Below are 72,089 nucleotides of genomic sequence, written 5' to 3' on the forward strand. Positions count from 1 at the left end.
TGCAACTAGTTTACTTTTGGAGAACATTCAAAACATTCATTATTCAATAGAGCCCAATAGCAAAAATCAGGTTTTGAATGAAGAATCACATTTCTTGGTAGAATCATGCAGGATTGAAATTTTTGATGGTTTTTTACTCCTCTCAACAGCCCAAACAAGTTTCTAAAAGGATGAGTTTGCAACTACTTTACTTTTGGAGAAAATTCAAAACATTCATTATTCAATAGGGCCCAAACTATCAAAAACCAGCGGTTTCAATGAACACACATTTCTTGGTAGAATCATGCAGGACTGAAATTTTTGATGTTTTTCTACTCCTCTCATGAGCCCAAACAAGTCTCTAAAAGCATGAGTTTGCAACTACTTTACTTTTGGAGAAAATTCAAAACATTCACTTTTCAATAGAGCCCAATAGCAAAAATCAGGTTTTGAATGAAGAATCACATTTCTTGGTAGAATCATGCAGGATTGAAATTTTTGATGGTTTTTTACTCCTCTCAACAGCCCAAACAAGTTTCTAAAAGGATGAGTTTGCAACTACTTTACTTTTGGAGAAAATTCAAAACATTCATTATTCAATAGGGCCCAAACTATCAAAAACCAGCGGTTTCAATGAACACACATTTCTTGGTAGAATCATGCAGGACTGAAATTTTTGATGTTTTTCTACTCCTCTCATGAGCCCAAACAAGTTTCTAAAAGCATGAGTTTGCAACTAGTTTACTTTTGGAGAACATTCAAAACATTCACTATTCAATAGAGCCCAATAGCAAAAATCAGGTTTTGAATGAAGAATCACATTTCTTGGTAAAATCATGCAGGATTGAAATTTTTGATGGTTTTTTACTCCTCTCAACAGCCCAAACAAGTTTCTAAAAGGATGGGTTTGCAACTACTTTACTTTTGGAAAAAATTCAAAACATTCATTATTCAATAGGGCCCAAACTCAAAAACCAGCGGTTTCAATGAACACACATTTCTTGGTAGAATCATGCAGGACTGAAATTTTTGATGTTTTTCTACTCCTCTCATGAGCCCAAACAAGTTTCTAAAAGCATGAGTTTGCAACTAGTTTACTTTTGGAGAACATTCAAAACATTCATTATTCAATAGAGCCCAATAGCAAAAATCAGGTTTTGAATGAAGAATCACATTTCTTGGTAGAATCATGCAGGATTGAAATTTTTGATGGTTTTTTACTCCTCTCAACAGCCCAAACAAGTTTCTAAAAGGATGCGTTTGCAACTACTTTACTTTTGGAGAAAATTCAAAACATTCATTATTCAATAGGGCCCAAACTATCAAAAACCAGCGGTTTCAATGAACACACATTTCTTGGTAGAATCATGCAGGACTGAAATTTTTGATGTTTTTCTACTCATCTCATGAGCCCAAACAAGTCTCTAAAAGCATGAGTTTGCAACTACTTTACTTTTGGAGAAAATTCAAAACATTCACTTTTCAATAGAGCCCAATAGCAAAAATCAGGTTTTGAATGAAGAATCACATTTCTTGGTAGAATCATGCAGGATTGAAATTTTTGATGGTTTTTTACTCCTCTCAACAGCCCAAACAAGTTTCTAAAAGGATGAGTTTGCAACTACTTTACTTTTGGAGAAAATTCAAAACATTCATTATTCAATAGGGCCCAAACTATCAAAAACCAGCGGTTTCAATGAACACACATTTCTTGGTAGAATCATGCAGGACTGAAATTTTTGATGTTTTTCTACTCCTCTCATGAGCCCAAACAAGTTTCTAAAAGCATGAGTTTGCAACTAGTTTACTTTTGGAGAACATTCAAAACATTCACTATTCAATAGAGCCCAATAGCAAAAATCAGGTTTTGAATGAAGAATCACATTTCTTGGTAAAATCATGCAGGATTGAAATTTTTGAAGGTTTTTTACTCCTCTCAACAGCCCAAACAAGTTTCTAAAAGGATGAGTTTGCAACTACTTTACTTTTGGAGAAAATTCAAAACATTCATTATTCAATAGGGCCCAAACTATCAAAAACCAGCGGTTTCAATGAACACACATTTCTAGGTAGAATCATGCAGGACTGAAATTTTTGATGTTTTTCTACTCCTCTCATGAGCCCAAACAAGTCTCTAAAAGCATGAGTTTGCAACTACTTTACTTTTGGAGAAAATTCAAAACATTCTTTATTCAATAGAGCCCAATAGCAAAAATCAGGTTTTGAATGAAGAATCACATTTCTTGGTAAAATCATGCAGGATTGAAATTTTTGATGTTTTTTTACTCCTCTCAACAGCCCAAACAAGTTTCTAAAAGGATGAGTTTGCAACTACTTTACTTTTGGAGAAAATTCAAAACATTCATTATTCAATAGGGCCCAAACTATCAAAAACCAGCGGTTTCGATGAACACACATTTCTTGGTAGAATCATGCAGGACTGAAATTTTTGATGTTTTTCTACTCCTCTCATGAGCCCAAACAAGTCTCTAAAAGCATGAGTTTGCAACTATACTTTTGGAGAAAATTCAAAACATTCACTTTTCAATAGAGCCCAATAGCAAAAATCAGGTTTTGAATGAAGAATCACATTTCTTGGTAGAATCATGCAGGATTGAAATTTTTGATGGTTTTTTACTCCTCTCAACAGCCCAAACAAGTTTCTAAAAGGATGAGTTTGCAACTACTTTACTTTTGGAGAAAATTCAAAACATTCATTATTCAATAGGGCCCAAACTATCAAAAACCAGCGGTTTCAATGAACACACATTTCTTGGTAGAATCATGCAGGACTGAAATTTTTGATGTTTTTCTACTCCTCTCATGAGCCCAAACAAGTCTCTAAAAGCATGAGTTTGCAACTACTTTACTTTTGGAGAAAATTCAAAACATTCACTTTTCAATAGAGCCCAATAGCAAAAATCAGGTTTTGAATGAAGAATCACATTTCTTGGTAGAATCATGCAGGATTGAAATTTTTGATGGTTTTTTACTCCTCTCAACAGCCCAAACAAGTTTCTAAAAGGATGAGTTTGCAACTACTTTACTTTTGGAGAAAATTCAAAACATTCATTATTCAATAGGGCCCAAACTATCAAAAACCAGCGGTTTCAATGAACACATTTCTTGGTAGAATCATGCAGGACTGAAATTTTTGATGTTTTTCTACTCCTCTCATGAGCCCAAACAAGTTTCTAAAAGCATGAGTTTGCAACTAGTTTATTTTTGGATAACATTCAAAACATTCACTATTCAATAGAGCCCAATAGCAAAAATCAGGTTTTGAATGAAGAATCACATTTCTTGGTAAAATCATGCAGGATTGAAATTTTTGAAGGTTTTTTACTCCTCTCAACAGCCCAAACAAGTTTCTAAAAGGATGAGTTTGCAACTACTTTACTTTTGGAGAAAATTCAAAACATTCATTATTCAATAGGGCCCAAACTATCAAAAACCAGCGGTTTCAATGAACACACATTTCTAGGTAGAATCATGCAGGACTGAAATTTTTGATGTTTTTCTACTCCTCTCATGAGCCCAAACAAGTCTCTAAAAGCATGAGTTTGCAACTACTTTACTTTTGGAGAAAATTCAAAACATTCTTTATTCAATAGAGCCCAATAGCAAAAATCAGGTTTTGAATGAAGAATCACATTTCTTGGTAGAATCATGCAGGATTGAAATTTTTGATGTTTTTTTACTCCTCTCAACAGCCCAAACAAGTTTCTAAAAGGATGAGTTTGCAACTACTTTACTTTTGGAGAAAATTCAAAACATTCATTATTCAATAGGGCCCAAACTATCAAAAACCAGCGGTTTCAATGAACACACATTTCTTGGTAGAATCATGCAGGACTGAAATTTTTGATGTTTTTCTACTCCTCTCATGAGCCCAAACAAGTCTCTAAAAGCATGAGTTTGCAACTACTTTACTTTTGGAGAAAATTCAAAACATTCACTTTTCAATAGAGCCCAATAGCAAAAATCAGGTTTTGAATGAAGAATCACATTTCTTGGTAGAATCATGCAGGATTGAAATTTTTGATGGTTTTTTACTCCTCTCAACAGCCCAAACAAGTTTCTAAAAGGATGAGTTTGCAACTACTTTACTTTTGGAGAAAATTCAAAACATTCATTATTCAATAGGGCCCAAACTATCAAAAACCAGCGGTTTCAATGAACACACATTTCTTGGTAGAATCATGCAGGACTGAAATTTTTGATGTTTTTCTACTCCTCTCATGAGCCCAAACAAGTTTCTAAAAGCATGAGTTTGCAACTAGTTTACTTTTGGAGAACATTCAAAACATTCACTATTCAATAGAGCCCAATAGCAAAAATCAGGTTTTGAATGAAGAATCACATTTCTTGGTAAAATCATGCAGGATTGAAATTTTTGATGGTTTTTTACTCCTCTCAACAGCCCAAACAAGTTTCTAAAAGGATGAGTTTGCAACTACTTTACTTTTGGAGAAAATTCAAAACATTCATTATTCAATAGGGCCCAAACTATCAAAAACAAGCGGTTTCAATGAACACACATTTCTAGGTAGAATCATGCAGGACTGAAATTTTTGATGTTTTTCTACTCCTCTCATGAGCCCAAACAAGTCTCTAAAAGCATGAGTTTGCAACTACTTTACTTTTGGAGAAAATTCAAAACATTCTTTATTCAATAGAGCCCAATAGCAAAAATCAGGTTTTGAATGAAGAATCACATTTCTTGGTAGAATCATGCAGGATTGAAATTTTTGATGTTTTTTTACTCCTCTCAACAGCCCAAACAAGTTTCTAAAAGGATGAGTTTGCAACTACTTTACTTTTGGAGAAAATTCAAAACATTCATTATTCAATAGGGCCCAAACTATCAAAAACCAGCGGTTTCAATGAACACACATTTCTTGGTAGAATCATGCAGGACTGAAATTTTTGATGTTATTCTACTCCTCTCATGAGCCCAAACAAGTCTCTAAAAGCATGAGTTTGCAACTACTTTACTTTTGGAGAAAATTCAAAACATTCACTTTTCAATAGAGCCCAATAGCAAAAATCAGGTTTTGAATGAAGAATCACATTTCTTGGTAGAATCATGCAGGATTGAAATTTTTGATGGTTTGTTACTCCTCTCAACAGCCCAAACAAGTTTCTAAAAGGATGAGTTTGCAACTACTTTACTTTTGGAGAAAATTCAAAACATTCATTATTCAATAGGGCCCAAACTATCAAAAACCAGCGGTTTCAATGAACACACATTTCTTGGTAGAATCATGCAGGACTGAAATTTTTGATGTTTTTCTACTCCTCTCATGAGCCCAAACAAGTCTCTAAAAGCATGAGTTTGCAACTACTTTACTTTTGGAGAAAATTCAAAACATTCATTATTCAATAGAGCCCAATAGCAAAAATCAGGTTTTGAATGAAGAATCACATTTCTTGATAGAAGCATGCAGGATTGAAATTTTTGATGGTTTTTTACTCCTCTCAACAGCCCAAACAAGTTTCTAAAAGGATGAGTTTGCAACTACTTTACTTTTGGAGAAAATTCAAAACATTCATTATTCAATAGGGCCCAAACTATCAAAAACCAGCGGTTTCAATGAACACACATTTCTTGGTAGAATCATGCAGGACTGAAATTTTTGATGTTTTTCTACTCCTCTCATGAGCCCAAACAAGTTTCTAAAAGCATGAGTTTGCAACTAGTTTACTTTTGGAGAACATTCAAAACATTCACTATTCAATAGAGCCCAATAGCAAAAATCAGGTTTTGAATGAAGAATCACATTTCTTGGTAAAATCATGCAGGATTGAAATTTTTGATGGTTTTTTACTCCTCTCAACAGCCCAAACAAGTTTCTAAAAGGATGAGTTTCCAACTACTTTACTTTTGGAGAAAATTCAAAACATTCATTATTCAATAGGGCCCAAACTATCAAAAACCAGCGGTTTCAATGAACACACATTTCTTGGTAGAATCATGCAGGACTGAAATTTTTGATGTTTTTCTACTCATCTCATGAGCCCAAACAAGTCTCTAAAAGCATGAGTTTGCAACTACTTTACTTTTGGAGAAAATTCAAAACATTCACTTTTCAATAGAGCCCAATAGCAAAAATCAGGTTTTGAATGAAGAATCACATTTCTTGGTAGAATCATGCAGGATTGAAATTTTTGATGGTTTTTTACTCCTCTCAACAGCCCAAACAAGTTTCTAAAAGGATGAGTTTGCAACTACTTTACTTTTGGAGAAAATTCAAAACATTCATTATTCAATAGGGCCCAAACTATCAAAAACCAGCGGTTTCAATGAACACACATTTCTTGGTAGAATCATGCAGGACTGAAATTTTTGATGTTTTTCTACTCCTCTCATGAGCCCAAACAAGTTTCTAAAAGCATGAGTTTGCAACTAGTTTACTTTTGGAGAACATTCAAAACATTCACTATTCAATAGAGCCCAATAGCAAAAATCAGGTTTTGAATGAAGAATCACATTTCTTGGTAAAATCATGCAGGATTGAAATTTTTGAAGGTTTTTTACTCCTCTCAACAGCCCAAACAAGTTTCTAAAAGGATGAGTTTGCAACTACTTTACTTTTGGAGAAAATTCAAAACATTCATTATTCAATAGGGCCCAAACTATCAAAAACCAGCGGTTTCAATGAACACACATTTCTAGGTAGAATCATGCAGGACTGAAATTTTTGATGTTTTTCTACTCCTCTCATGAGCCCAAACAAGTCTCTAAAAGCATGAGTTTGCAACTACTTTACTTTTGGAGAAAATTCAAAACATTCTTTATTCAATAGAGCCCAATAGCAAAAATCAGGTTTTGAATGAAGAATCACATTTCTTGGTAAAATCATGCAGGATTGAAATTTTTGATGTTTTTTTACTCCTCTCAACAGCCCAAACAAGTTTCTAAAAGGATGAGTTTGCAACTACTTTACTTTTGGAGAAAATTCAAAACATTCATTATTCAATAGGGCCCAAACTATCAAAAACCAGCGGTTTCGATGAACACACATTTCTTGGTAGAATCATGCAGGACTGAAATTTTTGATGTTTTTCTACTCCTCTCATGAGCCCAAACAAGTCTCTAAAAGCATGAGTTTGCAACTATACTTTTGGAGAAAATTCAAAACATTCACTTTTCAATAGAGCCCAATAGCAAAAATCAGGTTTTGAATGAAGAATCACATTTCTTGGTAGAATCATGCAGGATTGAAATTTTTGATGGTTTTTTACTCCTCTCAACAGCCCAAACAAGTTTCTAAAAGGATGAGTTTGCAACTACTTTACTTTTGGAGAAAATTCAAAACATTCATTATTCAATAGGGCCCAAACTATCAAAAACCAGCGGTTTCAATGAACACACATTTCTTGGTAGAATCATGCAGGACTGAAATTTTTGATGTTTTTCTACTCCTCTCATGAGCCCAAACAAGTCTCTAAAAGCATGAGTTTGCAACTACTTTACTTTTGGAGAAAATTCAAAACATTCACTTTTCAATAGAGCCCAATAGCAAAAATCAGGTTTTGAATGAAGAATCACATTTCTTGGTAGAATCATGCAGGATTGAAATTTTTGATGGTTTTTTACTCCTCTCAACAGCCCAAACAAGTTTCTAAAAGGATGAGTTTGCAACTACTTTACTTTTGGAGAAAATTCAAAACATTCATTATTCAATAGGGCCCAAACTATCAAAAACCAGCGGTTTCAATGAACACATTTCTTGGTAGAATCATGCAGGACTGAAATTTTTGATGTTTTTCTACTCCTCTCATGAGCCCAAACAAGTTTCTAAAAGCATGAGTTTGCAACTAGTTTATTTTTGGATAACATTCAAAACATTCACTATTCAATAGAGCCCAATAGCAAAAATCAGGTTTTGAATGAAGAATCACATTTCTTGGTAAAATCATGCAGGATTGAAATTTTTGAAGGTTTTTTACTCCTCTCAACAGCCCAAACAAGTTTCTAAAAGGATGAGTTTGCAACTACTTTACTTTTGGAGAAAATTCAAAACATTCATTATTCAATAGGGCCCAAACTATCAAAAACCAGCGGTTTCAATGAACACACATTTCTAGGTAGAATCATGCAGGACTGAAATTTTTGATGTTTTTCTACTCCTCTCATGAGCCCAAACAAGTCTCTAAAAGCATGAGTTTGCAACTACTTTACTTTTGGAGAAAATTCAAAACATTCTTTATTCAATAGAGCCCAATAGCAAAAATCAGGTTTTGAATGAAGAATCACATTTCTTGGTAGAATCATGCAGGATTGAAATTTTTGATGTTTTTTTACTCCTCTCAACAGCCCAAACAAGTTTCTAAAAGGATGAGTTTGCAACTACTTTACTTTTGGAGAAAATTCAAAACATTCATTATTCAATAGGGCCCAAACTATCAAAAACCAGCGGTTTCAATGAACACACATTTCTTGGTAGAATCATGCAGGACTGAAATTTTTGATGTTTTTCTACTCCTCTCATGAGCCCAAACAAGTCTCTAAAAGCATGAGTTTGCAACTACTTTACTTTTGGAGAAAATTCAAAACATTCACTTTTCAATAGAGCCCAATAGCAAAAATCAGGTTTTGAATGAAGAATCACATTTCTTGGTAGAATCATGCAGGATTGAAATTTTTGATGGTTTTTTACTCCTCTCAACAGCCCAAACAAGTTTCTAAAAGGATGAGTTTGCAACTACTTTACTTTTGGAGAAAATTCAAAACATTCATTATTCAATAGGGCCCAAACTATCAAAAACCAGCGGTTTCAATGAACACACATTTCTTGGTAGAATCATGCAGGACTGAAATTTTTGATGTTTTTCTACTCCTCTCATGAGCCCAAACAAGTTTCTAAAAGCATGAGTTTGCAACTAGTTTACTTTTGGAGAACATTCAAAACATTCACTATTCAATAGAGCCCAATAGCAAAAATCAGGTTTTGAATGAAGAATCACATTTCTTGGTAAAATCATGCAGGATTGAAATTTTTGATGGTTTTTTACTCCTCTCAACAGCCCAAACAAGTTTCTAAAAGGATGAGTTTGCAACTACTTTACTTTTGGAGAAAATTCAAAACATTCATTATTCAATAGGGCCCAAACTATCAAAAACAAGCGGTTTCAATGAACACACATTTCTAGGTAGAATCATGCAGGACTGAAATTTTTGATGTTTTTCTACTCCTCTCATGAGCCCAAACAAGTCTCTAAAAGCATGAGTTTGCAACTACTTTACTTTTGGAGAAAATTCAAAACATTCTTTATTCAATAGAGCCCAATAGCAAAAATCAGGTTTTGAATGAAGAATCACATTTCTTGGTAGAATCATGCAGGATTGAAATTTTTGATGTTTTTTTACTCCTCTCAACAGCCCAAACAAGTTTCTAAAAGGATGAGTTTGCAACTACTTTACTTTTGGAGAAAATTCAAAACATTCATTATTCAATAGGGCCCAAACTATCAAAAACCAGCGGTTTCAATGAACACACATTTCTTGGTAGAATCATGCAGGACTGAAATTTTTGATGTTATTCTACTCCTCTCATGAGCCCAAACAAGTCTCTAAAAGCATGAGTTTGCAACTACTTTACTTTTGGAGAAAATTCAAAACATTCACTTTTCAATAGAGCCCAATAGCAAAAATCAGGTTTTGAATGAAGAATCACATTTCTTGGTAGAATCATGCAGGATTGAAATTTTTGATGGTTTGTTACTCCTCTCAACAGCCCAAACAAGTTTCTAAAAGGATGAGTTTGCAACTACTTTACTTTTGGAGAAAATTCAAAACATTCATTATTCAATAGGGCCCAAACTATCAAAAACCAGCGGTTTCAATGAACACACATTTCTTGGTAGAATCATGCAGGACTGAAATTTTTGATGTTTTTCTACTCCTCTCATGAGCCCAAACAAGTCTCTAAAAGCATGAGTTTGCAACTACTTTACTTTTGGAGAAAATTCAAAACATTCATTATTCAATAGAGCCCAATAGCAAAAATCAGGTTTTGAATGAAGAATCACATTTCTTGATAGAAGCATGCAGGATTGAAATTTTTGATGGTTTTTTACTCCTCTCAACAGCCCAAACAAGTTTCTAAAAGGATGAGTTTGCAACTACTTTACTTTTGGAGAAAATTCAAAACATTCATTATTCAATAGGGCCCAAACTATCAAAAACCAGCGGTTTCAATGAACACACATTTCTTGGTAGAATCATGCAGGACTGAAATTTTTGATGTTTTTCTACTCCTCTCATGAGCCCAAACAAGTTTCTAAAAGCATGAGTTTGCAACTAGTTTACTTTTGGAGAACATTCAAAACATTCACTATTCAATAGAGCCCAATAGCAAAAATCAGGTTTTGAATGAAGAATCACATTTCTTGGTAAAATCATGCAGGATTGAAATTTTTGATGGTTTTTTACTCCTCTCAACAGCCCAAACAAGTTTCTAAAAGGATGAGTTTCCAACTACTTTACTTTTGGAGAAAATTCAAAACATTCATTATTCAATAGGGCCCAAACTATCAAAAACCAGCGGTTTCAATGAACACACATTTCTTGGTAGAATCATGCAGGACTGAAATTTTTGATGTTTTTCTACTCTCATGAGCCCAAACAAGTTTCTAAAAGCATGAGTTTGCAACTAGTTTACTTTTGGAGAACATTCAAAACATTCACTATTCAATAGAGCCCAATAGCAAAAATCAGGTTTTGAATGAAGTATCACATTTCTTGGTAAAATCATGCAGGATTGAAATTTTTGATGGTTTTTTACTCCTCTCAACAGCCCAAACAAGTTTCTAAAAGGATGAGTTTGCAACTACTTTACTTTTGGAGAAAATTCAAAACATTCATTATTCAATAGAGCCCAATAGCAAAAATCAGGTTTTGAATGAAGAATCACAGTTCTTGGTAGAATCATGCAGGATTGAAATTTTTGATGGTTTTTTACTCCTCTCAACAGCCCAAACAAGTTTCTAAAAGGATGAGTTTGCAACTACTTTACTTTTGGAGAAAATTCAAAACATTCATTATTCAATAGAGCCCAATAGCAAAAATCAGGTTTTGAATGAAGAATCACATTTCTTGGTAGAATCATGCAGGATTGAAATTTTTGATGTTTTTTTACTCCTCTCAACAGCCCAAACAAGTTTCTAAAAGGATGAGTTTGCAACTACTTTACTTTTGGAGAAAATTCAAAACATTCATTATTCAATAGGGCCCAAACTATCAAAAACCAGCGGTTTCAATGAACACACATTTCTTGGTAGAATCATGCAGGACTGAAATTTTTGATGTTTTTCTACTCCTCTCATGAGCCCAAACAAGTCTCTAAAAGCATGAGTTTGCAACTACTTTACTTTTGGAGAAAATTCAAAACATTCATTATTCAATAGAGCCCAATAGCAAAAATCAGGTTTTGAATGAAGAATCACATTTCTTGGTAAAATCATGCAGGATTGAAATTTTTGATGGTTTTTTACTCCTCTCAACAGCCCAAACAAGTTTCTAAAAGGATGAGTTTGCAACTACTTTACTTTTGGAGAAAATTCAAAACATTCATTATTCAATAGGGCCAAACTATCAAAAACCAGCGGTTTGAATGAACACACATTTCTTGGTAGAATCATGCAGGACTCAAATTTTTGATGTTTTTCTACTCCTCTCATGAGCCCAAACAAGTTTCTAAAAGCATGAGTTTGCAACTACTTTACTTTTGGAGAAAATTCAAAACATTCATTATTCAATAGAGCCCAATAGCAAAAATCAGGTTTTGAATGAAGAATCACATTTCTTGGTAGAATCATGCAGGATTGAAATTTTTGATGGTTTTTTACTCCTCTCAACAGCCCAAACAAGTTTCTAAAAGGATGAGTTTGCAACTACTTTACTTTTGGAGAAAATTCAAAACATTCATTATTCAATAGGGCCCAAACTATCAAAAACCAGCGGTTTCAATGAACACACATTTCTTGGTAGAATCATGCAGGACTGAAATTTTTGATGTTTTTCTACTCCTCTCATGAGCCCAAACAAGTCTCTAAAAGCATGAGTTTGCAACTACTTTACTTTTGGAGAAAATTCAAAACATTCATTATTCAATAGAGCCCAATAGCAAAAATCAGGTTTTGAATGAAGAATCACATTTCTTGGTAGAATCATGCAGGATTGAAATTTTTGATGGTTTTTTACTCCTCTCAACAGCCCAAACAAGTTTCTAAAAGGATGAGTTTGCAACTACTTTACTTTTGGAGAAAATTCAAAACATTCATTATTCAATAGGGCCCAAACTATCAAAAACCAGCGGTTTCAATGAACACACATTTCTTGGAAGAATCATGCAGGACTGAAATTTTTGATGTTTTTCTACTCCTCTCATGAGCCCAAACAAGTTTCTAAAAGCATGAGTTTGCAACTACTTTACTTTTGGAGAAAATTCAAAACATTCATTATTCAATAGAGCCCAATAGCAAAAATCAGGTTTTGAATGAAGAATCACAGTTCTTGGTAGAATCATGCAGGATTGAAATTTTTGATGGTTTTTTACTCCTCTCAACAGCCCAAACAAGTTTCTAAAAGGATGAGTTTGCAACTACTTTACTTTTGGAGAAAATTCAAAACATTCATTATTCAATAGAGCCCAATAGCAAAAATCAGGTTTTGAATGAAGAATCACATTTCTTGGTAGAATCATGCAGGATTGAAATTTTTGATGGTTTTTTACTCCTCTCAACAGCCCAAACAAGTTTCTAAAAGGATGAGTTTGCAACTACTTTACTTTTGGAGAAAATTCAAAACATTCATTATTCAATAGGGCCCAAACTATCAAAAACCAGCGGTTTCAATGAACACACATTTCTTGGTAGAATCATGCAGGACTGAAATTTTTGATGTTTTTCTACTCCTCTCATGAGCCCAAACAAGTTTCTAAAAGCATGAGTTTGCAACTACTTTACTTTTGGAGAACATTCAAAACATTCACTATTCAATAGAGCCCAATAGCAAAAATCAGGTTTTGAATGAAGAATCACATTTCTTGGTAAAATCATGCAGGATTGAAATTTTTGAAGGTTTTTTACTCCTCTCAACAGCCCAAACAAGTTTCTAAAAGGATGAGTTTGCAACTACTTTACTTTTGGAGAAAATTCAAAACATTCATTATTCAATAGGGCCCAAACTATCAAAAACCAGCGGTTTCAATGAACACACATTTCTAGGTAGAATCATGCAGGACTGAAATTTTTGATGTTTTTCTACTCCTCTCATGAGCCCAAACAAGTCTCTAAAAGCATGAGTTTGCAACTACTTTACTTTTGGAGAAAATTCAAAAGCCATGCTACTGCAAACAACTACTATATAACTTATAGTAAAAGATGGAAATGCTGGACAGATTTTAGCGCTTCCTAGATTTCTGCATTGGCCTCTCTCCTACTCCTAATCCAAATTGATTATCTGTATGGTTGTTCATATTGTACAATTCCTTAACCGCACTATTGTTTTATTAAACAACGGTTAATTTTTTATTTGTATTGAAATTCTATGTTTGTACCTGCAATTTATTTGTGACTGTACTGTTAGTTAGATCTATATCTCAACTTACTTCATATTTGTAACATTACTGTTATATTTCTTTCCCCCCCCTTCTCCTTTTGTTTTGGCCTTTGTTTGTCTCAATAAAACAATTAAACTCATTCTGAACTCCTTACCCTCATCATAACCTACCCCCCCCCTTTTTTTTTTTTTTTTTTTTTTTTTTTTTTCTTTTATCAGTATAAATGTAACATCTACATTTCAATGCTACTAAAAAACATTACTGTTACCTTTGAAAATTTAATAAAGTTGATTGAAAATGGAGAAAATTCAAAACATTCTTTATTCAATAGAGCCCAATAGCAAAAATCAGGTTTTGAATGAAGAATCACATTTCTTGGTAGAATCATGCAGGATTGAAATTTTTGATGTTTTTTTACTCCTCTCAACAGCCCAAACAAGTTTCTAAAAGGATGAGTTTGCAACTACTTTACTTTTGGAGAAAATTCAAAACATTCATTATTCAATAGGGCCCAAACTATCAAAAACCAGCGGTTTCAATGAACACACATTTCTTGGTAGAATCATGCAGGACTGAAATTTTTGATGTTTTTCTACTCCTCTCATGAGCCCAAACAAGTCTCTAAAAGCATGAGTTTGCAACTACTTTACTTTTGGAGAAAATTCAAAACATTCACTTTTCAATAGAGCCCAATAGCAAAAATCAGGTTTTGAATGAAGAATCACATTTCTTGGTAGAATCATGCAGGATTGAAATTTTTGATGGTTTTTTACTCCTCTCAACAGCCCAAACAAGTTTCTAAAAGGATGAGTTTGCAACTACTTTACTTTTGGAGAAAATTCAAAACATTCATTATTCAATAGGGCCCAAACTATCAAAAACCAGCGGTTTCAATGAACACACATTTCTTGGTAGAATCATGCAGGACTGAAATTTTTGATGTTTTTCTACTCCTCTCATGAGCCCAAACAAGTTTCTAAAAGCATGAGTTTGCAACTAGTTTACTTTTGGAGAACATTCAAAACATTCACTATTCAATAGAGCCCAATAGCAAAAATCAGGTTTTGAATGAAGAATCACATTTCTTGGTAAAATCATGCAGGATTGAAATTTTTGATGGTTTTTTACTCCTCTCAACAGCCCAAACAAGTTTCTAAAAGGATGAGTTTGCAACTACTTTACTTTTGGAGAAAATTCAAAACATTCATTATTCAATAGGGCCCAAACTATCAAAAACAAGCGGTTTCAATGAACACACATTTCTAGGTAGAATCATGCAGGACTGAAATTTTTGATGTTTTTCTACTCCTCTCATGAGCCCAAACAAGTCTCTAAAAGCATGAGTTTGCAACTACTTTACTTTTGGAGAAAATTCAAAACATTCTTTATTCAATAGAGCCCAATAGCAAAAATCAGGTTTTGAATGAAGAATCACATTTCTTGGTAGAATCATGCAGGATTGAAATTTTTGATGTTTTTTTACTCCTCTCAACAGCCCAAACAAGTTTCTAAAAGGATGAGTTTGCAACTACTTTACTTTTGGAGAAAATTCAAAACATTCATTATTCAATAGGGCCCAAACTATCAAAAACCAGCGGTTTCAATGAACACACATTTCTTGGTAGAATCATGCAGGACTGAAATTTTTGATGTTATTCTACTCCTCTCATGAGCCCAAACAAGTCTCTAAAAGCATGAGTTTGCAACTACTTTACTTTTGGAGAAAATTCAAAACATTCACTTTTCAATAGAGCCCAATAGCAAAAATCAGGTTTTGAATGAAGAATCACATTTCTTGGTAGAATCATGCAGGATTGAAATTTTTGATGGTTTGTTACTCCTCTCAACAGCCCAAACAAGTTTCTAAAAGGATGAGTTTGCAACTACTTTACTTTTGGAGAAAATTCAAAACATTCATTATTCAATAGGGCCCAAACTATCAAAAACCAGCGGTTTCAATGAACACACATTTCTTGGTAGAATCATGCAGGACTGAAATTTTTGATGTTTTTCTACTCCTCTCATGAGCCCAAACAAGTCTCTAAAAGCATGAGTTTGCAACTACTTTACTTTTGGAGAAAATTCAAAACATTCATTATTCAATAGAGCCCAATAGCAAAAATCAGGTTTTGAATGAAGAATCACATTTCTTGATAGAAGCATGCAGGATTGAAATTTTTGATGGTTTTTTACTCCTCTCAACAGCCCAAACAAGTTTCTAAAAGGATGAGTTTGCAACTACTTTACTTTTGGAGAAAATTCAAAACATTCATTATTCAATAGGGCCCAAACTATCAAAAACCAGCGGTTTCAATGAACACACATTTCTTGGTAGAATCATGCAGGACTGAAATTTTTGATGTTTTTCTACTCCTCTCATGAGCCCAAACAAGTTTCTAAAAGCATGAGTTTGCAACTAGTTTACTTTTGGAGAACATTCAAAACATTCACTATTCAATAGAGCCCAATAGCAAAAATCAGGTTTTGAATGAAGAATCACATTTCTTGGTAAAATCATGCAGGATTGAAATTTTTGATGGTTTTTTACTCCTCTCAACAGCCCAAACAAGTTTCTAAAAGGATGAGTTTCCAACTACTTTACTTTTGGAGAAAATTCAAAACATTCATTATTCAATAGGGCCCAAACTATCAAAAACCAGCGGTTTCAATGAACACACATTTCTTGGTAGAATCATGCAGGACTGAAATTTTTGATGTTTTTCTACTCTCATGAGCCCAAACAAGTTTCTAAAAGCATGAGTTTGCAACTAGTTTACTTTTGGAGAACATTCAAAACATTCACTATTCAATAGAGCCCAATAGCAAAAATCAGGTTTTGAATGAAGTATCACATTTCTTGGTAAAATCATGCAGGATTGAAATTTTTGATGGTTTTTTACTCCTCTCAACAGCCCAAACAAGTTTCTAAAAGGATGAGTTTGCAACTACTTTACTTTTGGAGAAAATTCAAAACATTCATTATTCAATAGAGCCCAATAGCAAAAATCAGGTTTTGAATGAAGAATCACAGTTCTTGGTAGAATCATGCAGGATTGAAATTTTTGATGGTTTTTTACTCCTCTCAACAGCCCAAACAAGTTTCTAAAAGGATGAGTTTGCAACTACTTTACTTTTGGAGAAAATTCAAAACATTCATTATTCAATAGAGCCCAATAGCAAAAATCAGGTTTTGAATGAAGAATCACATTTCTTGGTAGAATCATGCAGGATTGAAATTTTTGATGGTTTTTTACTCCTCTCAACAGCCCAAACAAGTTTCTAAAAGGATGAGTTTGCAACTACTTTACTTTTGGAGAAAATTCAAAACATTCATTATTCAATAGGGCCCAAACTATCAAAAACCAGCGGTTTCAATGAACACACATTTCTTGGTAGAATCATGCAGGACTGAAATTTTTGATGTTTTTCTACTCCTCTCATGAGCCCAAACAAGTCTCTAAAAGCATGAGTTTGCAACTACTTTACTTTTGGAGAAAATTCAAAACATTCATTATTCAATAGAGCCCAATAGCAAAAATCAGGTTTTGAATGAAGAATCACATTTCTTGGTAAAATCATGCAGGATTGAAATTTTTGATGGTTTTTTACTCCTCTCAACAGCCCAAACAAGTTTCTAAAAGGATGAGTTTGCAACTACTTTACTTTTGGAGAAAATTCAAAACATTCATTATTCAATAGGGCCCAAACTATCAAAAACCAGCGGTTTCAATGAACACACATTTCTTGGTAGAATCATGCAGGACTGAAATTTTTGATGTTTTTCTACTCCTCTCATGAGCCCAAACAAGTTTCTAAAAGCATGAGTTTGCAACTAGTTTACTTTTGGAGAACATTCAAAACATTCACTATTCAATAGAGCCCAATAGCAAAAATCAGGTTTTGAATGAAGAATCACATTTCTTGGTAAAATCATGCAGGATTGAAATCTTTGATGGTTTTTTACTCCTCTCAACAGCCCAAACAAGTTTCTAAAAGGATGAGTTTGCAACTTCTTTACTTTTGGAGAAAATTCAAAACATTCATTATTCAATAGGGCCAAACTATCAAAAACCAGCGGTTTGAATGAACACACATTTCTTGGTAGAATCATGCAGGACTCAAATTTTTGATGTTTTTCTACTCCTCTCATGAGCCCAAACAAGTTTCTAAAAGCATGAGTTTGCAACTACTTTACTTTTGGAGAAAATTCAAAACATTCATTATTCAATAGAGCCCAATAGCAAAAATCAGGTTTTGAATGAAGAATCACATTTCTTGGTAGAATCATGCAGGATTGAAATTTTTGATGGTTTTTTACTCCTCTCAACAGCCCAAACAAGTTTCTAAAAGGATGAGTTTGCAACTACTTTACTTTTGGAGAAAATTCAAAACATTCATTATTCAATAGGGCCCAAACTATCAAAAACCAGCGGTTTCAATGAACACACATTTCTTGGTAGAATCATGCAGGACTGAAATTTTTGATGTTTTTCTACTCCTCTCATGAGCCCAAACAAGTCTCTAAAAGCATGAGTTTGCAACTACTTTACTTTTGGAGAAAATTCAAAACATTCATTATTCAATAGAGCCCAATAGCAAAAATCAGGTTTTGAATGAAGAATCACATTTCTTGGTAGAATCATGCAGGATTGAAATTTTTGATGGTTTTTTACTCCTCTCAACAGCCCAAACAAGTTTCTAAAAGGATGAGTTTGCAACTACTTTACTTTTGGAGAAAATTCAAAACATTCATTATTCAATAGGGCCCAAACTATCAAAAACCAGCGGTTTCAATGAACACACATTTCTTGGAAGAATCATGCAGGACTGAAATTTTTGATGTTTTTCTACTCCTCTCATGAGCCCAAACAAGTTTCTAAAAGCATGAGTTTGCAACTACTTTACTTTTGGAGAAAATTCAAAACATTCATTATTCAATAGAGCCCAATAGCAAAAATCAGGTTTTGAATGAAGAATCACAGTTCTTGGTAGAATCATGCAGGATTGAAATTTTTGATGGTTTTTTACTCCTCTCAACAGCCCAAACAAGTTTCTAAAAGGATGAGTTTGCAACTACTTTACTTTTGGAGAAAATTCAAAACATTCATTATTCAATAGAGCCCAATAGCAAAAATCAGGTTTTGAATGAAGAATCACATTTCTTGGTAGAATCATGCAGGATTGAAATTTTTGATGGTTTTTTACTCCTCTCAACAGCCCAAACAAGTTTCTAAAAGGATGAGTTTGCAACTACTTTACTTTTGGAGAAAATTCAAAACATTCATTATTCAATAGGGCCCAAACTATCAAAAACCAGCGGTTTCAATGAACACACATTTCTTGGTAGAATCATGCAGGACTGAAATTTTTGATGTTTTTCTACTCCTCTCATGAGCCCAAACAAGTCTCTAAAAGCATGAGTTTGCAACTACTTTACTTTTGGAGAAAATTCAAAACATTCATTATTCAATAGAGCCCAATAGCAAAAATCAGGTTTTGAATGAAGAATCACATTTCTTGGTAGAATCATGCAGGATTGAAATTTTTGATGGTTTTTTACTCCTCTCAACAGCCCAAACAAGTTTCTAAAAGGATGAGTTTGCAACTACTTTACTTTTGGAGAAAATTCAAAACATTCATTATTCAATAGGGCCCAAACTATCAAAAACCAGCGGTTTCAATGAACACACATTTCTTGGAAGAATCATGCAGGACTGAAATTTTTGATGTTTTTCTACTCCTCTCATGAGCCCAAACAAGTCTCTAAAAGCATGAGTTTGCAACTACTTTACTTTTGGAGAAAATTCAAAACATTCACTATTCAATAGAGCCCAATAGCAAAAATCAGGTTTTGAATGAAGAATCACATTTCTTGGTAAAATCATGCAGGATTGAAATTTTTGATGGTTTTTTACTCCTCTCAACAGCCCAAACAAGTTTCTAAAAGGATGAGTTTCCAACTACTTTACTTTTGGAGAAAATTCAAAACATTCATTATTCAATAGGGCCCAAACTATCAAAAACCAGCGGTTTCAATGAACACACATTTCTTGGTAGAATCATGCAGGACTGAAATTTTTGATGTTTTTCTACTCTCATGAGCCCAAACAAGTTTCTAAAAGCATGAGTTTGCAACTAGTTTACTTTTGGAGAACATTCAAAACATTCACTATTCAATAGAGCCCAATAGCAAAAATCAGGTTTTGAATGAAGTATCACATTTCTTGGTAAAATCATGCAGGATTGAAATTTTTGATGGTTTTTTACTCCTCTCAACAGCCCAAACAAGTTTCTAAAAGGATGAGTTTGCAACTACTTTACTTTTGGAGAAAATTCAAAACATTCATTATTCAATAGAGCCCAATAGCAAAAATCAGGTTTTGAATGAAGAATCACAGTTCTTGGTAGAATCATGCAGGATTGAAATTTTTGATGGTTTTTTACTCCTCTCAACAGCCCAAACAAGTTTCTAAAAGGATGAGTTTGCAACTACTTTACTTTTGGAGAAAATTCAAAACATTCATTATTCAATAGAGCCCAATAGCAAAAATCAGGTTTTGAATGAAGAATCACATTTCTTGGTAGAATCATGCAGGATTGAAATTTTTGATGGTTTTTTACTCCTATCAACAGCCCAAACAAGTTTCTAAAAGGATGAGTTTGCAACTACTTTACTTTTGGAGAAAATTCAAAACATTCATTATTCAATAGGGCCCAAACTATCAAAAACCAGCGGTTTGAATGAACACACATTTCTTGGTAGAATCATGCAGGACTGAAATTTTTGATGTTTTTCTACTCCTCTCATGAGCCCAAACAAGTCTCTAAAAGCATGAGTTTGCATCTACTTTACTTTTGGAGAAAATTCAAAACATTCATTATTCAATAGAGCCCAATAGCAAAAATCAGGTTTTGAATGAAGAATCACATTTCTTGGTAGAATCATGCAGGATTGAAATTTTTGATGGTTTTTTACTCCTCTCAACAGCCCAAACAAGTTTCTAAAAGGATGGGTTTGCAACTACTTTACTTTTGGAGAAAATTCAAAACATTCATTATTCAATAGGGCCCAAACTATCAAAAACCAGCGGTTTCAATGAACACACATTTCTTGGTAGAATCATGCAGGACTGAAATTTTTGATGTTCTTCTACTCCTCTCATGAGCCCAAACAAGTTTCTAAAAGCATGAGTTTGCAACTAGTTTACTTTTGGAGAACATTCAAAACATTCACTATTCAATAGAGCCCAATAGCAAAAATCAGGTTTTGAATGAAGAATCACATTTCTTGGTAAAATCATGCAGGATTGAAATTTTTGATGGTTTTTTTACTCCTCTCAACAGCCCAAACAAGTTTCTAAAAGGATGAGTTTGCAACTACTTTACTTTTGGAGAAAATTCAAAACATTCATTATTCAATAGGGCCCAAACTATCAAAAACCAGCGGTTTCAATGAACACACATTTCTTGGTAGAATCATGCAGGACTGAAATTTTGGATGTTTTTCTACTCCTCTCATGAGCCCAAACAAGTCTCTAAAAGCATGAGTTTGCAACTACTTTACTTTTGGAGAAAATTCAAAACATTCACTTTTCAATAGAGCCCAATAGCAAAAATCAGGTTTTGAATGAAGAATCACATTTCTTGGTAGAATCATGCAGGATTGAAATTTTTGATGGTTTTTTACTCCTCTCAACAGCCCAAACAAGTTTCTAAAAGGATGAGTTTGCAACTACTTTACTTTTGGAGAAAATTCAAAACATTAATTATTCAATAGGGCCCAAACTATCAAAAACCAGCGGTTTCAATGAACACACATTTCTTGGTAGAATCATGCAGGACTGAAATTTTTGATGTTTTTCTACTCCTCTCATGAGCCCAAACAAGTTTCTAAAAGCATGAGTTTGCAACTACTTTACTTTTGGAGAACATTCAAAACATTCACTATTCAATAGAGCCCAATAGCAAAAATCAGGTTTTGAATGAAGAATCACATTTCTTGGTAAAATCATGCAGGATTGAAATTTTTGAAGGTTTTTTACTCCTCTCAACAGCCCAAACAAGTTTCTAAAAGGATGAGTTTGCAACTACTTTACTTTTGGAGAAAATTCAAAACATTCATTATTCAATAGGGCCCAAACTATCAAAAACCAGCGGTTTCAATGAACACACATTTCTAGGTAGAATCATGCAGGACTGAAATTTTTGATGTTTTTCTACTCCTCTCATGAGCCCAAACAAGTCTCTAAAAGCATGAGTTTGCAACTACTTTACTTTTGGAGAAAATTCAAAACATTCTTTATTCAATAGAGCCCAATAGCAAAAATCAGGTTTTGAATGAAGAATCACATTTCTTGGTAGAATCATGCAGGATTGAAATTTTTGATGTTTTTTTACTCCTCTCAACAGCCCAAACAAGTTTCTAAAAGGATGAGTTTGCAACTACTTTACTTTTGGAGAAAATTCAAAACATTCATTATTCAATAGGGCCCAAACTATCAAAAACCAGCGGTTTCAATGAACACACATTTCTTGGTAGAATCATGCAGGACTGAAATTTTTGATGTTTTTCTACTCCTCTCATGAGCCCAAACAAGTCTCTAAAAGCATGAGTTTGCAACTACTTTACTTTTGGAGAAAATTCAAAACATTCACTTTTCAATAGAGCCCAATAGCAAAAATCAGGTTTTGAATGAAGAATCACATTTCTTGGTAGAATCATGCAGGATTGAAATTTTTGATGGTTTTTTACTCCTCTCAACAGCCCAAACAAGTTTCTAAAAGGATGAGTTTGCAACTACTTTACTTTTGGAGAAAATTCAAAACATTCATTATTCAATAGGGCCCAAACTATCAAAAACCAGCGGTTTCAATGAACACACATTTCTTGGTAGAATCATGCAGGACTGAAATTTTTGATGTTTTTCTACTCCTCTCATGAGCCCAAACAAGTTTCTAAAAGCATGAGTTTGCAACTAGTTTACTTTTGGAGAACATTCAAAACATTCACTATTCAATAGAGCCCAATAGCAAAAATCAGGTTTTGAATGAAGAATCACATTTCTTGGTAAAATCATGCAGGATTGAAATTTTTGATGGTTTTTTACTCCTCTCAACAGCCCAAACAAGTTTCTAAAAGGATGAGTTTGCAACTACTTTACTTTTGGAGAAAATTCAAAACATTCATTATTCAATAGGGCCCAAACTATCAAAAACAAGCGGTTTCAATGAACACACATTTCTAGGTAGAATCATGCAGGACTGAAATTTTTGATGTTTTTCTACTCCTCTCATGAGCCCAAACAAGTCTCTAAAAGCATGAGTTTGCAACTACTTTACTTTTGGAGAAAATTCAAAACATTCTTTATTCAATAGAGCCCAATAGCAAAAATCAGGTTTTGAATGAAGAATCACATTTCTTGGTAGAATCATGCAGGATTGAAATTTTTGATGTTTTTTTACTCCTCTCAACAGCCCAAACAAGTTTCTAAAAGGATGAGTTTGCAACTACTTTACTTTTGGAGAAAATTCAAAACATTCATTATTCAATAGGGCCCAAACTATCAAAAACCAGCGGTTTCAATGAACACACATTTCTTGGTAGAATCATGCAGGACTGAAATTTTTGATGTTATTCTACTCCTCTCATGAGCCCAAACAAGTCTCTAAAAGCATGAGTTTGCAACTACTTTACTTTTGGAGAAAATTCAAAACATTCACTTTTCAATAGAGCCCAATAGCAAAAATCAGGTTTTGAATGAAGAATCACATTTCTTGGTAGAATCATGCAGGATTGAAATTTTTGATGGTTTGTTACTCCTCTCAACAGCCCAAACAAGTTTCTAAAAGGATGAGTTTGCAACTACTTTACTTTTGGAGAAAATTCAAAACATTCATTATTCAATAGGGCCCAAACTATCAAAAACCAGCGGTTTCAATGAACACACATTTCTTGGTAGAATCATGCAGGACTGAAATTTTCGATGTTTTTCTACTCCTCTCATGAGCCCAAACAAGTCTCTAAAAGCATGAGTTTGCAACTACTTTACTTTTGGAGAAAATTCAAAACATTCTTTATTCAATAGAGCCCAATAGCAAAAATCAGGTTTTGAATGAAGAATCACATTTCTTGGTAGAATCATGCAGGATTGAAATTTTTGATGTTTTTTTACTCCTCTCAACAGCCCAAACAAGTTTCTAAAAGGATGAGTTTGCAACTACTTTACTTTTGGAGAAAATTCAAAACATTCATTATTCAATAGGGCCCAAACTATCAAAAACCAGCGGTTTCAATGAACACACATTTCTTGGTAGAATCATGCAGGACTGAAATTTTTGATGTTTTTCTACTCCTCTCATGAGCCCAAACAAGTCTCTAAAAGCATGAGTTTGCAACTACTTTACTTTTGGAGAAAATTCAAAACATTCACTTTTCAATAGAGCCCAATAGCAAAAATCAGGTTTTGAATGAAGAATCACATTTCTTGGTAGAATCATGCAGGATTGAAATTTTTGATGGTTTTTTACTCCTCTCAACAGCCCAAACAAGTTTCTAAAAGGATGAGTTTGCAACTACTTTACTTTTGGAGAAAATTCAAAACATTCATTATTCAATAGGGCCCAAACTATCAAAAACCAGCGGTTTCAATGAACACACATTTCTTGGTAGAATCATGCAGGACTGAAATTTTTGATGTTTTTCTACTCCTCTCATGAGCCCAAACAAGTTTCTAAAAGCATGAGTTTGCAACTAGTTTACTTTTGGAGAACATTCAAAACATTCACTATTCAATAGAGCCCAATAGCAAAAATCAGGTTTTGAATGAAGAATCACATTTCTTGGTAAAATCATGCAGGATTGAAATTTTTGATGGTTTTTTACTCCTCTCAACAGCCCAAACAAGTTTCTAAAAGGATGAGTTTGCAACTACTTTACTTTTGGAGAAAATTCAAAACATTCATTATTCAATAGGGCCCAAACTATCAAAAACAAGCGGTTTCAATGAACACACATTTCTAGGTAGAATCATGCAGGACTGAAATTTTTGATGTTTTTCTACTCCTCTCATGAGCCCAAACAAGTCTCTAAAAGCATGAGTTTGCAACTACTTTACTTTTGGAGAAAATTCAAAACATTCTTTATTCAATAGAGCCCAATAGCAAAAATCAGGTTTTGAATGAAGAATCACATTTCTTGGTAGAATCATGCAGGATTGAAATTTTTGATGTTTTTTTACTCCTCTCAACAGCCCAAACAAGTTTCTAAAAGGATGAGTTTGCAACTACTTTACTTTTGGAGAAAATTCAAAACATTCATTATTCAATAGGGCCCAAACTATCAAAAACCAGCGGTTTCAATGAACACACATTTCTTGGTAGAATCATGCAGGACTGAAATTTTTGATGTTATTCTACTCCTCTCATGAGCCCAAACAAGTCTCTAAAAGCATGAGTTTGCAACTACTTTACTTTTGGAGAAAATTCAAAACATTCACTTTTCAATAGAGCCCAATAGCAAAAATCAGGTTTTGAATGAAGAATCACATTTCTTGGTAGAATCATGCAGGATTGAAATTTTTGATGGTTTGTTACTCCTCTCAACAGCCCAAACAAGTTTCTAAAAGGATGAGTTTGCAACTACTTTACTTTTGGAGAAAATTCAAAACATTCATTATTCAATAGGGCCCAAACTATCAAAAACCAGCGGTTTCAATGAACACACATTTCTTGGTAGAATCATGCAGGACTGAAATTTTTGATGTTTTTCTACTCCTCTCATGAGCCCAAACAAGTCTCTAAAAGCATGAGTTTGCAACTACTTTACTTTTGGAGAAAATTCAAAACATTCATTATTCAATAGAGCCCAATAGCAAAAATCAGGTTTTGAATGAAGAATCACATTTCTTGATAGAAGCATGCAGGATTGAAATTTTTGATGGTTTTTTACTCCTCTCAACAGCCCAAACAAGTTTCTAAAAGGATGAGTTTGCAACTACTTTACTTTTGGAGAAAATTCAAAACATTCATTATTCAATAGGGCCCAAACTATCAAAAACCAGCGGTTTCAATGAACACACATTTCTTGGTAGAATCATGCAGGACTGAAATTTTTGATGTTTTTCTACTCCTCTCATGAGCCCAAACAAGTCTCTAAAAGCATGAGTTTGCAACTACTTTACTTTTGGAGAAAATTCAAAACATTCATTATTCAATAGAGCCCAATAGCAAAAATCAGGTTTTGAATGAAGAATCACATTTCTTGGTAGAAGCATGCAGGATTGAAATTTTTGATGGTTTTTTACTCCTCTCAACAGCCCAAACAAGTTTCTAAAAGGATGAGTTTGCAACTACTTTACTTTTGGAGAAAATTCAAAACATTCATTATTCAATAGGGCCCAAACTATCAAAAACCAGCGGTTTCAATGAACACACATTTCTTGGTAGAATCATGCAGGACTGAAATTTTTGATGTTTTTCTACTCCTCTCATGAGCCCAAACAAGTCTCTAAAAGCATGAGTTTGCAACTACTTTACTTTTGGAGAAAATTCAAAACATTCATTATTCAATAGAGCCCAATAGCAAAAATCAGGTTTTGAATGAAGAATCACATTTCTTGGTAGAATCATGCAGGATTGAAATTTTTGATGGTTTTTTACTCCTCTCAACAGCCCAAACAAGTTTCTAAAAGGATGAGTTTGCAACTACTTTACTTTTGGAGAAAATTCAAAACATTCATTATTCAATAGGGCCCAAACTATCAAAAACCAGCGGTTTCAATGAACACACATTTCTTGGTAGAATCATGCAGGACTGAAATTTTCGATGTTTTTCTACTCCTCTCATGAGCCCAAACAAGTCTCTAAAAGCATGAGTTTGCAACTACTTTACTTTTGGAGAAAATTCAAAACATTCATTATTCAATAGAGCCCAATAGCAAAAATCAGGTTTTGAATGAAGTAACACATTTCTTGGTAGAATCATGCAGGATTGAAATTTTTGATGGTTTTTTACTCCTCTCAACAGCCCAAACAAGTTTCTAAAAGGATGAGTTTGCAACTACTTTACTTTTGGAGAAAATTCAAAACATTCATTATTCAATAGGGCCCAAACTATCAAAAACCAGCGGTTTCAATGAACACACATTTCTTGGTAGAATCATGCAGGACTGAAATTTTTGATGTTTTTCTACTCCTCTCATGAGCCCAAACAAGTCTCTAAAAGCATGAGTTTGCAACTACTTTACTTTTGGAGAAAATTCAAAACATTCATTATTCAATAGAGCCCAATAGCAAAAATCAGGTTTTGAATGAAGAATCACATTTCTTGGTAAAATCGTGCAGGATTGAAATTTTTGATGGTTTTTTACTCCTCTCAACAGCCCAAACAAGTTTCTAAAAGGATGAGTTTGCAACTACTTTACTTTTGGAGAAAATTCAAAACATTCATTATTCAATAGGGCCCAAACTATCAAAAACCAGCGGTTTCAATGAACACACATTTCTTGGTAGAATCATGCAGGACTGAAATTTTTGATGTTTTTCTACTCCTCTCATGAGCCCAAACAAGTCTCTAAAAGCATGAGTTTGCAACTACTTTACTTTTGGAGAAAATTCAAAACATTCATTATTCAATAGAGCCCAATAGCAAAAATCAGGTTTTGAATGAAGAATCACATTTCTTGGTAGAATCATGCAGGATTGAAATTTTTGATGGTTTTTTACTCCTCTCAACAGCCCAAACAAGTTTCTAAAAGGATGAGTTTGCAAATACTTTACTTTTGGAGAAAATTCAAAACATTCATTATTCAATAGGGCCCAAACTATCAAAAACCAGCGGTTTCAATGAACACACATTTCTTGGTAGAATCATGCAGGACTGAAATTTTCGATGTTTTTCTACTCCTCTCATGAGCCCAAACAAGTCTCTAAAAGCATGAGTTTGCAACTACTTTACTTTTGGAGAAAATTCAAAACATTCATTATTCAATAGAGCCCAATAGCAAAAATCAGGTTTTGAATGAAGTAACACATTTCTTGGTAGAATCATGCAGGATTGAAATTTTTGATGGTTTTTTACTCCTCTCAACAGCCCAAACAAGTTTCTAAAAGGATGAGTTTGCAACTACTTTACTTTTGGAGAAAATTCAAAACATTCATTATTCAATAGGGCCCAAACTATCAAAAACCAGCGGTTTCAATGAACACACATTTCTTGGTAGAATCATGCAGGACTGAAATTTTTGATGTTTTTCTACTCCTCTCATGAGCCCAAACAAGTCTCTAAAAGCATGAGTTTGCAACTACTTTACTTTTGGAGAAAATTCAAAACATTCATTATTCAATAGAGCCCAATAGCAAAAATCAGGTTTTGAATGAAGAATCACATTTCTTGGTAAAATCGTGCAGGATTGAAATTTTTGATGGTTTTTTACTCCTCTCAACAGCCCAAACAAGTTTCTAAAAGGATGAGTTTGCAACTACTTTACTTTTGGAGAAAATTCAAAACATTCATTATTCAATAGGGCCCAAACTATCAAAAACCAGCGGTTTCAATGAACACACATTTCTTGGTAGAATCATGCAGGACTGAAATTTTTGATGTTTTTCTACTCCTCTCATGAGCCCAAACAAGTCTCTAAAGGCATGAGTTTGCAACTACTTTACTTTTGGAGAAAATTCAAAACATTCATTATTCAATAGAGCCCAATAGCAAAAATCAGGTTTTGAATGAAGAATCACATTTCTTGGTAGAATCATGCAGGATTGAAATTTTTGATGGTTTTTTACTCCTCTCAACAGCCCAAACAAGTTTCTAAAAGGATGAGTTTGCAACTACTTTACTTTTGGAGAAAATTCAAAACATTCATTATTCAATAGGGCCCAAACTATCAAAAACCAGCGGTTTCAATGAACACACATTTCTTGGTAGAATCATGCAGGACTGAAATTTTTGATGTTTTTCTACTCCTCTCATGAGCCCAAACAAGTCTCTAAAGGCATGAGTTTGCAACTACTTTACTTTTGGAGAAAATTCAAAACATTCATTATTCAATAGAGCCCAATAGCAAAAATCAGGTTTTGTATGAAGTAACACATTTCTTGGTAGAATCATGCAGGATTGAAATTTTTGATGGTTTTTTACTCCTCTCAACAGCCCAAACAAGTTTCTAAAAGGATGAGTTTGCAACTACTTTACTTTTGGAGAAAATTCAAAACATTCATTATTCAATAGGGCCCAAACTATCAAAAACCAGCGGTTTCAATGAACACACATTTCTTGGTAGAATCATGCAGGACTGAAATTTTTGATGTTTTTCTACTCCTCTCATGAGCCCAAACAAGTCTCTAAAAGCATGAGTTTGCAACTACTTTACTTTTGGAGAAAATTCAAAACATTCATTATTCAATAGAGCCCAATAGCAAAAATCAGGTTTTGAATGAAGAATCACATTTCTTGGTAAAATCGTGCAGGATTGAAATTTTTGATGGTTTTTTACTCCTCTCAACAGCCCAAACAAGTTTCTAAAAGGATGAGTTTGCAACTACTTTACTTTTGGAGAAAATTCAAAACATTCATTATTCAATAGGGCCCAAACTATCAAAAACCAGCGGTTTCAATGAACACACATTTCTTGGTAGAATCATGCAGGACTGAAATTTTTGATGTTTTTCTACTCCTCTCATGAGCCCAAACAAGTCTCTAAAGGCATGAGTTTGCAACTACTTTACTTTTGGAGAAAATTCAAAACATTCATTATTCAATAGAGCCCAATAGCAAAAATCAGGTTTTGAATGAAGAATCACATTTCTTGGTAGAATCATGCAGGATTGAAATTTTTGATGGTTTTTTACTCCTCTCAACAGCCCAAACAAGTTTCTAAAAGGATGAGTTTGCAACTACTTTACTTTTGGAGAAAATTCAAAACATTCATTATTCAATAGGGCCCAAACTATCAAAAACCAGCGGTTTCAATGAACACACATTTCTTGGTAGAATCATGCAGGACTGAAATTTTTGATGTTTTTCTACTCCTCTCATGAGCCCAAACAAGTCTCTAAAGGCATGAGTTTGCAACTACTTTACTTTTGGAGAAAATTCAAAACATTCATTATTCAATAGAGCCCAATAGCAAAAATCAGGTTTTGAATGAAGAATCACATTTCTTGGTAGAATCATGCAGGATTGAAATTTTTGATGGTTTTTTACTCCTCTCAACAGCCCAAACAAGTTTCTAAAAGGATGAGTTTGCAACTACTTTACTTTTGGAGAAAATTCAAAACATTCATTATTCAATAGGGCCCAAACTATCAAAAACCAGCGGTTTGAATGAACACACATTTCTTGGTAGAATCATGCAGGACTGAAATTTTTGATGTTTTTCTACTCCTCTCATGAGCCCAAACAAGTCTCTAAAAGCATGAGTTTGCAACTACTTTACTTTTGGAGAAAATTCAAAACATTCATTATTCAATAGAGCCCAATAGCAAAAATCAGGTTTTGAATGAAGAATCACATTTCTTGGTAGAATCATGTAGGATTGAAATTTTTGATGGTTTTTTACTCCTCTCTACAGCCCAAACAAGTTTCTAAAAGGATGAGTTTGCAACTGCTTTACTTTTGTAGAAAATTCAAAACATTCATTATTCAATAGGGCCCAAACTATCAAAAACCAGCGGTTTGAATGAACACACATTTCTTGGTAGAATCATGCAGGACTGAAATTTTTTATGTTTTTCTACTCCTCTCATGAGCCCAAACAAGTCTCTAAAAGCATGAGTTTGCAACTACTTTACTTTTGGAGAAAATTCAAAACATTCATTATTCAATAGAGCCCAATAGCAAAAATCAGGTTTTGAATGAAGAATCACATTTCTTGGTAAAATCATGCAGGATTGAAATTTTTGATGGTTTTTTACTCCTCTCAACAGCCCAAACAAGTTTCTAAAAGGATGAGTTTCCAACTACTTTACTTTTGGAGAAAATTCAAGGGGGGCGTGGCTTGCAGGGGAGCAGAGCAGTCGTGTTTTCGGGAGCTCCTGCTCTTCCCTAACTTAAGCTAAAAGAAGATTGCTTATTTGTGGAGTAATTGGACTGCAAATCAAAGAGAACATGCCTGGACGAAGATATAAGAAGAAAAAAGCGGCCCCATGGGAGAAAAAACACTTGGCAGGACTAAGAGGCTCCGGTGAGGCACCCGACCTAGGCCTTCCTCATGCTGAAGGTAAACAACAGAGGCCGCCACAATATTCTAATCACCGGCGGGGTGGAGGAGGGGAGGAATGCCCACGTGGAGTCCTGACAGCATGCAGAACGACAGCGGTGAATTCCCTTGCATCTGGCGCGGTCCCTGCTTCAGTTGATCGGAGCGGGGGGCCCGCGGGGAGAGCTGCGGCTGTGCAGTTGCGGGGAAGCAGCGGCAGTGAAGCTTGTGAAGCGGTCCCTGCTTTGACTGATGAGAGAGGGGAGACCGTCGTGAGAGCCGTGGCTGTGCAGCTGCGGGGAAGTAGCGGCGGTGGAGCTCCTGCAGCGCTGCGGTGCGGAGATCCTGCAGCGGTGAGTTCCCCTACTTGTGGAGCAGTCTCTGCTTCGGCTGCCGGGAGCGGGAGGATCAGGATGAAAGCCGCAGCTGTGCAGTTGCAGGGAAGCAGCGGCGGTGAAGCTTGTGGAGCGGTCCCTGCTTTAACTTATGAGAGAGGAGAGACCGACGTGAGAGCCGTGGCTGTGCAGCTGCAGGCGCCGCGGTGTGGAGCTGCATATACATCATCTTTGGGCCTGCAAAGAAGAACTCCAGATCCATTGGGAGTTTACACAGGAACCAAATCTTCGGCGGTGGATTCTTTTGTTCTGGCTTCAGTTGAGAGGTGCGGGGGAGCCGCGGCTAAGCCGCTACAGAAGAACATCAAAGAGAAATCTCCTGCAACACCGCCTTATGAACCGGCCGGTTCACCCTTTGTTACTGAGCATATGAAACCATCAGGAGACCAAACAGTGAGTGGGGTGTTGGCGGAGGAGCCCCCTGGGCTTAGTGCGGTCCCAGCTGTAGTTGTTAAAAGCCCGGGAAATTCAGTTGGAGTCATGGCCGTGCACCTGGGGGAGTATGGTTGTGGGGAAACCTCTGCATTGCCGCTGCATAAATATGCCGAAGGTTCATCTTTAATTACTTCTACTGCAACTTTAATAAACTCTAACGCATATCCCAACAGTGTTTTGCGATGCGATGCAGTGGAATTTATTCCGGCACATCCGTTTAACCAGCAATTAAATGGGGAGACAAATATAAAGCCACTACTGCATTGTGGGGGGGTCCCATCCCCCTCTGAGCTAGGTGATAGTGTGGAACCTCAAAATGATATTAATAAGGGTCCACAAAAAAATGGATCTTTGCATTCGCCAAAAAAGGGGTTGGAGCAACCAGTTTCTGTTTCCACCAAACAATCACTGGCTGATTTCTGTTATAAGCTTTTTGCAGACATTAATAAAAAAACTGATGAGGACATTAGATCTAGACTCAACAATTCTGAAATTAAAGACCTGTCTCCTTCTCCTCCTCCTCTTCCTACTACTAACGCAGATTTAAACCATAACAAATCAGATATATCGTCTGATGGCGGGGAGGAGTCAGAAAGTGTTTGCTCTGATGGATCTCTTGAGGAGGTGGTCTCTACTATAAGCTCAGAAAGTGACTTGATTGATAGTAGTGTTATGGATGAGGCATTTTCAACACGTTCTTTTAATTCGGAGAGTTCTGTCGGCCATGGGGACTCTGGAGACGAGCAGATTTCTAACGAGGATAAACCTACTATAGCTAAAAAGAATAATGATGCTGATACTGAGGAGACATCTCTTGATTTATTGTCGCTGGACAATATAATGGTTTCTGGGGAGTATCCCGCGGACGATTTTCTGGTTAAATTATGCAAAGCTTTCTTGACCTCATTGAATGGCCTGGGAGTTGTCGGTGGGGGAGACTCGGGAACTGACAAAGTTAAAGCAATAGGAAACTTGATTAAGCAACTCATGAAGGACATATTATTGATAGTAGTCAGCGATAATATAATAAAACCTAACTCCACACCTGACATTTCTCTTCAAAGTGCAGAATCTACTTCTAAAAAATTTGAATTCTCGTCTTCTGAAAAAGCTTCAGATTTTCATGAACTCTCGGACTCTGTGAAGAAAATACAGAATGATATTGCCTCTTTTAGATGCTGCTTGTCCAATTTTGAGGATTTAAAGAGAAAGAATAATATAAAAATCAGAGGCATTCCTGAGTCAATCCAACCATCCCGACTTAAGGAGTACGTCTCTTCAATGGTGTCTTATTTAGTTCCGGAAACTAAAGGGAAAAACCTTATTGAGAAAATATTTAGGATTAGAAGACCTTCTTCTTTGCCACCTGATCTAGCCAGTGATGTCATCGTTTCATTCTATCCTAATTGGGTGAGCAATACCCTCCTTGGCGTATCCAGAGATTCAAACTTCCTCTCGTCACCTTACAGTAACTTAACTTTCTTCAAAGATCTATCCAGATTCACTATACAAAAACGCAGATCATTTTTCCAGACAACAACTTGGCTTCGAAATGCTCATATTAGTTATAATTGGACCCAATCATCAACATTACTTGTGAATTTTGCTTCCAAGTTGGTTCACATTCGATCTCCGGAGGAGGGTTTGGACTTCCTTAAAAATACCGGACTGATCCCTATTGTCTCTCCTTCTAATACTCTTCGTCCATCTGCACAGGACCTCCGTCTCCATCATACATGAACTTTGGACTCCCTTGGATCTTCTCTATTGTGGACTGTCAGGGTTTGTTTCTCCTTATTTTGATTTGCAACTGAAATAACTTCAAGATTTGTGGTTGCTTGCTCCACTAAGATAATCTGAGAATAAAAAAAGCCGAACTTTCCTCCTCCTATTGGTCTTTGGGTACTGGATACTCGGACCAACGCGACAAGTTTGCATATAACATTTGAGTTACTTAAATTTTTTTTTTGTGTACTAGTATATGTATGCTTGTCCTCATACAATAGGAGTTTATTCACTCCTCAAACACTACAAAGAAACATACTGTTAGTCTTTGTCTTGGCTCTTCTTTATGGGGTTTTTCAATCCCCACTATATCGAAGAGACAAGACACTTTAGTATAGTTTATTTCCCTCCTTTCTTCCCTCTGTTCTACCCTTTGTACGTCTCAATAAAGCAACTTAAAACTTACTCCGAACCCCTTACCCTTCCTTTCCCTTTGCCTTATTGTAATATCTACACTTAAACATCAATGTTAAACTATTGCTGTTATCTTGAAAACTTAATAAAGTTCTTTGAAAATGGAGAAAATTCAAAACATTCATTATTCAATAGGGCCCAAACTATCAAAAACCAGCGGTTTCAATGAACACACATTTCTTGGTAGAATCATGCAGGACTGACATTTTTTATGTTTTTCTACTCCTCTCATGAGCCCAAACAAGTTTCTAAAAGCATGAGTTTGCAACTAGTTTACTTTTGGAGAACATTCAAAACATTCACTATTCAATAGAGCCCAATAGCAAAAATCAGGTTTTGAATGAAGAATCACATTTCTTGGTAAAATCATGCAGGATTGAAATTTTTGATGGTTTTTTACTCCTCTCAACAGCCCAAACAAGTTTCTAAAAGGATGAGTTTGCAACTACTTTACTTTTGGAGAAAATTCAAAACATTCATTATTCAATAGGGCCCAAACTATCAAAAACCAGCGGTTTCAATGAACACACATTTCTTGGTAGAATCATGCAGGACTGAAATTTTTGATGTTTTTCTACTCCTCTCATGAGCCCAAACAAGTCTCTAAAAGCATGAGTTTGCAACTACTTTACTTTTGGAGAAAATTCAAAACATTCATTATTCAATAGAGCCCAATAGCAAAAATCAGATTTTGAATGAAGAATCACATTTCTTGGTAGAAGCATGCAGGATTGAAATTTTTGATGGTTTTTTACTCCTCTCAACAGCCCAAACAAGTTTCTAAAAGGATGAGTTTGCAACTACATTACTTTTGGAGAAAATTCAAAACATTCATTATTCAATAGGGCCCAAACTATCAAAAACCAGCGGTTTCAATGAACACACATTTCTTGGTAGAATCATGCAGGACTCAAATTTTTGATGTTTTTCTACTCCTCTCATGAGCCCAAACAAGTTTCTAAAAGCATGAGTTTGCAACTACTTTACTTTTGGAGAAAATTCAAAACATTCATTATTCAATAGAGCCCAATAGCAAAAATCAGGTTTTGAATGAAGAATCACATTTCTTGGTAGAATCAAGCAGGATTGAAATTTTTGATGGTTTTTTACTCCTCTCTACAGCCCAAACAAGTTTCTAAAAGGATGAGTTTGCAACTACTTTACTTTTGGAGAAAATTCAAAACATTCATTATTCAATAGGGCCCAAACTATCAAAAACCAGCGGTTTGAATGAACACACATTTCTTGGTAGAATCATGCAGGACTCAAATTTTTGATGTTTTTCTACTCCTCTCATGAGCCCAAACAAGTTTCTAAAAGCATGAGTTTGCAACTACTTTACTTTTGGAGAAAATTCAAAACATTCATTATTCAATAGAGCCCAATAGCAAAAGTCAGGTTTTGAATGAAGAATCACATTTCTTGGTAGAATCATGCAGGATTGAAATTTTTGATGGTTTTTTACTCCTCTCAACAGCCCAAACAAGATTCTAAAAGGATGAGTTTGCAACTACTTTACTTTTGGAGAAAATTCAAAACATTCATTATTCAATAGGGCCCAAACTATCAAAAACCAGCGGTTTCAATGAACACACATTTCTTGGTAGAATCATGCAGGACTGAAATTTTTGATGTTTTTCTACTCCTCTCATGAGCCCAAACAAGTTTCTAAAAGCATGAGTTTGCAACTACTTTACTTTTGGAGAAAATTCAAAACATTCATTATTCAATAGAGCCCAGTAGCAAAAATCAGGTTTTGAATGAAGAATCACATTTCTTGGTAGAATCATGCAGGATTGAAATTTTTGATGGTTTTTTACTCCTCTCAACAGCACAAACAAGTTTCTAAAAGGATGAGTTTGCAACTACTTTACTTTTGGAGAAAATTCAAAACATTCATTATTCAATAGAGCCCAATAGCAAAAATCAGGTTTTGAATGAAGAATCACATTTCTTGGTAGAATCATGCAGGATTGAAATTTTTGATGGTTTTTTACTCCTCTCAACAGCCCAAACAAGTTTCTAAAAGGATGAGTTTGCAACTACTTTACTTTTGGAGAAAATTCAAAACATTCATTATTCAATAGGGCCCAAACTATCAAAAACCAGCGGTTTCAATGAACACACATTTCTTGGTAGAATCATGCAGGACTGAAATTTTTGATGTTTTTCTACTCCTCTCATGAGCCCAAACAAGTTTCTAAAAGCATGAGTTTGCAACTACTTTACTTTTGGAGAAAATTCAAAACATTCATTATTCAATAGAGCCCAATAGCAAAAATCAGGTTTTGAATGAAGAATCACATTTCTTGGTAGAATCATGCAGGATTGAAATTTTTGATGGTTTTTTACTCCTCTCAACAGCACAAACAAGTTTCTAAAAGGATGAGTTTGCAACTACTTTACTTTTGGAGAAAATTCAAAACATTCATTATTCAATAGAGCCCAATAGCAAAAATCAGGTTTTGAATGAAGAATCACATTTCTTGGTAGAATCATGCAGGATTGAAATTTTTGATGTTTTTTTACTCCTCTCAACAGCCCAAACAAGTTTCTAAAAGGATGAGTTTGCAACTACTTTACTTTTGGAGAAAATTCAAAACATTCATTATTCAATAGGGCCCAAACTATCAAAAACCAGCGGTTTCAATGAACACACATTTCTTGGTAGAATCATGCAGGACTGAAATTTTTGATGTTTTTCTACTCCTCTCATGAGCCCAAACAAGTCTCTAAAAGCATGAGTTTGCAACTACTTTACTTTTGGAGAAAATTCAAAACATTCATTATTCAATAGAGCCCAATAGCAAAAATCAGGTTTTGAATGAAGAATCACATTTCTTGGTAGAAGCATGCAGGATTGAAATTTTTGATGGTTTTTTACTCCTCTCAACAGCCCAAACAAGTTTCTAAAAGGATGAGTTTGCAACTACATTACTTTTGGAGAAAATTCAAAACATTCATTATTCAATAGGGCCCAAACTATCAAAAACCAGCGGTTTCAATGAACACACATTTCTTGGTAGAATCATGCAGGACTCAAATTTTTGATGTTTTTCTACTCCTCTCATGAGCCCAAACAAGTTTCTAAAAGCATGAGTTTGCAACTACTTTACTTTTGGAGAAAATTCAAAACATTCATTATTCAATAGAGCCCAATAGCAAAAATCAGGTTTTGAATGAAGAATCACATTTCTTGGTAGAATCAAGCAGGATTGAAATTTTTGATGGTTTTTTACTCCTCTCTACAGCCCAAACAAGTTTCTAAAAGGATGAGTTTGCAACTACTTTACTTTTGGAGAAAATTCAAAACATTCATTATTCAATAGGGCCCAAACTATCAAAAACCAGCGGTTTGAATGAACACACATTTCTTGGTAGAATCATGCAGGACTCAAATTTTTGATGTTTTTCTACTCCTCTCATGAGCCCAAACAAGTTTCTAAAAGCATGAGTTTGCAACTACTTTACTTTTGGAGAAAATTCAAAACATTCATTATTCAATAGAGCCCAATAGCAAAAGTCAGGTTTTGAATGAAGAATCACATTTCTTGGTAGAATCATGCAGGATTGAAATTTTTGATGGTTTTTTACTCCTCTCAACAGCCCAAACAAGATTCTAAAAGGATGAGTTTGCAACTACTTTACTTTTGGAGAAAATTCAAAACATTCATTATTCAATAGGGCCCAAACTATCAAAAACCAGCGGTTTCAATGAACACACATTTCTTGGTAGAATCATGCAGGACTGAAATTTTTGATGTTTTTCTACTCCTCTCATGAGCCCAAACAAGTTTCTAAAAGCATGAGTTTGCAACTACTTTACTTTTGGAGAAAATTCAAAACATTCATTATTCAATAGAGCCCAATAGCAAAAATCAGGTTTTGAATGAAGAATCACATTTCTTGGTAGAATCATGCAGGATTGAAATTTTTGATGGTTTTTTACTCCTCTCAACAGCACAAACAAGTTTCTAAAAGGATGAGTTTGCAACTACTTTACTTTTGGAGAAAATTCAAAACATTCATTATTCAATAGAGCCCAATAGCAAAAATCAGGTTTTGAATGAAGAATCACATTTCTTGGTAAAATCATGCAGGATTGAAATTTTTGATGGTTTTTTACTCCTCTCAACAGCCCAAACAAGTTTCTAAAAGGATGAGTTTGCAACTACTTTACTTTTGGAGAAAATTCAAAACATTCATTATTCAATAGGGCCCAAACTATCAAAAACCAGCGGTTGCAATGAACACACATTTCTTGGTAGAATCATGCAGGACTGAAATTTTTGATGTTTTTCTACTCCTCTCATGAGCCCAAACAAGTTTCTAAAAGCATGAGTTTGCAACTAGTTTACTTTTGGAGAACATTCAAAACATTCACTATTCAATAGAGCCCAATAGCAAAAATCAGGTTTTGAATGAAGAATCACATTTCTTGGTAAAATCATGCAGGATTGAAATTTTTGATGGTTTTTTACTCCTCTCAACAGCCCAAACAAGTTTCTAAAAGGATGAGTTTGCAACTACTTTACTTTTGGAGAAAATTCAAAACATTCATTATTCAATAGGGCCCAAACTATCAAAAACCAGCGGTTTCAATGAACACACATTTCTTGGTAGAATCATGCAGGACTGAAATTTTTGATGTTTTTCTACTCCTCTCATGAGCCCAAACAAGTCTCTAAAAGCATGAGTTTGCAACTACTTTACTTTTGGAGAAAATTCAAAACATTCATTATTCAATAGAGCCCAATAGCAAAAATCAGGTTTTGAATGAAGAATCACATTTCTTGGTAGAATCATGCAGGATTGAAATTTTTGATGGTTTTTTACTCCTCTCAACAGCCCAAACAAGTTTCTAAAAGGATGAGTTTGCAACTACTTTACTTTTGGAGAAAATTCAAAACATTCATTATTCAATAGGGCCCAAACTATCAAAAACCAGCGGTTTCAATGAACACACATTTCTTGGTAGAATCATGCAGGACTGAAATTTTTGATGTTTTTCTACTCCTCTCATGAGCCCAAACAAGTCTCTAAAAGCATGAGTTTGCAACTACTTTACTTTTGGAGAAAATTCAAAACATTCACTTTTCAATAGAGCCCAATAGCAAAAATCAGGTTTTGAATGAAGAATCACATTTCTTGGTAGAATCATGCAGGATTGAAATTTTTGATGGTTTTTTACTCCTCTCAACAGCCCAAACAAGTTTCTAAAAGGATGAGTTTGCAACTACTTTACTTTTGGAGAAAATTCAAAACATTCATTATTCAATAGGGCCCAAACTATCAAAAACCAGCGGTTTGAATGAACACACATTTCTTGGTAGAATCATGCAGGACTGAAATTTTTGATGTTTTTCTACTCCTCTCATGAGCCCAAACAAGTCTCTAAAAGCATGAGTTTGCAACTACTTTACTTTTGGAGAAAATTCAAAACATTCATTATTCAATAGAGCCCAATAGCAAAAATCAGGTTTTGAATGAAGAATCACATTTCTTGGTAGAATCATGCAGGATTGAAATTTTTGATGGTTTTTTACTCCTCTCTACAGCCCAAACAAGTTTCTAAAAGGATGAGTTTGCAACTGCTTTACTTTTGGAGAAAATTCAAAACATTCATTATTCAATAGGGCCCAAACTATCAAAAACCAGCGGTTTGAATGAACACACATTTCTTGGTAGAATCATGCAGGACTGAAATTTTTGATGTTTTTCTACTCCTCTCATGAGCCCAAACAAGTTTCTAAAAGCATGAGTTTGGGACTACTTTACTTTTGGAGAAAATTCAAAACATTCATTATTCAATAGAGCCCAATAGCAAAAATCAGGTTTTGAATGAAGAATCACATTTCTTGGTAGAATCATGCAGGATTGAAATTTTTGATGGTTTTTTACTCCTCTCAACAGCCCAAACAAGTTTCTAAAAGGATGAGTTTGCAACTACTTTACTTTTGGAGAAAATTCAAAACATTCATTATTCAATAGGGCCCAAACTATCAAAAACCAGCGGTTTCAATGAACACACATTTCTTGGTAGAATCATGCAGGACTGAAATTTTTGATGTTTTTCTACTCCTCTCATGAGCCCAAACAAGTCTCTAAAAGCATGAGTTTGCAACTACTTTACTTTTGGAGAAAATTCAAAACATTCATTATTCAATAGAGCCCAATAGCAAAAATCAGGTTTTGAATGAAGAATCACATTTCTTGGTAGAATCATGCAGGATTGAAATTTTTGATGGTTTTTTACTCCTCTCAACAGCCCAAACAAGTTTCTAAAAGGATGAGTTTGCAACTACTTTACTTTTGGATAAAATTCAAAACATTCATTATTCAATAGGGCCCAAACTATCAAAAACCAGCGGTTTCAATGAACACACATTTCTTGGAAGAATCATGCAGGACTGAAATTTTTGATGTTTTTCTACTCCTCTCATGAGCCCAAACAAGTCTCTAAAAGCATGAGTTTGCAACTACTTTACTTTTGGAGAAAATTCAAAACATTCATTATTCAATAGAGCCCAATAGCAAAAATCAGGTTTTGAATGAAGAATCACATTTCTTGGTAGAATCATGCAGGATTGAAATTTTTGATGGTTTTTTACTCCTCTCAACAGCCCAAACAAGTTTCTAAAAGGATGAGTTTGCAACTACTTTACTTTTGGATAAAATTCAAAACATTCATTATTCAATAGGGCCCAAACTATCAAAAACCAGCGGTTTCAATGAACACACATTTCTTGGAAGAATCATGCAGGACTGAAATTTTTGATGTTTTTCTACTCCTCTCATGAGCCCAAACAAGTTTCTAAAAGCATGAGTTTGCAACTACTTTACTTTTGGAGAAAATTCAAAACATTCATTATTCAATAGAGCCCAATAGCAAAAATCAGGTTTTGAATGAAGAATCACAGTTCTTGGTAGAATCATGCAGGATTGAAATTTTTGATGGTTTTTTACTCCTCTCAACAGCCCAAACAAGTTTCTAAAAGGATGAGTTTGCAACTACATTACTTTTGGAGAAAATTCAAAACATTCATTATTCAATAGAGCCCAATAGCAAAAACCAGCGTTTTGAATGAAGAATCACATTTCCTGGTAGAATCATGCAGGATTGAAATTTTTGATGGTTTTTTACTCCTCTCAACAGCCCAAACAAGTTTCTAAAAGGATGAGTTTGCAACTACTTTACTTTTGGAGAAAATTCAAAACATTCATTATTCAATAGGGCCCAAACTATCAAAAACCAGCGGTTTGAATGAACACACATTTCTTGGTAGAATCATGCAGGACTGAAATTTTTGATGTTTTTCTACTCCTCTCATGAGCCCAAACAAGTCTCTAAAAGCATGAGTTTGCAACTACTTTACTTTTGGAGAAAATTCAAAACATTCATTATTCAATAGAGCCCAATAGCAAAAATCAGGTTTTGAATGAAGAATCACATTTCTTGGTAAAATCATGCAGGATTGAAATTTTTGATGGTTTTTTACTCCTCTCAACAGCCCAAACAAGTTTCTAAAAGGATGAGTTTCCAACTACTTTACTTTTGGAGAAAATTCAAAACATTCATTATTCAATAGGGCCCAAACTATCAAAAACCAGCGGTTTCAATGAACAAACATTTCTTGGTAGAATCATGCAGGACTGAAATTTTTGATGTTTTTCTACTCCTCTCATGAGCCCAAACAAGTTTCTAAAAGCATGAGTTTGCAACTAGTTTACTTTTGGAGGACATTCAAAACATTCACTATTCAATAGAGCCCAATAGCAAAAATCAGGTTTTGAATGAAGAATCACATTTCTTGGTAAAATCATGCAGGATTGAAATTTTTGATGGTTTTTTACTCCTCTCAACAGCCCAAACAAGTTTCTAAAAGGATGAGTTTGCAACTACTTTACTTTTGGAGAAAATTCAAAACATTCATTATTCAATAGAGCCCAATAGCAAAAATCAGGTTTTGAATGAAGAATCACATTTCTTGGTAGAATCATGCAGGATTGAAATTTTTGATGGTTTTTTACTCCTCTCAACAGCCCAAACAAGTTTCTAAAAGGATGAGTTTGCAAATACTTTACTTTTGGAGAAAATTCAAAACATTCATTATTCAATAGGGCCCAAACTATCAAAAACCAGCGGTTTCAATGAACACACATTTCTTGGTAGAATCATGCAGGACTGAAATTTTTGATGTTTTTCTACTCCTCTCATGAGCCCAAACAAGTCTCTAAAAGCATGAGTTTGCAACTACTTTACTTTTGGAGAAAATTCAAAACATTCATTATTCAATAGAGCCCAATAGCAAAAATCAGGTTTTGAATGAAGTATCACATTTCTTGGTAGAATCATGCAGGATTGAAATTTTTGATGGTTTTTTACTCCTCTCAACAGCCCAAACAAGTTTCTAAAAGGATGAGTTTGCAACTACTTTACTTTTGGAGAAAATTCAAAACATTCATTATTCAATAGGGCCCAAACTATCAAAAACCAGCGGTTTCAATGAACACACATTTCTTGGTAGAATCATGCAGGACTGAAATTTTTGATGTTTTTCTACTCCTCTCATGAGCCCAAACAAGTCTCTAAAAGCATGAGTTTGCAACTACTTTACTTTTGGAGAAAATTCAAAACATTCATTATTCAATAGAGCCCAATAGCAAAAATCAGGTTTTGAATGAAGAATCACATTTCTTGGTAAAATCGTGCAGGATTGAAATTTTTGATGGTTTTTTACTCCTCCCAACAGCCAAACAAGTTTCTAAAAGGATGAGTTTGCAACTACTTTACTTTTGGAGAAAATTCAAAACATTCATTATTCAATAGGGCCCAAACTATCAAAAACCAGCGGTTTCAATGAACACACATTTCTTGGTAGAATCATGCAGGACTGAAATTTTTGATGTTTTTCTACTCCTCTCATGAGCCCAAACAAGTTTCTAAAAGCATGAGTTTGCAACTAGTTTACTTTTGGAGAACATTCAAAACATTCACTATTCAATAGAGCCCAATAGCAAAAATCAGGTTTTGAATGAAGAATCACATTTCTTGGTAAAATCATGCAGGATTGAAATTTTTGATGGTTTTTTACTCCTCTCAACAGCCCAAACAAGTTTCTAAAAGGATGAGTTTGCAACTACTTTACTTTTGGAGAAAATTCAAAACATTCATTATTCAATAGGGCCCAAACTATCAAAAACCAGCGGTTTCAATGAACACAAATTTCTTGGTAGAATCATGCAGGACTGAAATTTTTGATGTTTTTCTACTCCTCTCATGAGCCCAAACAAGTCTCTAAAGGCATGAGTTTGCAACTACTTTACTTTTGGAGAAAATTCAAAACATTCATTATTCAATAGAGCCCAATAGCAAAAATCAGGTTTTGAATGAAGAATCACATTTCTTGGTAGAATCATGCAGGATTGAAATTTTTGATGGTTTTTTACTCCTCTCAACAGCCCAAACAAGTTTCTAAAAGGATGAGTTTGCAACTACTTTACTTTTGGAGAAAATTCAAAACATTCATTATTCAATAGGGCCCAAACTATCAAAAACCAGCGGTTTCAATGAACACACATTTCTTGGTAGAATCATGCAGGACTGAAATTTTTGATGTTTTTCTACTTCTCTCATGAGCCCAAACAAGTCTCTAAAAGCATGAGTTTGCAACTACTTTACTTTTGGAGAAAATTCAAAACATTCATTATTCAATAGAGCCCAATAGCAAAAATCAGGTTTTGAATGAAGAATCACATTTCTTGGTAGAATCAAGCAGGATTGAAATTTTTGATGGTTTTTTACTCCTCTCTACAGCCCAAACAAGTTTCTAAAAGGATGAGTTTGCAACTGCTTTACTTTTGGAGAAAATTCAAAACATTCATTATTCAATAGGGCCCAAACTATCAAAAACCAGCGGTTTGAATGAACACACATTTCTTGGTAGAATCATGCAGGACTGAAATTTTTGATGTTTTTCTACTCCTCTCATGAGCCCAAACAAGTCTCTAAAAGCATGAGTTTGCAACTACTTTACTTTTGGAGAAAATTCAAAACATTCATTATTCAATAGAGCCCAATAGCAAAAATCAGGTTTTGAATGAAGAATCACATTTCTTGGTAAAATCGTGCAGGATTGAAATTTTTGATGGTTTTTTACTCCTCCCAACAGCCAAACAAGTTTCTAAAAGGATGAGTTTGCAACTACTTTACTTTTGGAGAAAATTCAAAACATTCATTATTCAATAGGGCCCAAACTATCAAAAACCAGCGGTTTCAATGAACACACATTTCTTGGTAGAATCATGCAGGACTGAAATTTTTGATGTTTTTCTACTCCTCTCATGAGCCCAAACAAGTTTCTAAAAGCATGAGTTTGCAACTAGTTTACTTTTGGAGAACATTCAAAACATTCACTATTCAATAGAGCCCAATAGCAAAAATCAGGTTTTGAATGAAGAATCACATTTCTTGGTAAAATCATGCAGGATTGAAATTTTTGATGGTTTTTTACTCCTCTCAACAGCCCAAACAAGTTTCTAAAAGGATGAGTTTGCAACTACTTTACTTTTGGAGAAAATTCAAAACATTCATTATTCAATAGGGCCCAAACTATCAAAAACCAGCGGTTTCAATGAACACACATTTCTTGGTAGAATCATGCAGGACTGAAATTTTTGATGTTTTTCTACTCCTCTCATGAGCCCAAACAAGTCTCTAAAGGCATGAGTTTGCAACTACTTTACTTTTGGAGAAAATTCAAAACATTCATTATTCAATAGAGCCCAATAGCAAAAATCAGGTTTTGAATGAAGAATCACATTTCTTGGTAGAATCATGCAGGATTGAAATTTTTGATGGTTTTTTACTCCTCTCAACAGCCCAAACAAGTTTCTAAAAGGATGAGTTTGCAACTACTTTACTTTTGGAGAAAATTCAAAACATTCATTATTCAATAGGGCCCAAACTATCAAAAACCAGCGGTTTCAATGAACACACATTTCTTGGTAGAATCATGCAGGACTGAAATTTTTGATGTTTTTCTACTTCTCTCATGAGCCCAAACAAGTCTCTAAAAGCATGAGTTTGCAACTACTTTACTTTTGGAGAAAATTCAAAACATTCATTATTCAATAGAGCCCAATAGCAAAAATCAGGTTTTGAATGAAGAATCACATTTCTTGGTAGAATCAAGCAGGATTGAAATTTTTGATGGTTTTTTACTCCTCTCTACAGCCCAAACAAGTTTCTAAAAGGATGAGTTTGCAACTGCTTTACTTTTGGAGAAAATTCAAAACATTCATTATTCAATAGGGCCCAAACTATCAAAAACCAGCGGTTTGAATGAACACACATTTCTTGGTAGAATCATGCAGGACTCAAATTTTTGATGTTTTTCTACTCCTCTCATGAGCCCAAACAAGTTTCTAAAAGCATGAGTTTGCAACTACTTTACTTTTGGAGAAAATTCAAAACATTCATTATTCAATAGAGCCCAATAGCAAAAATCACGTTTTGAATGAAGAATCACATTTCTTGGTAGAATCATGCAGGATTGAAATTTTTGATGGTTTTTTACTCCTCTCAACAGCCCAAACAAGATTCTAAAAGGATGAGTTTGCAACTACTTTACTTTTGGAGAAAATTCAAAACATTCATTATTCAATAGGGCCCAAACTATCAAAAACCAGCGGTTTCAATGAACACACATTTCTTGGTAGAATCATGCAGGACTGAAATTTTTGATGTTTTTCTACTCCTCTCATGAGCCCAAACAAGTTTCTAAAAGCATGAGTTTGCAACTACTTTACTTTTGGAGAAAATTCAAAACATTCATTATTCAATAGAGCCCAATAGCAAAAATCAGGTTTTGAATGAAGAATCACATTTCTTGGTAGAATCATGCAGGATTGAAATTTTTGATGGTTTTTTACTCCTCTCAACAGCACAAACCTGTTTCTAAAAGGATGAGTTTGCAACTACTTTACTTTTGGAGAAAATTCAAAACATTCATTATTCAATAGAGCCCAATAGCAAAAATCAGGTTTTGAATGAAGAATCACATTTCTTGGTAGAATCATGCAGGATTGAAATTTTTGATGTTTTTTTACTCCTCTCAACAGCCCAAACAAGTTTCTAAAAGGATGAGTTTGCAACTACTTTACTTTTGGAGAAAATTCAAAACATTCATTATTCAATAGGGCCCAAACTATCAAAAACCAGCGGTTTCAATGAACACACATTTCTTGGTAGAATCATGCAGGACTGAAATTTTTGATGTTTTTCTACTCCTCTCATGAGCCCAAACAAGTCTCTAAAAGCATGAGTTTGCAACTACTTTACTTTTGGAGAAAATTCAAAACATTCATTATTCAATAGAGCCCAATAGCAAAAATCAGGTTTTGAATGAAGAATCACATTTCTTGGTAAAATCATGCAGGATTGAAATTTTTGATGGTTTTTTACTCCTCTCAACAGCCCAAACAAGTTTCTAAAAGGATGAGTTTGCAACTACTTTACTTTTGGAGAAAATTCAAAACATTCATTATTCAATAGGGCCCAAACTATCAAAAACCAGCGGTTTCAATGAACACACATTTCTTGGTAGAATCATGCAGGACTGAAATTTTTGATGTTTTTCTACTCCTCTCATGAGCCCAAACAAGTTTCTAAAAGCATGAGTTTGCAACTAGTTTACTTTTGGAGAACATTCAAAACATTCACTATTCAATAGAGCCCAATAGCAAAAATCAGGTTTTGAATGAAGAATCACATTTCTTGGTAAAATCATGCAGGATTGAAATTTTTGATGGTTTTTTACTCCTCTCAACAGCCCAAACAAGTTTCTAAAAGGATGAGTTTGCAACTACTTTACTTTTGGAGAAAATTCAAAACATTCATTATTCAATAGGGCCCAAACTATCAAAAACCAGCGGTTTCAATGAACACACATTTCTTGGTAGAATCATGCAGGACTGAAATTTTTGATGTTTTTCTACTCCTCTCATGAGCCCAAACAAGTCTCTAAAAGCATGAGTTTGCAACTACTTTACTTTTGCAGAAAATTCAAAACATTCATTATTCAATAGAGCCCAATAGCAAAAATCAGGTTTTGAATGAAGAATCACAGTTCTTGGTAGAATCATGCAGGATTGAAATTTTTGATGGTTTTTTACTCCTCTCAACAGCCAAAACAAGTTTCTAAAAGGATGAGTTTGCAACTACATTACTTTTGGAGAAAATTCAAAACATTCATTATTCAATAGAGCCCAATAGCAAAAACCAGCGTTTTGAATGAAGAATCACATTTCTTGGTAGAATCATGCAGGATTGAAATTTTTGATGGTTTTATACTCCTCTCAACAGCCCAAACAAGTTTCTAAAAGGATGAGTTTGCAACTACTTTACTTTTGGAGAAAATTCAAAACATTTATTATTCAATAGGGCCCAAACTATCAAAAACCAGCGGTTTGAATGAACACACATTTCTTGGTAGAATCATGCAGGACTGAAATTTTTGATGTTTTTCTACTCCTCTCATGAGCCCAAACAAGTCTCTAAAAGCATGAGTTTGCAACTACTTTACTTTTGGAGAAAATTCAAAACATTCATTATTCAATAGAGCCCAATAGCAAAAATCAGGTTTTGAATGAAGAATCACATTTCTTGGTAGAATCATGTAGGATTGAAATTTTTGATGGTTTTTTACTCCTCTCTACAGCCCAAACAAGTTTCTAAAAGGATGAGTTTGCAACTGCTTTACTTTTGTAGAAAATTCAAAACATTCATTATTCAATAGGGCCCAAACTATCAAAAACCAGCGGTTTGAATGAACACACATTTCTTGGTAGAATCATGCAGGACTGAAATTTTTTATGTTTTTCTACTCCTCTCATGAGCCCAAACAAGTCTCTAAAAGCATGAGTTTGCAACTACTTTACTTTTGGAGAAAATTCAAAACATTCATTATTCAATAGAGCCCAATAGCAAAAATCAGGTTTTGAATGAAGAATCACATTTCTTGGTAAAATCATGCAGGATTGAAATTTTTGATGGTTTTTTACTCCTCTCAACAGCCCAAACAAGTTTCTAAAAGGATGAGTTTCCAACTACTTTACTTTTGGAGAAAATTCAAAACATTCATTATTCAATAGGGCCCAAACTATCAAAAACCAGCGGTTTCAATGAACACACATTTCTTGGTAGAATCATGCAGGACTGACATTTTTTATGTTTTTCTACTCCTCTCATGAGCCCAAACAAGTTTCTAAAAGCATGAGTTTGCAACTAGTTTACTTTTGGAGAACATTCAAAACATTCACTATTCAATAGAGCCCAATAGCAAAAATCAGGTTTTGAATGAAGAATCACATTTCTTGGTAAAATCATGCAGGATTGAAATTTTTGATGGTTTTTTACTCCTCTCAACAGCCCAAACAAGTTTCTAAAAGGATGAGTTTGCAACTACTTTACTTTTGGAGAAAATTCAAAACATTCATTATTCAATAGGGCCCAAACTATCAAAAACCAGCGGTTTCAATGAACACACATTTCTTGGTAGAATCATGCAGGACTGAAATTTTTGATGTTTTTCTACTCCTCTCATGAGCCCAAACAAGTCTCTAAAAGCATGAGTTTGCAACTACTTTACTTTTGGAGAAAATTCAAAACATTCATTATTCAATAGAGCCCAATAGCAAAAATCAGATTTTGAATGAAGAATCACATTTCTTGGTAGAAGCATGCAGGATTGAAATTTTTGATGGTTTTTTACTCCTCTCAACAGCCCAAACAAGTTTCTAAAAGGATGAGTTTGCAACTACATTACTTTTGGAGAAAATTCAAAACATTCATTATTCAATAGGGCCCAAACTATCAAAAACCAGCGGTTTCAATGAACACACATTTCTTGGTAGAATCATGCAGGACTCAAATTTTTGATGTTTTTCTACTCCTCTCATGAGCCCAAACAAGTTTCTAAAAGCATGAGTTTGCAACTACTTTACTTTTGGAGAAAATTCAAAACATTCATTATTCAATAGAGCCCAATAGCAAAAATCAGGTTTTGAATGAAGAATCACATTTCTTGGTAGAATCAAGCAGGATTGAAATTTTTGATGGTTTTTTACTCCTCTCTACAGCCCAAACAAGTTTCTAAAAGGATGAGTTTGCAACTACTTTACTTTTGGAGAAAATTCAAAACATTCATTATTCAATAGGGCCCAAACTATCAAAAACCAGCGGTTTGAATGAACACACATTTCTTGGTAGAATCATGCAGGACTCAAATTTTTGATGTTTTTCTACTCCTCTCATGAGCCCAAACAAGTTTCTAAAAGCATGAGTTTGCAACTACTTTACTTTTGGAGAAAATTCAAAACATTCATTATTCAATAGAGCCCAATAGCAAAAGTCAGGTTTTGAATGAAGAATCACATTTCTTGGTAGAATCATGCAGGATTGAAATTTTTGATGGTTTTTTACTCCTCTCAACAGCCCAAACAAGATTCTAAAAGGATGAGTTTGCAACTACTTTACTTTTGGAGAAAATTCAAAACATTCATTATTCAATAGGGCCCAAACTATCAAAAACCAGCGGTTTCAATGAACACACATTTCTTGGTAGAATCATGCAGGACTGAAATTTTTGATGTTTTTCTACTCCTCTCATGAGCCCAAACAAGTTTCTAAAAGCATGAGTTTGCAACTACTTTACTTTTGGAGAAAATTCAAAACATTCATTATTCAATAGAGCCCAATAGCAAAAATCAGGTTTTGAATGAAGAATCACATTTCTTGGTAGAATCATGCAGGATTGAAATTTTTGATGGTTTTTTACTCCTCTCAACAGCACAAACAAGTTTCTAAAAGGATGAGTTTGCAACTACTTTACTTTTGGAGAAAATTCAAAACATTCATTATTCAATAGAGCCCAATAGCAAAAATCAGGTTTTGAATGAAGAATCACATTTCTTGGTAGAATCATGCAGGATTGAAATTTTTGATGGTTTTTTACTCCTCTCAACAGCCCAAACAAGTTTCTAAAAGGATGAGTTTGCAACTACTTTACTTTTGGAGAAAATTCAAAACATTCATTATTCAATAGGGCCCAAACTATCAAAAACCAGCGGTTTCAATGAACACACATTTCTTGGTAGAATCATGCCTGACTGAAATTTTTGATGTTTTTCTACTCCTCTCATGAGCCCAAACAAGTTTCTAAAAGCATGAGTTTGCAACTACTTTACTTTTGGAGAAAATTCAAAACATTCATTATTCAATAGAGCCCAATAGCAAAAATCAGGTTTTGAATGAAGAATCACATTTCTTGGTAGAATCATGCAGGATTGAAATTTTTGATGGTTTTTTACTCCTCTCAACAGCACAAACAAGTTTCTAAAAGGATGAGTTTGCAACTACTTTACTTTTGGAGAAAATTCAAAACATTCATTATTCAATAGAGCCCAATAGCAAAAATCAGGTTTTGAATGAAGAATCACATTTCTTGGTAGAATCATGCAGGATTGAAATTTTTGATGTTTTTTTACTCCTCTCAACAGCCCAAACAAGTTTCTAAAAGGATGAGTTTGCAACTACTTTACTTTTGGAGAAAATTCAAAACATTCATTATTCAATAGGGCCCAAACTATCAAAAACCAGCGGTTTCAATGAACACACATTTCTTGGTAGAATCATGCAGGACTGAAATTTTTGATGTTTTTCTACTCCTCTCATGAGCCCAAACAAGTCTCTAAAAGCATGAGTTTGCAACTACTTTACTTTTGGAGAAAATTCAAAACATTCATTATTCAATAGAGCCCAATAGCAAAAATCAGGTTTTGAATGAAGAATCACATTTCTTGGTAGAAGCATGCAGGATTGAAATTTTTGATGGTTTTTTACTCCTCTCAACAGCCCAAACAAGTTTCTAAAAGGATGAGTTTGCAACTACATTACTTTTGGAGAAAATTCAAAACATTCATTATTCAATAGGGCCCAAACTATCAAAAACCAGCGGTTTCAATGAACACACATTTCTTGGTAGAATCATGCAGGACTCAAATTTTTGATGTTTTTCTACTCCTCTCATGAGCCCAAACAAGTTTCTAAAAGCATGAGTTTGCAACTACTTTACTTTTGGAGAAAATTCAAAACATTCATTATTCAATAGAGCCCAATAGCAAAAATCAGGTTTTGAATGAAGAATCACATTTCTTGGTAGAATCAAGCAGGATTGAAATTTTTGATGGTTTTTTACTCCTCTCTACAGCCCAAACAAGTTTCTAAAAGGATGAGTTTGCAACTACTTTACTTTTGGAGAAAATTCAAAACATTCATTATTCAATAGGGCCCAAACTATCAAAAACCAGCGGTTTGAATGAACACACATTTCTTGGTAGAATCATGCAGGACTCAAATTTTTGATGTTTTTCTACTCCTCTCATGAGCCCAAACAAGTTTCTAAAAGCATGAGTTTGCAACTACTTTACTTTTGGAGAAAATTCAAAACATTCATTATTCAATAGAGCCCAATAGCAAAAGTCAGGTTTTGAATGAAGAATCACATTTCTTGGTAGAATCATGCAGGATTGAAATTTTTGATGGTTTTTTACTCCTCTCAACAGCCCAAACAAGATTCTAAAAGGATGAGTTTGCAACTACTTTACTTTTGGAGAAAATTCAAAACATTCATTATTCAATAGGGCCCAAACTATCAAAAACCAGCGGTTTCAATGAACACACATTTCTTGGTAGAATCATGCAGGACTGAAATTTTTGATGTTTTTCTACTCCTCTCATGAGCCCAAACAAGTTTCTAAAAGCATGAGTTTGCAACTACTTTACTTTTGGAGAAAATTCAAAACATTCATTATTCAATAGAGCCCAATAGCAAAAATCAGGTTTTGAATGAAGAATCACATTTCTTGGTAGAATCATGCAGGATTGAAATTTTTGATGGTTTTTTACTCCTCTCAACAGCACAAACAAGTTTCTAAAAGGATGAGTTTGCAACTACTTTACTTTTGGAGAAAATTCAAAACATTCATTATTCAATAGAGCCCAATAGCAAAAATCAGGTTTTGAATGAAGAATCACATTTCTTGGTAAAATCATGCAGGATTGAAATTTTTGATGGTTTTTTACTCCTCTCAACAGCCCAAACAAGTTTCTAAAAGGATGAGTTTGCAACTACTTTACTTTTGGAGAAAATTCAAAACATTCATTATTCAATAGGGCCCAAACTATCAAAAACCAGCGGTTGCAATGAACACACATTTCTTGGTAGAATCATGCAGGACTGAAATTTTTGATGTTTTTCTACTCCTCTCATGAGCCCAAACAAGTTTCTAAAAGCATGAGTTTGCAACTAGTTTACTTTTGGAGAACATTCAAAACATTCACTATTCAATAGAGCCCAATAGCAAAAATCAGGTTTTGAATGAAGAATCACATTTCTTGGTAAAATCATGCAGGATTGAAATTTTTGATGGTTTTTTACTCCTCTCAACAGCCCAAACAAGTTTCTAAAAGGATGAGTTTGCAACTACTTTACTTTTGGAGAAAATTCAAAACATTCATTATTCAATAGGGCCCAAACGATCAAAAACCAGCGGTTTCAATGAACACACATTTCTTGGTAGAATCATGCAGGACTGAAATTTTTGATGTTTTTCTACTCCTCTCATGAGCCCAAACAAGTCTCTAAAAGCATGAGTTTGCAACTACTTTACTTTTGGAGAAAATTCAAAACATTCATTATTCAATAGAGCCCAATAGCAAAAATCAGGTTTTGAATGAAGAATCACATTTCTTGGTAGAATCATGCAGGATTGAAATTTTTGATGGTTTTTTACTCCTCTCAACAGCCCAAACAAGTTTCTAAAAGGATGAGTTTGCAACTACTTTACTTTTGGAGAAAATTCAAAACATTCATTATTCAATAGGGCCCAAACTATCAAAAACCAGCGGTTTCAATGAACACACATTTCTTGGTAGAATCATGCAGGACTGAAATTTTTGATGTTTTTCTACTCCTCTCATGAGCCCAAACAAGTCTCTAAAAGCATGAGTTTGCAACTACTTTACTTTTGGAGAAAATTCAAAACATTCACTTTTCAATAGAGCCCAATAGCAAAAATCAGGTTTTGAATGAAGAATCACATTTCTTGGTAGAATCATGCAGGATTGAAATTTTTGATGGTTTTTTACTCCTCTCAACAGCCCAAACAAGTTTCTAAAAGGATGAGTTTGCAACTACTTTACTTTTGGAGAAAATTCAAAACATTCATTATTCAATAGGGCCCAAACTATCAAAAACCAGCGGTTTGAATGAACACACATTTCTTGGTAGAATCATGCAGGACTGAAATTTTTGATGTTTTTCTACTCCTCTCATGAGCCCAAACAAGTCTCTAAAAGCATGAGTTTGCAACTACTTTACTTTTGGAGAAAATTCAAAACATTCATTATTCAATAGAGCCCAATAGCAAAAATCAGGTTTTGAATGAAGAATCACATTTCTTGGTAGAATCATGCAGGATTGAAATTTTTGATGGTTTTTTACTCCTCTCTACAGCCCAAACAAGTTTCTAAAAGGATGAGTTTGCAACTGCTTTACTTTTGGAGAAAATTCAAAACATTCATTATTCAATAGGGCCCAAACTATCAAAAACCAGCGGTTTGAATGAACACACATTTCTTGGTAGAATCATGCAGGACTGAAATTTTTGATGTTTTTCTACTCCTCTCATGAGCCCAAACAAGTTTCTAAAAGCATGAGTTTGGGACTACTTTACTTTTGGAGAAAATTCAAAACATTCATTATTCAATAGAGCCCAATAGCAAAAATCAGGTTTTGAATGAAGAATCACATTTCTTGGTAGAATCATGCAGGATTGAAATTTTTGATGGTTTTTTACTCCTCTCAACAGCCCAAACAAGTTTCTAAAAGGATGAGTTTGCAACTACTTTACTTTTGGAGAAAATTCAAAACATTCATTATTCAATAGGGCCCAAACTATCAAAAACCAGCGGTTTCAATGAACACACATTTCTTGGTAGAATCATGCAGGACTGAAATTTTTGATGTTTTTCTACTCCTCTCATGAGCCCAAACAAGTCTCTAAAAGCATGAGTTTGCAACTACTTTACTTTTGGAGAAAATTCAAAACATTCATTATTCAATAGAGCCCAATAGCAAAAATCAGGTTTTGAATGAAGAATCACATTTCTTGGTAGAATCATGCAGGATTGAAATTTTTGATGGTTTTTTACTCCTCTCAACAGCCCAAACAAGTTTCTAAAAGGATGAGTTTGCAACTACTTTACTTTTGGATAAAATTCAAAACATTCATTATTCAATAGGGCCCAAACTATCAAAAACCAGCGGTTTCAATGAACACACATTTCTTGGAAGAATCATGCAGGACTGAAATTTTTGATGTTTTTCTACTCCTCTCATGAGCCCAAACAAGTTTCTAAAAGCATGAGTTTGCAACTACTTTACTTTTGGAGAAAATTCAAAACATTCATTATTCAATAGAGCCCAATAGCAAAAATCAGGTTTTGAATGAAGAATCACAGTTCTTGGTAGAATCATGCAGGATTGAAATTTTTGATGGTTTTTTACTCCTCTCAACAGCCCAAACAAGTTTCTAAAAGGATGAGTTTGCAACTACATTACTTTTGGAGAAAATTCAAAACATTCATTATTCAATAGAGCCCAATAGCAAAAACCAGCGTTTTGAATGAAGAATCACATTTCCTGGTAGAATCATGCAGGATTGAAATTTTTGATGGTTTTTTACTCCTCTCAACAGCCCAAACAAGTTTCTAAAAGGATGAGTTTGCAACTACTTTACTTTTGGAGAAAATTCAAAACATTCATTATTCAATAGGGCCCAAACTATCAAAAACCAGCGGTTTGAATGAACACACATTTCTTGGTAGAATCATGCAGGACTGAAATTTTTGATGTTTTTCTACTCCTCTCATGAGCCCAAACAAGTCTCTAAAAGCATGAGTTTGCAACTACTTTACTTTTGGAGAAAATTCAAAACATTCATTATTCAATAGAGCCCAATAGCAAAAATCAGGTTTTGAATGAAGAATCACATTTCTTGGTAGAATCATGTAGGATTGAAATTTTTGATGGTTTTTTACTCCTCTCTACAGCCCAAACAAGTTTCTAAAAGGATGAGTTTGCAACTGCTTTACTTTTGGAGAAAATTCAAAACATTCATTATTCAATAGGGCCCAAACTATCAAAAACCAGCGGTTTGAATGAACACACATTTCTTGGTAGAATCATGCAGGACTGAAATTTTTTATGTTTTTCTACTCCTCTCATGAGCCCAAACAAGTCTCTAAAAGCATGAGTTTGCAACTACTTTACTTTTGGAGAAAATTCAAAACATTCATTATTCAATAGAGCCCAATAGCAAAAATCAGGTTTTGAATGAAGAATCACATTTCTTGGTAAAATCATGCAGGATTGAAATTTTTGATGGTTTTTTACTCCTCTCAACAGCCCAAACAAGTTTCTAAAAGGATGAGTTTCCAACTACTTTACTTTTGGAGAAAATTCAAAACATTCATTATTCAATAGGGCCCAAACTATCAAAAACCAGCGGTTTCAATGAACACACATTTCTTGGTAGAATCATGCAGGACTGAAATTTTTGATGTTTTTCTACTCCTCTCATGAGCCCAAACAAGTTTCTAAAAGCATGAGTTTGCAACTAGTTTACTTTTGGAGGACATTCAAAACATTCACTATTCAATAGAGCCCAATAGCAAAAATCAGGTTTTGAATGAAGAATCACATTTCTTGGTAAAATCATGCAGGATTGAAATTTTTGATGGTTTTTTACTCCTCTCAACAGCCCAAACAAGTTTCTAAAAGGATGAGTTTGCAACTACTTTACTTTTGGAGAAAATTCAAAACATTCATTATTCAATAGGGCCCAAACTATCAAAAACCAGCGGTTTGAATGAACACACATTTCTTGGTAGAATCATGCAGGACTGAAGTTTTTGATGTTTTTCTACTCCTCTCATGAGCCCAAACAAGTCTCTAAAAGCATGAGTTTGCAACTACTTTACTTTTGGAGAAAATTCAAAACATTCATTATTCAATAGAGCCCAATAGCAAAAATCAGGTTTTGAATGAAGAATCACATTTCTTGGTAGAATCATGCAGGATTGAAATTTTTGATGGTTTTTTACTCCTCTCTACAGCCCAAACAAGTTTCTAAAAGTATGAGTTTGCAACTGCTTTACTTTTGGAGAAAATTCAAAACATTCATTATTCAATAGGGCCCAAACTATCAAAAACCAGCGGTTTGAATGAACACACATTTCTTGGTAGAATCATGCAGGACTGAAATTTTTGATGTTTTTCTACTCCTCTCATGAGCCCAAACAAGTCTCTAAAAGCATGAGTTTGCAACTACTTTACTTTTGGAGAAAATTCAAAACATTCATTATTCAATAGAGCCCAATAGCAAAAATCAGGTTTTGAATGAAGAATCACATTTCTTGGTAGAATCATGCAGGATTGAAATTTTTGATGGTTTTTTACTCCTCTCAACAGCCCAAACAAGTTTCTAAAAGGATGAGTTTCCAACTACTTTACTTTTGGACAAAATTCAAAACATTCATTATTCAATAGGGCCCAAACTATCAAAAACCAGCGGTTTCAATGAACACATATTTCTTGGTAGAATCGTGCAGGACTGAAATTTTTGATGTTTTTCTACTCCTCTCATGAGCCCAAACAAGTTTCTAAAAGCATGAGTTTGCAACTAGTTTACTTTTGGAGAACATTCAAAACATTCATTATTCAATAGAGCCCAATAGCAAAAATCAGGTTTTGAATGAAGAATCACATTTCTTGGTAGAATCATGCAGGATTGAAATTTTTGATGGTTTTTTACTCCTCTCAACAGCCCAAACAAGTTTCTAAAAGGATGAGTTTGCAACTACTTTACTTTTGGAGAAAATTCAAAACATTCATTATTCAATAGAGCCCAATAGCAAAAATCAGGTTTTGAATGAAGAATCACATTTCTTGGTAGAATCATGCAGGATTGAAATTTTTGATGGTTTTTTACTCCTCTCTACAGCCCAAACAAGTTTCTAAAAGGATGAGTTTGCAACTACTTTACTTTTGGAGAAAATTCAAAACATTCATTATTCAATAGGGCCCAAACTATCAAAAACCAGCGGTTTCAATGAACACACATTTCTTGGGAGAATCATGCAGGACTGAAATTTTTGATGTTTTTCTACTCCTCTCATGAGCCCAAACAAGTCTCTAAAAGCATGAGTTTGCAACTACTTTACTTTTGGAGAATATTCAAAACATTCACTATTCAATAGAGCCCAATAGCAAAAATCAGGTTTTGAATGAAGAATCACATTTCTTGGTAAAATCATGCAGGATTGAAATTTTTGATGGTTTTTTACTCCTCTCAACAGCCCAAACAAGTTTCTAAAAGGATGAGTTTGCAACTACTTTACTTTTGGAGAAAATTCAAAACATTCATTATTCAATAGGGCCCAAACTATCAAAAACCAGCGGTTTCAATGAACACACATTTCTTGGTAGAATCATGCAGGACTGAAATTTTTGATGTTTTTCTACTCCTCTCATGAGCCCAAACAAGTCTCTAAAAGCATGAGTTTGCAACTACTTTACTTTTGGAGAAAATTCAAAACATTCATTATTCAATAGAGCCCAATAGCAAAAATCAGGTTTTGAATGAAGAATCACATTTCTTGGTAAAATCATGCAGGATTGAAATTTTTGATGGTTTTTTACTCCTCTCAACAGCCCAAACAAGTTTCTAAAAGGATGAGTTTCCAACTACTTTACTTTTGTAGAAAATTCAAAACATTCATTATTCAATAGGGCCCAAACTATCAAAAACCAGCGGTTTCAATGAACACACATTTCTTGGTAGAATCATGCAGGACTGAAATTTTTGATGTTTTTCTACTCCTCTCATGAGCCCAAACAAGTTTCTAAAAGCATGAGTTTGCAACTAGTTTACTTTTGGAGAACATTCAAAACATTCACTATTCAATAGAGCCCAATAGCAAAAATCAGGTTTTGAATGAAGAATCACATTTCTTGGTAAAATCATGCAGGATTGAAATTTTTGATGGTTTTTTACTCCTCTCAACAGCCCAAACAAGTTTCTAAAAGGATGAGTTTGCAACTACTTTACTTTTGGAGAAAATTCAAAACATTCATTATTCAATAGAGCCCAATAGCAAAAATCAGGTTTTGAATGAAGAATCACATTTCTTGGTAGAATCATGCAGGATTGAAATTTTTGATGGTTTTTTACTCCTCTCAACAGCCCAAACAAGTTTCTAAAAGGATGAGTTTGCAACTACTTTACTTTTGGAGAAAATTCAAAACATTCATCATTCAATAGGGCCCAAACTATCAAAAACCAGCGGTTTCAATGAACACACATTTCTTGGTAGAATCATGCAGGACTGAAATTTTTGATGTTTTTCTACTCCTCTCATGAGCCCAAACAAGTCTCTAAAAGCATGAGTTTGCAACTACTTTACTTTTGGAGAAAATTCAAAACATTCATTATTCAATAGAGCCCAATAGCAAAAATCAGGTTTTGAATGAAGAATCACATTTCTTGGTAAAATCATGCAGGATTGAAATTTTTGATGGTTTTTTACTCCTCTCAACAGCCCAAACAAGTTTCTAAAAGGATGAGTTTGCAACTACTTTACTTTTGGAGAAAATTCAAAACATTCATAATTCAATAGGGCCCAAACTATCAAAAACCAGCGGTTTCAATGAACACACATTTGTTGGTAGAATCATGCAGGACTGAAATTTTTGATGTTTTTCTACTCCTCTCATGAGCCCAAACAAGTTTCTAAAAGCATGAGTTTGCAACTAGTTTACTTTTGGAGAACATTCAAAACATTCACTATTCAATAGAGCCCAATAGCAAAAATCAGGTTTTGAATGAAGAATCACATTTCTTGGTAAAATCATGCAGGATTGAAATTTTTGATGGTTTTTTACTCCTCTCAACAGCCCAAACAAGTTTCTAAAAGGATGAGTTTGCAACTACTTTACTTTTGGAGAAAATTCAAAACATTCATTATTCAATAGGGCCCAAACTATCAAAAACCAGCGGTTTCAATGAACACACATTTCTTGGTAGAATCATGCAGGACTGAAATTTTTGATGTTTTTCTACTCCTCTCATGAGCCCAAACAAGTCTCTAAAAGCATGAGTTTGCAACTACTTTACTTTTGGAGAAAATTCAAAACATTCATTATTCAATAGAGCCCAATAGCAAAAATCAGGTTTTGAATGAAGAATCACATTTCTTGGTAGAATCATGCAGGATTGAAATTTTTGATGGTTTTTTACTCCTCTCAACAGCCCAAACAAGTTTCTAAAAGGATGAGTTTGCAACTACTTTACTTTTGGAGAAAATTCAAAACATTCATTATTCAATAGGGCCCAAACTATCAAAAACCAGCGGTTTCAATGAACACACATTTCTTGGTAGAATCATGCAGGACTGAAATTTTTGATGTTTTTCTACTCCTCTCATGAGCCCAAACAAGTCTCTAAAAGCATGAGTTTGCAACTACTTTACTTTTGGAGAAAATTCAAAACATTCACTTTTCAATAGAGCCCAATAGCAAAAATCAGGTTTTGAATGAAGAATCACATTTCTTGGTAGAATCATGCAGGATTGAAATTTTTGATGGTTTTTTACTCCTCTCAACAGCCCAAACAAGTTTCTAAAAGGATGAGTTTGCAACTACTTTACTTTTGGAGAAAATTCAAAACATTCATTATTCAATAGGGCCCAAACTATCAAAAACCAGCGGTTTGAATGAACACACATTTCTTGGTAGAATCATGCAGGACTGAAATTTTTGATGTTTTTCTACTCCTCTCATGAGCCCAAACAAGTCTCTAAAAGCATGAGTTTGCAACTACTTTACTTTTGGAGAAAATTCAAAACATTCATTATTCAATAGAGCCCAATAGCAAAAATCAGGTTTTGAATGAAGAATCACATTTCTTGGTAGAATCATGCAGGATTGAAATTTTTGATGGTTTTTTACTCCTCTCTACAGCCCAAACAAGTTTCTAAAAGGATGAGTTTGCAACTGCTTTACTTTTGGAGAAAATTCAAAACATTCATTATTCAATAGGGCCCAAACTATCAAAAACCAGCGGTTTCAATGAACACACATTTCTTGGAAGAATCATGCAGGACTGAAATTTTTGATGTTTTTCTACTCCTCTCATGAGCCCAAACAAGTTTCTAAAAGCATGAGTTTGCAACTACTTTACTTTTGGAGAAAATTCAAAACATTCATTATTCAATAGAGCCCAATAGCAAAAATCAGGTTTTGAATGAAGAATCACAGTTCTTGGTAGAATCATGCAGGATTGAAATTTTTGATGGTTTTTTACTCCTCTCAACAGCCCAAACAAGTTTCTAAAAGGATGAGTTTGCAACTACATTACTTTTGGAGAAAATTCAAAACATTCATTATTCAATAGAGCCCAATAGCAAAAACCAGCGTTTTGAATGAAGAATCACATTTCCTGGTAGAATCATGCAGGATTGAAATTTTTGATGGTTTTTTACTCCTCTCAACAGCCCAAACAAGTTTCTAAAAGGATGAGTTTGCAACTACTTTACTTTTGGAGAAAATTCAAAACATTCATTATTCAATAGGGCCCAAACTATCAAAAACCAGCGGTTTGAATGAACACACATTTCTTGGTAGAATCATGCAGGACTGAAATTTTTGATGTTTTTCTACTCCTCTCATGAGCCCAAACAAGTCTCTAAAAGCATGAGTTTGCAACTACTTTACTTTTGGAGAAAATTCAAAACATTCATTATTCAATAGAGCCCAATAGCAAAAATCAGGTTTTGAATGAAGAATCACATTTCTTGGTAGAATCATGTAGAATTGAAATTTTTGATGGTTTTTTACTCCTCTCTACAGCCCAAACAAGTTTCTAAAAGGATGAGTTTGCAACTGCTTTACTTTTGGAGAAAATTCAAAACATTCATTATTCAATAGGGCCCAAACTATCAAAAACCAGCGGTTTGAATGAACACACATTTCTTGGTAGAATCATGCAGGACTGAAATTTTTTATGTTTTTCTACTCCTCTCATGAGCCCAAACAAGTCTCTAAAAGCATGAGTTTGCAACTACTTTACTTTTGGAGAAAATTCAAAACATTCATTATTCAATAGAGCCCAATAGCAAAAATCAGGTTTTGAATGAAGAATCACATTTCTTGGTAGAATCATGCAGGATTGAAATTTTTGATGGTTTTTTACTCCTCTCTACAGCCCAAACAAGTTTCTAAAAGGATGAGTTTGCAACTGCTTTACTTTTGGAGAAAATTCAAAACATTCATTATTCAATAGGGCCCAAACTATCAAAAACCAGCGGTTTCAATGAACACACATTTCTTGGAAGAATCATGCAGGACTGAAATTTTTGATGTTTTTCTACTCCTCTCATGAGCCCAAACAAGTTTCTAAAAGCATGAGTTTGCAACTACTTTACTTTTGGAGAAAATTCAAAACATTCATTATTCAATAGAGCCCAATAGCAAAAATCAGGTTTTGAATGAAGAATCACAGTTCTTGGTAGAATCATGCAGGATTGAAATTTTTGATGGTTTTTTACTCCTCTCAACAGCCCAAACAAGTTTCTAAAAGGATGAGTTTGCAACTACATTACTTTTGGAGAAAATTCAAAACATTCATTATTCAATAGAGCCCAATAGCAAAAACCAGCGTTTTGAATGAAGAATCACATTTCCTGGTAGAATCATGCAGGATTGAAATTTTTGATGGTTTTTTACTCCTCTCAACAGCCCAAACAAGTTTCTAAAAGGATGAGTTTGCAACTACTTTACTTTTGGAGAAAATTCAAAACATTCATTATTCAATAGGGCCCAAACTATCAAAAACCAGCGGTTTGAATGAACACACATTTCTTGGTAGAATCATGCAGGACTGAAATTTTTGATGTTTTTCTACTCCTCTCATGAGCCCAAACAAGTCTCTAAAAGCATGAGTTTGCAACTACTTTACTTTTGGAGAAAATTCAAAACATTCATTATTCAATAGAGCCCAATAGCAAAAATCAGGTTTTGAATGAAGAATCACATTTCTTGGTAGAATCATGTAGGATTGAAATTTTTGATGGTTTTTTACTCCTCTCTACAGCCCAAACAAGTTTCTAAAAGGATGAGTTTGCAACTGCTTTACTTTTGGAGAAAATTCAAAACATTCATTATTCAATAGGGCCCAAACTATCAAAAACCAGCGGTTTGAATGAACACACATTTCTTGGTAGAATCATGCAGGACTGAAATTTTTTATGTTTTTCTACTCCTCTCATGAGCCCAAACAAGTCTCTAAAAGCATGAGTTTGCAACTACTTTACTTTTGGAGAAAATTCAAAACATTCATTATTCAATAGAGCCCAATAGCAAAAATCAGGTTTTGAATGAAGAATCACATTTCTTGGTAGAATCATGTAGGATTGAAATTTTTGATGGTTTTTTACTCCTCTCTACAGCCCAAACAAGTTTCTAAAAGGATGAGTTTGCAACTGCTTTACTTTTGGAGAAAATTCAAAACATTCATTATTCAATAGGGCCCAAACTATCAAAAACCAGCGGTTTGAATGAACACACATTTCTTGGTAGAATCATGCAGGACTGAAATTTTTTATGTTTTTCTACTCCTCTCATGAGCCCAAACAAGTCTCTAAAAGCATGAGTTTGCAACTACTTTACTTTTGGAGAAAATTCAAAACATTCATTATTCAATAGAGCCCAATAGCAAAAATCAGGTTTTGAATGAAGAATCACATTTCTTGGTAAAATCATGCAGGATTGAAATTTTTGATGGTTTTTTACTCCTCTCAACAGCCCAAACAAGTTTCTAAAAGGATGAGTTTCCAACTACTTTACTTTTGGAGAAAATTCAAAACATTCATTATTCAATAGGGCCCAAACTATCAAAAACCAGCGGTTTCAATGAACACACATTTCTTGGTAGAATCATGCAGGACTGAAATTTTTGATGTTTTTCTACTCCTCTCATGAGCCCAAACAAGTTTCTAAAAGCATGAGTTTGCAACTAGTTTACTTTTGGAGGACATTCAAAACATTCACTATTCAATAGAGCCCAATAGCAAAAATCAGGTTTTGAATGAAGAATCACATTTCTTGGTAAAATCATGCAGGATTGAAATTTTTGATGGTTTTTTACTCCTCTCAACAGCCCAAACAAGTTTCTAAAAGGATGAGTTTGCAACTACTTTACTTTTGGAGAAAATTCAAAACATTCATTATTCAATAGGGCCCAAACTATCAAAAACCAGCGGTTTGAATGAACACACATTTCTTGGTAGAATCATGCAGGACTGAAGTTTTTGATGTTTTTCTACTCCTCTCATGAGCCCAAACAAGTCTCTAAAAGCATGAGTTTGCAACTACTTTACTTTTGGAGAAAATTCAAAACATTCATTATTCAATAGAGCCCAATAGCAAAAATCAGGTTTTGAATGAAGAATCACATTTCTTGGTAGAATCATGCAGGATTGAAATTTTTGATGGTTTTTTACTCCTCTCAACAGCCCAAACAAGTTTCTAAAAGGATGAGTTTCCAACTACTTTACTTTTGGAGAAAATTCAAAACATTCATTATTCAATAGGGCCCAAACTATCAAAAACCAGCGGTTTCAATGAACACACATTTCTTGGTAGAATCGTGCAGGACTGAAATTTTTGATGTTTTTCTACTCCTCTCATGAGCCCAAACAAGTTTCTAAAAGCATGAGTTTGCAACTAGTTTACTTTTGGAGAACATTCAAAACATTCACTATTCAATAGAGCCCAATAGCAAAAATCAGGTTTTGAATGAAGAATCACATTTCTTGGTAAAATCATGCAGGATTGAAATTTTTGATGGTTTTTTACTCCTCTCAACAGCCCAAACAAGTTTCTAAAAGGATGAGTTTGCAACTACTTTACTTTTGGAGAAAATTCAAAACATTCATTATTCAATAGGGCCCAAACTATCAAAAACCAGCGGTTTGAATGAACACACATTTCTTGGTAGAATCATGCAGGACTGAAATTTTTGATGTTTTTCTACTCCTCTCATGAGCCCAAACAAGTTTCTAAAAGCATGAGTTTGCAACTACTTTACTTTTGGAGAAAATTCAAAACATTCATTATTCAATAGAGCCCAATAGCAAAAATCAGGTTTTGAATGAAGAATCACATTTCTTGGTAGAATCATGCAGGATTGAAATTTTTGATGGTTTTTTACTCCTCTCTACAGCCCAAACAAGTTTCTAAAAGGATGAGTTTGCAACTACTTTACTTTTGGAGAAAATTCAAAACATTCATTATTCAATAGGGCCCAAACTATCAAAAACCAGCGGTTTCAATGAACACACATTTCTTGGGAGAATCATGCAGGACTGAAATTTTTGATGTTTTTCTACTCCTCTCATGAGCCCAAACAAGTCTCTAAAAGCATGAGTTTGCAACTACTTTACTTTTGGAGAAAATTCAAAACATTCACTATTCAATAGAGCCCAATAGCAAAAATCAGGTTTTGAATGAAGAATCACATTTCTTGGTAAAATCATGCAGGATTGAAATTTTTGATGGTTTTTTACTCCTCTCAACAGCCCAAACAAGTTTCTAAAAGGATGAGTTTGCAACTACTTTACTTTTGGAGAAAATTCAAAACATTCATTATTCAATAGGGCCCAAACTATCAAAAACCAGCGGTTTCAATGAACACACATTTCTTGGTAGAATCATGCAGGACTGAAATTTTTGATGTTTTTCTACTCCTCTCATGAGCCCAAACAAGTCTCTAAAAGCATGAGTTTGCAACTACTTTACTTTTGGAGAAAATTCAAAACATTCATTATTCAATAGAGCCCAATAGCAAAAATCAGGTTTTGAATGAAGAATCACATTTCTTGGTAAAATCATGCAGGATTGAAATTTTTGATGGTTTTTTACTCCTCTCAACAGCCCAAACAAGTTTCTAAAAGGATGAGTTTCCAACTACTTTACTTTTGGAGAAAATTCAAAACATTCATTATTCAATAGGGCCCAAACTATCAAAAACCAGCGGTTTCAATGAACACACATTTCTTGGTAGAATCATGCAGGACTGAAATTTTTGATGTTTTTCTACTCCTCTCATGAGCCCAAACAAGTCTCTAAAAGCATGAGTTTGCAACTACTTTACTTTTGGAGAAAATTCAAAACATTCATTATTCAATAGAGCCCAATAGCAAAAATCAGGTTTTGAATGAAGAATCACATTTCTTGGTAGAATCATGCAGGATTGAAATTTTTGATGGTTTTTTACTCCTCTCTACAGCCCAAACAAGTTTCTAAAAGGATGAGTTTGCAACTACTTTACTTTTGGAGAAAATTCAAAACATTCATTATTCAATAGGGCCCAAACTATCAAAAACCAGCGGTTTCAATGAACACACATTTCTTGGGAGAATCATGCAGGACTGAAATTTTTGATGTTTTTCTACTCCTCTCATGAGCCCAAACAAGTCTCTAAAAGCATGAGTTTGCAACTACTTTACTTTTGGAGAAAATTCAAAACATTCACTATTCAATAGAGCCCAATAGCAAAAATCAGGTTTTGAATGAAGAATCACATTTCTTGGTAAAATCATGCAGGATTGAAATTTTTGATGGTTTTTTACTCCTCTCAACAGCCCAAACAAGTTTCTAAAAGGATGAGTTTGCAACTACTTTACTTTTGGAGAAAATTCAAAACATTCATTATTCAATAGGGCCCAAACTATCAAAAACCAGCGGTTTCAATGAACACACATTTCTTGGTAGAATCATGCAGGACTGAAATTTTTGATGTTTTTCTACTCCTCTCATGAGCCCAAACAAGTCTCTAAAAGCATGAGTTTGCAACTACTTTACTTTTGGAGAAAATTCAAAACATTCATTATTCAATAGAGCCCAATAGCAAAAATCAGGTTTTGAATGAAGAATCACATTTCTTGGTAAAATCATGCAGGATTGAAATTTTTGATGGTTTTTTACTCCTCTCAACAGCCCAAACAAGTTTCTAAAAGGATGAGTTTCCAACTACTTTACTTTTGGAGAAAATTCAAAACATTCATTATTCAATAGGGCCCAAACTATCAAAAACCAGCGGTTTCAATGAACACACATTTCTTGGTAGAATCATGCAGGACTGAAATTTTTGATGTTTTTCTACTCCTCTCATGAGCCCAAACAAGTCTCTAAAAGCATGAGTTTGCAACTACTTTACTTTTGGAGAAAATTCAAAACATTCATTATTCAATAGAGCCCAATAGCAAAAATCAGGTTTTGAATGAAGAATCACATTTCTTGGTAGAATCATGCAGGATTGAAATTTTTGATGGTTTTTTACTCCTCTCAACAGCCCAAACAAGTTTCTAAAAGGATGAGTTTGCAACTACTTTACTTTTGGAGAAAATTCAAAACATTCATTATTCAATAGGGCCCAAACTATCAAAAACCAGCGGTTTCAATGAACACACATTTCTTGGTAGAATCATGCAGGACTGAAATTTTTGATGTTTTTCTACTCCTCTCATGAGCCCAAACAAGTCTCTAAAAGCATGAGTTTGCAACTACTTTACTTTTGGAGAAAATTCAAAACATTCACTTTTCAATAGAGCCCAATAGCAAAAATCAGGTTTTGAATGAAGAATCACATTTCTTGGTAGAATCATGCAGGATTGAAATTTTTGATGGTTTTTTACTCCTCTCAACAGCCCAAACAAGTTTCTAAAAGGATGAGTTTGCAACTACTTTACTTTTGGAGAAAATTCAAAACATTCATTATTCAATAGGGCCCAAACTATCAAAAACCAGCGGTTTGAATGAACACACATTTCTTGGTAGAATCATGCAGGACTGAAATTTTTGATGTTTTTCTACTCCTCTCATGAGACCAAACAAGTCTCTAAAAGCATGAGTTTGCAACTACTTTACTTTTGGAGAAAATTCAAAACATTCATTATTCAATAGAGCCCAATAGCAAAAATCAGGTTTTGAATGAAGAATCACATTTCTTGGTAGAAGCATGCAGGATTGAAATTTTTGATGGTTTTTTACTCCTCTCAACAGCCCAAACAAGTTTCTAAAAGGATGAGTTTGCAACTACTTTACTTTTGGAGAAAATTCAAAACATTCATTATTCAATAGGGCCCAAACTATCAAAAACCAGCGGTTTCAATGAACACACATTTCTTGGTAGAATCATGCAGGACTGAAATTTTTGATGTTTTTCTACTCCTCTCATGAGCCCAAACAAGTCTCTAAAAGCATGAGTTTGCAACTACTTTACTTTTGGAGAAAATTCAAAACATTCATTATTCAATAGAGCCCAATAGCAAAAATCAGGTTTTGAATGAAGAATCACATTTCTTGGTAGAATCATGTAGGATTGAAATTTTTGATGGTTTTTTTACTCCTCTCTACAGCCCAAACAAGTTTCTAAAAGGATGAGTTTGCAACTGCTTTACTTTTGGAGAAAATTCAAAACATTCATTATTCAATAGGGCCCAAACTATCAAAAACCAGCGGTTTGAATGAACACACATTTCTTGGTAGAATCATGCAGGACTCAAATTTTTGATGTTTTTCTACTCCTCTCATGAGCCCAAACAAGTTTCTAAAAGCATGAGTTTGCAACTACTTTACTTTTGGAGAAAATTCAAAACATTCATTATTCAATAGAGCCCAATAGCAAAAATCAGGTTTTGAATGAAGAATCACATTTCTTGGTAGAATCATGCAGGATTGAAATTTTTGATGGTTTTTTACTCCTCTCAACAGCCCAAACAAGGTTCTAAAAGGATGAGTTTGCAACTACTTTACTTTTGGAGAAAATTCAAAACATTCATTATTCAATAGGGCCCAAACTATCAAAAACCAGCGGTTTCAATGAACACACATTTGGTAGAATCATGCAGGACTGAAATTTTTGATGTTTTTCTACTCCTCTCATGAGCCCAAACAAGTCTCTAAAAGCATGAGTTTGCAACTACTTTACTTTTGGAGAAAATTCAAAACATTCATTATTCAATAGAGCCCAATAGCAAAAATCAGGTTTTGAATGAAGAATCACATTTCTTGGTAATATCATGCAGGATTGAAATTTTTGATGGTTTTTTACTCCTCTCAACAGCCCAAACAAGTTTCTAAAAGGATGAGTTTCCAACTACTTTACTTTTGGAGAAAATTCAAAACATTCATTATTCAATAGGGCCCAAACTATCAAAAACCAGCGGTTTCAATGAACACACATTTCTTGGTAGAATCATGCAGGACTGAAATTTTTGATGTTTTTCTACTCCTCTCATGAGCCCAAACAAGTTTCTAAAAGCATGAGTTTGCAACTAGTTTACTTTTGGAGAACATTCAAAACATTCACTATTCAATAGAGCCCAATAGCAAAAATCAGGTTTTGAATGAAGAATCACATTTCTTGGTAAAATCATGCAGGATTGAAATTTTTGATGGTTTTTTACTCCTCTCAACAGCCCAAACAAGTTTCTAAAAGGATGAGTTTGCAACTACTTTACTTTTGGAGAAAATTCAAAACATTCATTATTCAATAGGGCCCAAACTATCAAAAACCAGCGGTTTCAATGAACACACATTTCTTGGTAGAATCATGCAGGACTGAAATTTTTGATGTTTTTCTACTCCTCTCATGAGCCCAAACAAGTCTCTAAAAGCATGAGTTTGCAACTACTTTACTTTTGGAGAAAATTCAAAACATTCATTATTCAATAGAGCCCAATAGCAAAAATCAGGTTTTGAATGAAGAATCACATTTCTTGGTAGAATCATGCAGGATTGAAATTTTTGATGGTTTTTTACTCCTCTCAACAGCCCAAACAAGTTTCTAAAAGGATGAGTTTGCAACTACTTTACTTTTGGATAAAATTCAAAACATTCATTATTCAATAGGGCCCAAACTATCAAAAACCAGCGGTTTCAATGAACACACATTTCTTGGAAGAATCATGCAGGACTGAAATTTTTGATGTTTTTCTACTCCTCTCATGAGCCCAAACAAGTTTCTAAAAGCATGAGTTTGCAACTACTTTACTTTTGGAGAAAATTCAAAACATTCATTATTCAATAGAGCCCAATAGCAAAAATCAGGTTTTGAATGAAGAATCACAGTTCTTGGTAGAATCATGCAGGATTGAAATTTTTGATGGTTTTTTACTCCTCTCAACAGCCCAAACAAGTTTCTAAAAGGATGAGTTTGCAACTACATTACTTTTGGAGAAAATTCAAAACATTCATTATTCAATAGAGCCCAATAGCAAAAACCAGCGTTTTGAATGAAGAATCACATTTCTTGGTAGAATCATGCAGGATTGAAATTTTTGATGGTTTTTTACTCCTCTCAACAGCCCAAACAAGGTTCTAAAAGGATGAGTTTGCAACTACTTTACTTTTGGAGAAAATTCAAAACATTCATTATTCAATAGGGCCCAAACTATCAAAAACCAGCGGTTTCAATGAACACACATTTGGTAGAATCATGCAGGACTGAAATTTTTGATGTTTTTCTACTCCTCTCATGAGCCCAAACAAGTCTCTAAAAGCATGAGTTTGCAACTACTTTACTTTTGGAGAAAATTCAAAACATTCATTATTCAATAGAGCCCAATAGCAAAAATCAGGTTTTGAATGAAGAATCACATTTCTTGGTAATATCATGCAGGATTGAAATTTTTGATGGTTTTTTACTCCTCTCAACAGCCCAAACAAGTTTCTAAAAGGATGAGTTTCCAACTACTTTACTTTTGGAGAAAATTCAAAACATTCATTATTCAATAGGGCCCAAACTATCAAAAACCAGCGGTTTCAATGAACACACATTTCTTGGTAGAATCATGCAGGACTGAAATTTTTGATGTTTTTCTACTCCTCTCATGAGCCCAAACAAGTTTCTAAAAGCATGAGTTTGCAACTAGTTTACTTTTGGAGAACATTCAAAACATTCACTATTCAATAGAGCCCAATAGCAAAAATCAGGTTTTGAATGAAGAATCACATTTCTTGGTAAAATCATGCAGGATTGAAATTTTTGATGGTTTTTTACTCCTCTCAACAGCCCAAACAAGTTTCTAAAAGGATGAGTTTGCAACTACTTTACTTTTGGAGAAAATTCAAAACATTCATTATTCAATAGGGCCCAAACTATCAAAAACCAGCGGTTTCAATGAACACACATTTCTTGGTAGAATCATGCAGGACTGAAATTTTTGATGTTTTTCTACTCCTCTCATGAGCCCAAACAAGTCTCTAAAAGCATGAGTTTGCAACTACTTTACTTTTGGAGAAAATTCAAAACATTCATTATTCAATAGAGCCCAATAGCAAAAATCAGGTTTTGAATGAAGAATCACATTTCTTGGTAGAATCATGCAGGATTGAAATTTTTGATGGTTTTTTACTCCTCTCAACAGCCCAAACAAGTTTCTAAAAGGATGAGTTTGCAACTACTTTACTTTTGGATAAAATTCAAAACATTCATTATTCAATAGGGCCCAAACTATCAAAAACCAGCGGTTTCAATGAACACACATTTCTTGGAAGAATCATGCAGGACTGAAATTTTTGATGTTTTTCTACTCCTCTCATGAGCCCAAACAAGTTTCTAAAAGCATGAGTTTGCAACTACTTTACTTTTGGAGAAAATTCAAAACATTCATTATTCAATAGAGCCCAATAGCAAAAATCAGGTTTTGAATGAAGAATCACAGTTCTTGGTAGAATCATGCAGGATTGAAATTTTTGATGGTTTTTTACTCCTCTCAACAGCCCAAACAAGTTTCTAAAAGGATGAGTTTGCAACTACATTACTTTTGGAGAAAATTCAAAACATTCATTATTCAATAGAGCCCAATAGCAAAAACCAGCGTTTTGAATGAAGAATCACATTTCTTGGTAGAATCATGCAGGATTGAAATTTTTGATGGTTTTTTACTCCTCTCAACAGCCCAAACAAGTTTCTAAAAGGATGAGTTTGCAACTACTTTACTTTTGGAGAAAATTCAAAACATTCATTATTCAATAGGGCCCAAACTATCAAAAACCAGCGGTTTGAATGAACACACATTTCTTGGTAGAATCATGCAGGACTGAAATTTTTGATGTTTTTCTACTCCTCTCATGAGCCCAAACAAGTCTCTAAAAGCATGAGTTTGCAACTACTTTACTTTTGGAGAAAATTCAAAACATTCATTATTCAATAGAGCCCAATAGCAAAAATCAGGTTTTGAATGAAGAATCACATTTCTTGGTAGAATCATGTAGGATTGAAATTTTTGATGGTTTTTTACTCCTCTCTACAGCCCAAACAAGTTTCTAAAAGGATGAGTTTGCAACTGCTTTACTTTTGGAGAAAATTCAAAACATTCATTATTCAATAGGGCCCAAACTATCAAAAACCAGCGGTTTGAATGAACACAGATTTCTTGGTAGAATCATGCAGGACTGAAATTTTTTATGTTTTTCTACTCCTCTCATGAGCCCAAACAAGTCTCTAAAAGCATGAGTTTGCAACTACTTTACTTTTGGAGAAAATTCAAAACATTCATTATTCAATAGAGCCCAATAGCAAAAATCAGGTTTTGAATGAAGAATCACATTTCTTGGTAAAATCATGCAGGATTGAAATTTTTGATGGTTTTTTACTCCTCTCAACAGCCCAAACAAGTTTCTAAAAGGATGAGTTTCCAACTACTTTACTTTTGGAGAAAATTCAAAACATTCATTATTCAATAGGGCCCAAACTATCAAAAACCAGCGGTTTCAATGAACACACATTTCTTGGTAGAATCATGCAGGACTGAAATTTTTGATGTTTTTCTACTCCTCTCATGAGCCCAAACAAGTTTCTAAAAGCATGAGTTTGCAACTAGTTTACTTTTGGAGGACATTCAAAACATTCACTATTCAATAGAGCCCAATAGCAAAAATCAGGTTTTGAATGAAGAATCACATTTCTTGGTAAAATCATGCAGGATTGAAATTTTTGATGGTTTTTTACTCCTCTCAACAGCCCAAACAAGTTTCTAAAAGGATGAGTTTGCAACTACTTTACTTTTGGAGAAAATTCAAAACATTCATTATTCAATAGGGCCCAAACTATCAAAAACC

The sequence above is a fragment of the Dendrobates tinctorius genome, unplaced genomic scaffold (genome assembly GCF_039654945.1).
Source record: "Dendrobates tinctorius isolate UK_male_01 unplaced genomic scaffold, ASM3965494v1 ptg000109l, whole genome shotgun sequence".
NCBI lineage: Eukaryota > Metazoa > Chordata > Amphibia > Anura > Dendrobatidae > Dendrobates > Dendrobates tinctorius.